At 48.1% G+C, this 72,089-nt stretch overlaps 3 protein-coding genes and 1 long non-coding RNA gene across 9 annotated transcripts; 3 read left to right on the top strand and 1 right to left on the bottom strand.

Annotated features, from left to right (window-relative positions):
* Nucleotides 1-10,459: 10,459 nt before the first annotated feature.
* Nucleotides 10,460-11,383, top strand: LOC109773553 (uncharacterized). Its single transcript, XM_020332243.1, has one exon. It carries the CDS (start codon nt 10,460-10,462, stop codon nt 11,381-11,383), a length of 924 nt encoding a protein of 307 aa, XP_020187832.1.
* A 5,711-nt stretch (nt 11,384-17,094) lies between these two features.
* Nucleotides 17,095-18,183, top strand: LOC120967138 (uncharacterized). Its single transcript, XR_005761058.2, has 2 exons — nt 17,095-17,565; nt 17,671-18,183. It is a non-coding gene; the product is annotated as an uncharacterized lncRNA (long non-coding RNA).
* Nucleotides 18,184-33,314: 15,131 nt separating this feature from the next.
* LOC109773548 (uncharacterized) lies at nt 33,315-47,644 on the bottom strand. 6 transcript variants are annotated; one of them, XR_012201563.1, is made up of 7 exons: nt 44,531-47,644; nt 43,673-44,419; nt 43,516-43,590; nt 43,360-43,419; nt 43,218-43,277; nt 40,701-40,954; nt 33,315-40,606 (listed from the first exon to the last, which is right to left on the bottom strand). XR_012201563.1 is itself a non-coding variant. In XM_073507626.1 (6 exons), exons 2-6 carry the CDS (start codon nt 43,972-43,974, stop codon nt 40,879-40,881), a joined length of 573 nt encoding a protein of 190 aa, XP_073363727.1. In that variant the 5' UTR covers nt 43,975-44,419; nt 44,531-47,644; the 3' UTR covers nt 33,315-40,878. The 6 variants fall into 6 exon arrangements, 4 of the variants coding, with proteins under 4 accessions (XP_073363727.1, XP_073363728.1, XP_073363734.1 ...); XM_073507626.1 differs by having other exon boundaries at nt 33,315-40,954; XM_073507627.1 differs by lacking the exons at nt 33,315-40,606; nt 40,701-40,954 and adding an exon at nt 41,077-41,972.
* A 3,613-nt stretch (nt 47,645-51,257) lies between these two features.
* On the top strand, nt 51,258-51,887 carry LOC141027407 (uncharacterized). The gene has a single exon (XM_073504438.1). The coding sequence runs from the start codon at nt 51,258-51,260 to the stop codon at nt 51,885-51,887; it is 630 nt and encodes a 209-aa protein (XP_073360539.1).
* Nucleotides 51,888-72,089: the final 20,202 nt, after the last annotated feature.

Raw genomic sequence — 72,089 nt, forward strand, 5'->3', positions numbered from 1 at the left:
CACACGTACGGTGCAGCGACGTCTCCTCCTTCTTGATCCAGCAAGGGGAAAGGAGAGGTTGATGGAGATCCAGCAGCACGACGGCGTGGTGGTGGATGTAGCGGGTCTCCGGCAGGGCTTCGCCGAGCTTCTGCGAGAGAGAGAGAGGTGTTGCAGGGGAGGAGGGAGGCGCCCAAGGCTGTAGGTTTCTGCCCTCCCTCCCCCCTCCCTTTATATAGGCCCCTGGGGGGCGCCGGCCCAGGGAGATGGGATCTCCAAGGGGGGGCGGCGGCCAAGGGGAAAGTGGTTGCCTTGCCCCCCAAGGCAAGGGGGAAGCTCCCCCCCCTAGGGTTCCCAACCCTAGGCGCATGGGGGAGGCCCATGGGGGGCGCCCCAGCCCACTAAGGGCTGGTTCCCTTCCACTTTCAGCCCACGGGGCCCTCCGGGATAGGTGGCCCCACCCGGTGGACCCCCGGGACCCTTCCGGTGGTCCCGGTACAATACCGGTAACCCCCGAAACTTTCCCGGTGGCCGAAACTTGACTTCCTATATATAATTCTTCACCTCCGGACCATTCCGGAACCTCTCGTGACATCCGGGATCTCATCCGGGACTCCGAACAACTTTCGGGTTTCCGCATACACATATCTCTACACCCTAGCGTCACCGAACCTTAAGTGTGTAGACCCTACGGGTTCGGGAGACATGCAGACATGACCGAGACGCCTCTCCGGTCAATAACCAACAGCGGGATCTGGATACCCATGTTGGCTCCCACATGCTCCACGATGATCTCATCGGATGAACCATGGTGTCGAGGATTCAATCAATCCGTATGCAATTCCCTTTGTCAATCGGTATGTTACTTGCCCGAGATTCGATCGTCGGTATCCCAATACCTTGTTCAATCTCGTTACCGGCAAGTCTCTTTACTCGTACCGCAATGCATGATCCCGTGACTAACGCCTTAGTCACATAGAGCTCATTATGATGATGCATTACCGAGTGGGCCCAGAGATACCTCTCCGTCACACGGAGTGACAAATCCCAGTCTCGATCCGTGCCAACCCAACAGACACTTTCGGAGATACCCGTAGTGCACCTTTATAGTCACCCAGTTACGTTGTGACGTTTGGCACACCCAAAGCACTCCTACGGTATCGGGGAGTTGCACGATCTCATGGTCTAAGGAAAAGATACTTGACATTGGAAAAGCTCTAGCAAACGAAACTACACGATCTTTTATGCTATGCTTAGGATTGGGTCTTGTCCATCACATCATTCTCCTAATGATGTGATCCCGTTATCAATGACATCCAATGTCCATAGTCAGGAAACCATGACTATCTGTTGATCAACGAGCCAGTCAACTAGAGGCTTACTAGGGACACGTTGTGGTCTATGTATTCACACATGTATTACGATTTCCGGACAATACAATTATAGCATGAATAATAGACAATTACCATGAACAAAGAAATATAATAATAACCATTTATTATTGCCTCTAGGGCATATTTCCAACAGTCTCCCACTTGCACTAGAGTCAATAATCTAGTTACATTGTGATGAATCGAACACCCATTGCGTCCTGGTGTTGATCATGTTTTGCCCTAGGGAGAGGTTTAGTCAACGGATCTGCTACATTCAGGTCCGTATGTACTTTACAAATATCTATGTCTCCATTTTGAACACTTTCACGAATGGAGTTGAAGCGACGCTTGATATGCCTGGTCTTCCTGTGAAACCTGGGCTCCTTCGCAAGGGCAATAGCTCCAGTGTTGTCACAGAAGAGAGTCATCGGGCCCGACGCATTGGGAATCACCCCTAGGTCGGTAATGAACTCCTTCATCCAGACTGCTTCCTGTGCTGCCTCCGAGGCTGCCATGTACTCCGCTTCACATGTAGATCCCGCCACGACGCTTTGCTTGCAACTGCACCAGCTTACTGCTCCTCCATTCAAAATATACACGTATCCGGTTTGAGACTTTGAGTCATCCAGATCTGTGTCGAAGCTAGCGTCGACGTAACCCTTTACGACGAGCTCTTCGTCACCTCCATAAACGAGAAACATATCCTTAGTCCTCTTCAGGTACTTCAGGATATTCTTGACCGCTGTCCAGTGTTCCATGCCGGGATTACTTTGGTATCTTCCTACCAAACTTACGGCAAGGTTTACATCAGGTCTGGTACACAGCATGGCATACATAATAGACCCTATGGCCGAGGCATAGGGGATGACACTCATCTTTTCTATATCTTTTGCCGTGGTCGGGCATTGAGCCGTGCTCAATTGCACACCTTGCAATACAGGCAAGAACCCCTTCTTGGACTGATCCATACTGAACTTCTTCAATATCTTGTCAAGGTATGTACTCTGTGAAAGACCAATGAGGCATCTTGATCTATCTCTATAGATCTTGATGCCTAATATATAAGCAGCTTCTCCAAGGTCCTTCATTGAAAAACACTTATTCAAATAGGCCTTTATACTTTCCAAGAATTCTATATCATTTCCCATCAATAATATGTCATCCACATATGATATGAGAAATGCTACAGAGCTCCCACTCACTTTCTTGTAAACACAGGCTTCTCCATAAGTCTGTGTAAACCCAAACGCTTTGATCATCTCATCAAAGCGAATGTTCCAACTCCGACATGCTTGCACCAGCCCATAGATTGAGCACTGGAGCTTGCATACTTTGTTAGCATTCTCAGGATCGACAAAACCTTCCGGCTGCATCATATGCAACTCTTCCTTCAGGAAGCCGTTAAGGAATGCCGTTTTGACGTCCATCTCCCATATCTCATAATCATAGTATGCGGCAATTGCTAACATGATTCGGACGGACTTCAGCTTCGCTACGGGTGAGAAAGTCTCATCGTAGTCAATCCCTTGAACTTGTCGATAACCCTTAGCGACAAGTCGAGCTTTGTAGATGGTCACATTACCATCTGCGTCCGTCTTCTTCTTAAAGATCCATTTGTTTTCTATGGCTCGCCGCTCATCGGGCAAGTCAGTCAAAGTCCATACTTTGTTTTCATACATGGATTCTATCTCGGATTTCATGGCTTCTTGCCATTTGTCGGAATCCGGGCCCGCCATCGCTTCTTCATAGTTCGAAGGTTCACCGTTGTCTAACAACATGATTTCCAGGACAGGGTTGCCATACCACTCTGGTGCGGAACGTGTCCTTGTGGACCTACGAAGTTCAGTAACTTGATCCGAAGCTTCATGATCATCATCATTAACTTCCTCCCTAGTCGGTGTAGGCACCACAGGAACATTTTCCCGCGCTGCGCTACTTTCCGGTTCGGAAGGGGTGACTATCACCTCATCAAGTTCCACTTTCCTCCCACTCAATTCTTTCGAGAGAAACTCCTTCTCCAGAAAGGACCCGTTCTTGGCAACGAAGATCTTGCCTTCGGATCTGAGGTAGAAGGTGTACCCAATAGTTTCCTTAGGGTATCCTATGAAGACGCATTTTTCCGATTTGGGTTCGAGCTTTTCAGGTTGAAGTTTCTTGACATAACCATCGCATCCCCAAACTTTTAGAAACGACAGCTTAGGTTTCTTCCCAAACCATAATTCATACGGTGTCGTCTCAACAGATTTCGACGGAGCCCTATTTAAAGTGAATGCGGCAGTCTCTAAAGCATAACCCCAAAATGAGAGCGGTAAATCGGTAAGAGACATCATAGATCGCACCATATCCAATAGAGTGCGATTACGACGTTCGGACACACCATTTCTCTGAGGTGTTCCAGGCGGCGTGAGTTGTGAAACTATTCCACATTTCCTTAAGTGTGTACCAAATTCATGACTTAAATATTCTCCACCACGATCTGATCGTAAGAATTTTATTCTCCTGTCACGTTGATTCTCAACTTCACTCTGAAATTCCTTGAACTTTTCAAAGGTTTCAGACTTGTGTTTCATTAGGTAGACATACCCATATCTACTTAAATCATCAGTGAGAGTGAGAACATAACGATATCCTCCGCGAGCCTCAACACTCATTGGACCGCACACATCGGTATGTATGATTTCCAATAAGTTGGTTGCTCGCTCCATTGTTCCGGAGAACAGAGTCTTGGTCATCTTACCCATGAGGCATGGTTCGCACGTGTCAAATGATTCATAATCAAGAGACTCCAAAAGTCCATCTGCATGGAGCTTCTTCATGCGCTTGACACCAATGTGACCAAGGCGGCAGTGCCACAGATATGTGGGACTATCGTTATCAACTTTACATCTTTTGGTATTCACACTATGAACATGTGTAACATCACGTTCGAGATTCATGAAAAATAAACCATTGACCAGTGGGGCATGACCATAAAACATTTCTCTCAAATAAATAGAACAACCATTATTCTCGGATTTAAATGAGTAGCCATCTCGAATTAACGAGATCCAGATACAATGTTCATGCTCAAAGCTGGCACTAAATAACAATTATTGAGGTTTAAAACTAATCCCGTAGGGAGATGCAGAGGTAGCGTGCCGACGGCGATCACATCGACCTTGGAACCATTCCCGACGCGCATCGTCACCTTGTCCTTCGCCAGTCTCCGTTTATTCCGTAGTTCCTGTTTTGAGTTACAAATATGAGCAACCGCACCGGTATCAAATACCCAGGAGCTACTACAAGTACTGGTAAGGTACACATCAATTACTTGTATATCACATATACCTTTGGTGTTGCCGGCCTTCTTCTTGTCCGCTAAGTATTTGGGGCAGTTCCGCTTCCAGTGACCACTTCCCTTGCAATAAAAGCACTCAGTCTCGGGCTTGGGTCCATTCTTTGACTTCTTCCCAGTAACTGGTTTACCGGGCGCGGCAACTCCCTTGCCATCCTTCTTGAAGTTCTTCTTACCCTTGCCCTTCTTGAACTTAGTGGTTTTATTCACCATCAACACTTGATGTTCTTTTCTGATCTCCCCTTCCGCTGATTTCAGCATTGAATATACCTCAGGAATGGTCTTTTCCATCCCCTGCATATTGTAGTTCATCACAAAGCTTTGTAGCTTGGTGGAAGCGACTGGAGGATTCTGTCAATGACCGCGTCATCCGGAAGATTAACTCCCAGCTGAGACAAGCGGTTATGCAACCCAGACATTCTGAGTATGTGCTCACTAACAGAACTGTTCTCCTCCATTTTACAGCTGAAGAACTTGTCGGAGACATCATATCTCTCGACCCGGGCATGAGCTTGAAAAACCAATTTCAGCTCCTCGAACATCTCATATGCTCCATGTTTCTCAAAACGCTTTTGGAGACCCGGTTCTAAGCTGTAAAGCATGCCGCACTGAACGAGGGAGTAATCATCAGCACGCTGCTGCCAAGCGTTCATAACGTCTTGGTTTTGTGGGATTGGTGCATCACCTAGCGGTGCTTCTAAGACATAATCTTTCTTGGCTACTATGAGGATGAGCCTCAGGTTCCGGACCCAGTCCGTATAGTTGCTGCCATCATCTTTCAGCTTGGTTTTCTCTAGGAACGCGTTGAAATTGAGGACAACGTTGGCCATTGATCTACAAGACATAGTGTAAAGATTTTAGACTAAGTTCATGATAATTGAGTTCATCTAATCAAATTATTTAATGAACTCCCACTCAGATAGACATCCCTCTAGTCATCTAAGTGAAACATGATCCGAGTTTAACTAGGCCGTGTCCGATCATCACGTGAGACGGACTAGTCAAGATCGGTGAACATCTCCATGTTGATCGTATCTTCTATACGACTCATGCTCGACCTTTCGGTCCTCCGTGTTCCGAGGCCATGTCTGTACATGCTAGGCTCGTCAAGTCAACCTAAGTGTATTGCGTGTGTTCCGAGGCCATGTCTGTACATGCTAGGCTCGTCAACACCCGTTGTATTCGAACGTTAGAATCTATCACACCCGATCATCACGTGGTGCTTCGAAACAACGAACCTTCGCAATGGTGCACAGTTAGGGTGAACACTTTCTAGAAATTATTATAAGGGATCATCTTACTTACTACCGTCGTTCTAAGCAAATAAGATGCAGAAACATGATAAACATCACATGCAATCAAATAGTGACATGATATGGCCAATATCATTATGCTCCTTTGATCTCCATCTTCGGGGCACCATGATCATCTTCGTCACCGGCATGACACCATGATCTCCATCATCATGATCTCCATCATTGTGTCTTCATGAAGTCGTCACGCCAACGATTACTTCTACTTCTATGGCTAACGCGTTTAGCAACAAAGTAAAGTAATTTACATGGCGTTATTCAATGACACGCAGGTCATGCAAAATAATAAAGACAACTCCTATGGCTCCTGCCGGTTGTCATACTCATCGACATGCAAGTCGTGATTCCTATTACAAGAATATGATCAATCTCATACATCACATATATCATTCATCACATCTTCTGGCCATATCACATCACATAGCACTTGCTGCAAAAACAAGTTAGACGTCCTCTAATTGTTGTTGCAAGTTTTTACGTGGTTTGTAGGTTTCTAGCAAGAACGTTTTCTTACCTACGTATGACCACAACGCGATTTGCCAATTTCTATTTACCCTTCATAAGGACCCTTTTCATCGAATCCGTTGCGACTAAAGTAGGAGAGACAGACACCCGCTAGCCACCTTATGCAACTAGTGCATGTCAGTCAGTGGAACCTGTCTCACGTAAGAGTACGTGTAAGGTCGGTCCGGGCCGCTTCATCCTACAATGCCGCCGAAACAAGAAAAGACTAGTAGCGGCAAGAAGAATTGGCAAACTCAACGCCCACAACTGCTTTGTGTTCTACTCGTGCATAGTAACTACGCATAGGCCTGGCTCATGATGCCACTGTTGGGTATCGTAGCATAATTTTAAAATTTTCCTACGCTCACCAAGATGCATCTATGGAGTATACTAGCAACGAGGGGAAGGGAGTGCATCTACATACCCTTGTAGATCGCGAGCGGAAGCGTTCCAATGAACGTGGATGACGGAGTCGTACTCGCCGTGATCCAAATCACCGATGACCGAGTGCCGAATGGACGGCACCTCCGCGTTCAACACACGTATGGTGCAGCGACGTCTCCTCCTTCTTGATCCAGCAAGGGGAAAGGAGAGGTTGATGGAGATCCAGCAGCACGACGGCGTGGTGGTGGATGTAGCGGGTCTCCGGCAGGGCTTCGCCGAGCTTCTGCGAGAGAGAGAGAGAGGTGTTGCAGGGGAGGAGGGAGGCGCCCAAGGCTGTAGGTTTCTGCCCTCCCTACCCCCTCCCTTTATATAGGCCCCTGGGGGGCGCCGGCCCAGGGAGATGGGATCTCCAAGGGGGGGGCGGCGGCCAAGGGGAAAGGGGTTGCCTTGCCCCCCAAGGCAAGGGGGAAGCTCCCCCCCCCTAGGGTTCCCAACCCTAGGCGCATGGGGGGAGGCCCAAGGGGGGCGCCCCAGCCCACTAAGGGCTGGTTCCCTTCCACTTTCAGCCCACGGGGTCCTCCGGGATAGGTGGCCCCACCCGGTGGACCCCCGGGACCCTTCCGGTGGTCCCGGTACAATACCGGTAACCCCCGAAACTTTCCCGATGGCCGAAACTTGACTTCCTATATATAATTCTTCACCTCTGGACCATTCCGGAACCTCTTGTGACGTCCGGGATCTCATCCGGGAGTCCGAACAACTTTCGGGTTTCCACATACACATATCTCTACAACCCTAGCGTCACCGAACCTTAAGTGTGTAGACCCTACGGGTTCGGGAGACATGCAGACATGACCGAGACGCCTCTCCGGTCAATAACCAACAGCGGGATCTGGATACCCATGTTGGCTCCCACATGCTCCACGATGATCTCATCGGATGAACCACGGTGTCGAGGATTCAATCAATCCGTATGCAATTCCCTTTGTCAATCGGTATGTTACTTGCCTGAGATTCGATCGTCGGTATCCCAATACGTTGTTCAATCTCATTACCGGTAAGTCTTTTTACTCGTACCGCAATGCATGATCCCGTGACTAACGCCTTAGTCACATAGAGCTCATTATGATGATGCATTACCGAGTGGGCCCAGAGATACCTCTCCGTCACACGGAGTGACAAATCCCAGTCTCGATCCGTGCCAACCCAACAGACACTTTCGGAGATACCCGTAGTGCACCTTTATAGTCACCTAGTTACGTTGTGACGTTTGGCACACCCAAAGCACTCCTACGGTATCCGGGAGTTGCACGATCTCATGGTCTAAGGAAAAGATACTTGACATTGGAAAAGCTCTAGCAAACGAAACTACACGATCTTTTATGCTATGCTTAGGATTGGGTCTTGTCCATCACATCATTCTCCTAATGATGTGATCCCGTTATCAATGACATCCAATGTCCATAGTCAGGAAACCATGACTATCTGTTGATCAACGAGCCAGTCAACTAGAGGCTTACTAGGGACACGTTGTGGTCTATGTATTCACACATGTATTACGATTTCCGAACAATACAATTATAGCATGAATAATAGACAATTACCATGAACAAAGAAATATAATAATAACCATTTATTATTGCCTCTAGGGCATATTTCCAACACTGAGACCATGTGCCGGCTGTAACTCGGGCTCTGGCCTGGACGAGGGGTCGAGTGGATCCTGTCCCGGCTGTAGGAGTACGCCTCTTGCTGCGCCAGTGCTGTCTGAAGGAGTTCCCTGACCCGGCGGGTTTCAATAGCCGTCGGATAGTCGCCGTCAACTGGGAGAGCCGCCAGCCGTGCTGCCGCAGCGACCATGTTCTCTAGCGGGTTATTATAATGACCCGGGGGTATTGGCACGTACTGAGGCGGGGCAGGGGGCACCTGGGGAGGCCCCATCACTTGTGGCTGAATAGGGGTCCCGGACCCGGGTACTATGATCCCTGGCGGGTTACTAGACCCTGCACCTGGCGTGTTGAAAAGGTTGCGTGGATCGTAAGCCGGAGGGAGTCTAGATTGGGCCTTTTGATGCCTCCTTCTCAGGACCTCATTGGCCGTGTTTTGATCCATCGTGAGCCGGAAGGACTGCGCTTGAATCAACTGGGTTTGGGCATCGAGAGCCGCCCGCTCCGCAGTCATCCTGATCCCCTCCGCTGCCAGATCCTCCTTAGCCTTCACTAGATCCAATTTTAACTGTGCCACCTCCGCGTCATGCCGAGCTTGATCCGCCGGGTCAACCGTGGCGGTTAACAGGGCCGTCATCTTGTCCGTGAGATCCATTAGCACCTGAGCCGGAGAAGGCACCGGGTTTCCCGCTCCAGCAGCGGGGTTCTGAACAGGCTGCGCACCCGCCATAAAAACTCCAACCTGACTTGGCGGCTCAAATAGGTCCGGAATACTGTCACCATCGGAACAACCCATGAGCCTGCCATCTTGAAGTTGGTACAACGATTTTGACTCATCGGTGGCCGACTCGCCGTCAGAGCCGGCGGCCGTCTCATCATCAGATCCAGATCGATCGGAGAGTCCTCCATGGATACACCCCACAAAAGCATGCCTTAAGGCAGGCCGGGCCCGGGCGGGTCGCGCAAGCTGAGCCGTCTCGATGAGATCGGCGCAGAGACCCGGCTCAGGGCCCGGCTCACCAATCTTGCCAATGAAAACATGAATTCCGCCGAAGGGGACCCGGTACCCGTACTCAATTGAGCCGGCGTCGGGGCCCCAGTTTGCATCGTCGATGTAGAGCTTGCCGCGATGACTCTTGGTCATCCGGCCCACAGCGTATCCCTTGAGCCCTTCGAAGCTGCCCTTCAAGAACTCAAATCCACCGTGCGCCAGCCCCACGGTGGGCGCCAACTGTCGTGGAATTGTCACGGCAGATGTCCTCGAGCTAGGACTTAGTCGTGGAGCCATCGCAACTAGGAAGCTTGAAGGGGTTAATGCGGGACAAGGAACACGAGGGTTTATACTGGTTCGGCCCCTTACGATGAAGGTAAAAGCCTACGGCCAGTTTGAGGTGGTATTGATTAGGGTTACGATCACCAGGGAGCTTAAACTGCTATGCCCGGCTCTCGGTGAGATTGTTCTTGTCCCTAAACCGCTGCCGGGTCGTCCCTTTATATAGGGAGGCTGACGCCCAGCAGCCCTTAGAGTCCCGGCCGGCTCATAAGAGTGTCTGGCTCGGACTCTCAACTATACTTGCCTTACACTACAAGTTTTACCATAATAATGATTGTAACTGCGGGCCTTAAGCCATATCCGGGTCTTAAGCCCATCTCTGGCCCATCGTCTTCAGGCTTGGCTCCGGGCTTCTGGTAATGACCATTAGAGTAACCCGGCTCCTCCTGGCGGGTGACTCTAAGGTCTATATCCTCAACAGCGCCCTCAACTCCTTTCCACTGCTCGTCTTCGAACACCAGCCCGCACGGAACGAGACGACGGCGGCCACCAAAGGCGATGATGAACATATCCTGGAGATGCTCATGTTTAGCATATCGGAAGAGAGAACATGCACGGATCCGACACCCGCCATGCTATCCCCGCAGAACAACCAGATCTGCTTCGCCACCCCGCAGGGCTGGATCTTCATCCTGCACGGCGCCGCCCCGTGGGAGACCTGGCTGTGGCATCCGGTCACCGGAGAGACCATACCCCTCCCGCCCATACGAGACGACCACTACATCCCCACCAACTGCACCTGCTACCTCACCAACAGCTTCGCCGCGTATCCTGAGTGCGCCGTCGTGCTGCTCGACGTCGCTGACCCTGATATGTGGTTCCGCCGAATCAACGGAGGAAGTAGTAGGGAATGGGCGCAGCACACATATGACGTCGGCGAGTATACTCTTCCAGAGGGCGACAGCGACGACGACTGCACTTCCACTCCCCCGACCAAGAGAGTCATAGCTGGCGTGGCCGCCGCCCTGGGTGGGAAGCTGCATTTCATCTTCTCAGAATCAAACCAATACAAGATGGGCGTCGTTCACCTCGACTTCGGAACCCCTGCCCCTACGGCTGAGCTTCACACGCTGGAGGACGTGGACGCCGCCATCACTCTGCCGGAAGGCATGTGCTCCGGCGTGACCAGGTTGCTGGAGTCAAAGGGGGAGCTTTTCCAGGTCTGCGTTTGCTTCCGGGGATTTGACCCCAACGACATCGGCGCCGTCCTTGTCCTCAAGATGGATTTCGACCATGGCCGCCGCTGGCGCAAGGTGCGTGACATTGGAGACAGGGTCTTCATGTTGGCTCATGGAGGCAATGCGGTTTCTTGCCCGGCGAGCGCGTGCAACCTGCAAAGGAACCGCGTCTACTTCATGAAGAACTTCCTCGAGGATGATGGGGATCTGTGCATCTACGACCTGATGGAAGAAGTCCTTGAGATTCTTGTGGTTCATGAAAGGGACTTGACTCTTGCACGCACCAAACCTTATTGGATTGTACCGCCTACTGCCTAGTGCACACATCCCATACGAATGTAACTAGTTTTTTTTAACCCTCAAAGTTTATTGCTCATATCAAAAGAGTTACATCATGTAGTACAAAGGGCAACAGGAACGAGGGTGGATCAATATCCCAACTTTAAATCTAAAAGATCATAAGATATTTTTGCCAATTGATGGGCAACAATATTCACTTTTCGTGGGCAGTGTGTAAATGAAATTCCTTCTATCAGCGATGCAATTGCAAAACACTCCGCTAACGTTCAGTATAGAGGCTGAAGATGTCAACTTCGCCAATGCATGCGTTGATCAATTCCAACAAATCAGATTCGTCCCTCAAAAAAAAATCAGATTCGATAGTGACCTGCGTGCACACCATAAACTCACGAATGTAACTAGTACTAGTAGGAAAGTTAATGTTTCGCCGATACTCCCTATGTCCCATAATATAAGATGTTATTACTAGTAATTTTGATTGTCCTAGGGCACTTATGATTTGTTCCTCCAGTTAATGTTTTTTATAGCTGAATGTGTTCTTTGTATTAACAAAGTCCTTGCAAAAAATAAATAAGTTACTAAAGCAAGATTTATGCTCATTTGGTCCACTAGTTATTTTTTTACACTTGATTGTGTTCAATTGTTTGACATATAGCTGTAGTTTTGGCTTATTAATGTAAGAAAAATGGGCTCTAGCATGGTGGTGCTGGTACCCTTCAGCCCACGACTCAAGTGAATAGGCGAATAGGGTTTCCTTGCCTCTTATCAGCGCCCCCGCTAGTCTGCCTCGTCGCATGTGGCCCTAGAACCATGGAGACGCAATGGATCCTGGCCCATTGCCGGTGGGTGGGGTCTATTTTTAGGGTTTTTTTAGTTTGGTTAAGGTTTTTTGTGTCATGCTCAAATAGACGAGGCGGTGGCGGCTTCGTGGAGATGGAATAAGGTCCTCCCTGCCTAGCCCCCATTCCGGCGGCTCTTACCCCAACATTGGCATCTGAGCTACTGATCTCGCCGGGCGTCGAGGTGCACTCGATCTCTAGTCTCCAGATATATAGATGCTCGATCGCTTACTATACTGTCTAGTAGTAGTGAGATTTCGTCAGCGCCAGCGGTTACTAACAAGAGAGTGGTTTTCCAGCTCTCGGGTGCCTAGGCACCCTCTATGAACAGTAAAATAAAAAATAGAAAAGAATCTAAAAATTCTAAAACTTTGCAACATCAAAGATGATCAAACTTTGTAAGTGCTTGCAAGTTTTCATGCCAAAAAAACTATTTGAGGAGCTCTACACACGAAAAAGATTTCGGTGCTTGAAGTTTCGAGTACTTTTAGCACTAAAATCTGAAACTCGTTTGTACACCTTTCTCTCGATGACATTTTGGCATGAAAACTTGCAGGAACCTATAAAGTTTGACCATCTTTGATGGTGCAAAGTTTCAGATTTTTTTTAAAAATTCTATTGTTTTGAATGTACTGTTCATAGAAGGTGCCTAGACACCCGGGAGCTGTTACACCTTTCTGTTACCGACAAACATGTACACGCCTAATAATCAATAATAAAATCTGCATGTACTGTACGGGCGTGTGATGGATCGTTAATATGCTGGCTGGTCTGACATGTTATTGCTCATCGCCACTGCATTCTGGGTGCTGCGTGCGTACGGTGTACACAGAGAGACAGGAATGGCAAGACCTGTGTTAAGAAAGAAATAGTCACACAAGTTCAAGTACTACACTACTTGGCTCAGCAGTCTAGAAAATGATATCTATTACTCCATTCGTTTCTAAATATAGGTCTTTCTAGAGATTTTAACAAATGATTATATACGAAGCAAAATGAGTAAATCTATACTCTAAAATATGTCTATATACATCCGTATGTGATTATCCATTTGAAATCACTAAAAAGACATATTTAAGAACGGAGGGAGTAGTTCGTAGTCGCTGCTGATCGCCCAGGACGTACATTTTGCACTCACTAGGGAGTTTACAACCAATAGCACTCACTAGTGTGTTCAGTTTCAGGGTATTAAGCTAGCCTGCAGCCTTCTTCATATCTGTTTCTGAGGCCTATCCGACAACACGCCGCACCATCTGTTTTGTGAAACCGGTCAGCCAGAGATGCTGAGATGTAGGCAGCCAATCACTGACGTTGTCGTCTTGTGCCTTCTTCCCTCCATTTGTTGCGCTCCCCCCATCAGAGCCATAATAATCACTCTAAGTTGTTCCTCCTTTAGTTTGAGGATCATTTCTGAACCGGCTTCCATAAGTTTGCAGCGAATTCCTTCCAGATTTAACTCTCTCCACACTAGTCGGAAAATTCGATTCTGAGCCCGGGCTTAGATGGTCCCGATACCTCTCCCGTTCGCTTGCATGTGGATCAGTGCGATTCAGCGTATTCAACGCAGTATTCGGGCTGGAGCGATCCAGAAAATTGAGGAAAAGCTGACGCATTTTCCTGTGCCAGGCTGAGCCGTCCCGACTGCAGGACATCTTAACGGCCACACCATACGGCCCGTCCCCATCATCTTTCGCTCGGTGATTTCTCAGAAGGAAAAAGGAACTTTCACTCGGCTCGTCCCCCGCACCGAAACCTACGCAAGCTACAAGCTTATCCTCAAAAAAGAACCTACGCAAGCTTATCCAGTTTTTAGATATTGCCCGAGTTTGACAAAAAACAAAAGCACGCCGATAATCACCTTGCACACAGCTTTGCCTGCTTGCTCCGGCAGATACGTGGGGCTCCACGAGGTCGCCGACGCCCACACCATGAACGCGGAAGGGATTCACAAAACCTGTATGCGCAACAACAGATTTGACAAAACTTGTACCACTCGAACGCACCTGCACCTCCGGCCTTGCATCCTTCTCGGCGCCGGCAGCACTCACACTCGTCTCACTTGCAGCTTCCTCTGTCTTGGACGGTGCCATTTCAAGAATTATACTTTACTCGGTTTGAAATGCCTACCTCTGCCTACCAAAGCATCACCATGCCATTCAGTCTTATAGTGCCTGACCGATGGCAATGCATGCACTTTTCCTGATGAATTTACATAACCTGCAATTCAAAATTTGAACCATACGGCGGAGTGAATTGTAAAAACATCGACACTTCAGGCAAGGTTTGCACGAACCACACATTTACGGAATTGTGTCAAAAAGCACTAATTTTTTTCATAATTTTTTACAAAAACACTAGTTGCTTGTTTAGACCATTTTAAGTACGTTTATAACATGGGGGTCCCGTTTTTGCTGACGTGGCGTAACTGTTCAACGCTGGACGTCGTTAGTGATATTTTTTTATCAAAAACTCCCGCACTTCTTCTAAAAAAACACCCGTGGTCCGCCTCCCTCCGCCGGCCGCCGGCGTCTCCATGCCCTCCAGATGCTGCCCCTCTCTCCCAGGCCTCCCTCCTCCGTGCCCGCGCCACCATGGGGGTGCTCGTGGCGCTCTGCGTCACCGGGGCCTACTTCCTCACGTCGACCTCGTCCGCGTCCATCGCCGGGCCGGACGACGGGGCAGAAGGCGCCGCCGTCGCCGCCGCGTGAGCCCGAGGCCGAGGACGGCACGCTGGGCAAGGAGGATGCTGTCTCCGAGGAGGATGGCGGCGCCGAGCAGGAGCACGGCAGCGCCGTCACCGCGGCGGCCGTGGACGACCCGCATGCCAAGCCCGATCTGGACGAGCGTGTCTCCGGCGGCGAGGACTCCAAGAGCGACGCGGCGGCGGTGGACGAGGACCAGAGCAGAAGTCGCATATGTAGATGCCTCGCGCCACGGTGGAGGAGAGGAACCTGGACGGCGGCATCGAGGAGGAGAGCATCGCGCGGCAGCTGCTCGAGGATGCCCGTGCCGGGCTGCTCGTTGCCAGCTCCACGTCGTGCCCTCCGCCGCCCGCCGCCGGCGAAAGCAGCAGCTGCTGCTCCGGCGGCTAAGGGCAGGCCATGCCCATGGCCGCTGCTGCTGCTGGCGGAGAGAAGAGACGAAGATGAGGGGGTTGATTGCTTTTTCATTTTTCGAAGAAGGGTGTTGGTGTAAAATCCCCGGTCTAACGGCGTCATCTGCGAACAATTACGCCACGTCAGCCAAAGCGGGACTCGCCTGTCATAATCGTCATCAAAACGTCCAAAGCCGCCAACTAGTGTTTTTGCAAAAAAAATATGAAAAACATTAGTGCTTTTTGGCACAATTCCGTAAATGTGTGGTTCCTGCAAACCTTGCCTGAAGTGTCGATGTTTTTTGCAATTCACTCCCATACGGCGCACAAGCATCCCGCACTGACACTTGGACAATATGGTTAGCACCAGGGATGCCACATGTCCACAACACACCCTGCCTAACATACAACATGTGATAGCAGTCTGCTATATCCCAACCATTTGCAGACGTACGGAATTTTTTCAGATCCGTCACACACACAAGTTGAGAACAAAGATTACTCAATGGCAAGGTACAGCCTCACGTCCCATGAGGAACAAGCGTGGGGCAGTGCTCACTGAAACACACCAGAAAACCGTCAGAGTACATGTTACAGAATTTAAAACACAATTATCACATTTGATTCTGAGTACATATTTCTTGAGTACAAGTCAGCTTGCCTACGGCTTATCTTGCCGCATATGTTCCTGAGCGTCCTCTTGGTGAACTGTACCTTCTCAACCGAGCCAAAGAAACTTCCAATTATGCTATACACCTTATCAAGGTTGACATTGTTTTCGTGTGAATATCGATGTGTTTGTGAGACGGCCAGTGCACCTTCACTATGATCGTGAGAAACATGAAATGATTGTGGCTCTCATTATGTTCTGTGATGTGTCAACTGTTCTCATGCGCACGTTGGAGCCATATCAAAGCCTGATTCAGTTACCTGTCTACGACATTCGGGCCGGATTCAGTTACCTGTCTACGACATCAAGCAGGAACTCGAGCTCAGCTTATTCCGGTGCTCACCGGCCGGAGCTACCGCAGCTCGCCGTAAACTGCTGGATTTGGGCAAGCCGTCCGCGGCGGCGGCAGGCTTCGAGAATGACTTGGGTTTGGTGGGGACTGCTCTCGAGCCGGACGTGGGCGACTTTGACCACACGCACGGGACGTTCAGTACGTGTCGCTGACGGCCGTCACGTTACTCGTGAACTGGTCTACGGCTCAGCCAAAAAGTAGACGTTCTGGTCCACGGACCAGGAAAATCACGCGCGGACGGACGTCCAGCCATACGTGTCGGGGCCACTGGTGGGCACTGTTCCATGCCGTATATGCGCCGTATCCTCTATTTCCGCTGCTTTTGCGCAGACACGCCAGCGCATGTTTCCCGAATCCCGATTCTTGAGCCAACGCCACTGGGCTCGAGCGCCGAATTTAAAACAGGTCTTCATCAGCGTAAAAAAAAAAAGTCTTGGTCAAGCCTCCCACACATATACTCCATCCGTCCCAAAATTCTTGTCTTAAATATGTTAAATACGGATGTATCAAGTCACGCTTTAATACTAGATATATCGTATCTAGACAAATTTAAGACAAAAAATTTGGAACGAAGGAAGTAGCATATATCTCTACTATCTAAAAGAAACGCAAGGTTCCGTTTCCCACCTTACTACGTCGCTCGTTTCGTCCATCCTCCCCGCGGGTGCACTCGCGATTGGTTTTATCACATCCTTCCCCACGTCGGTTTTGCATTAAAGACCTTCCTAAAACAACCACGCTGATTGATTCCCCTTAACCTTATCCCACCTCTGATATAGCCGCCGCCACAGTCTCCCCCATCTCGCGAACGACAGGAGGATGTACGCTCCCCGTTCATGATCTCTCGCCAGCGACGCCCTAACGTCACCGTAGCGCGTGACACAGGGATTCGTCGCTGCCGCCCGCAGCTAATTTGCCCCTGGCGTCGAGGAGGGGGTCAGCAAGAGCTCATGTCCTCCCGGTGCTGCCGCTGCTGGGCTCGTCTCGTCAGGAGGACACGGTGTCGATGCCGCCGCCGGCGACGCCTCGTTCTTCTTGAGGTCAATCGTGAGGGACTCCTGATTTTTGAACATGTGTGTTTCTTCTTGTGTTGCAGCCTGCAGGTCGTGCAGGTCGGGTGTGCTGCAGCCTGCGAGATCCGAGGCGTGACGACATCGGTGATTCTGTTCACCGTGGCCCAAGTTTAAGCCAGATCTGTGACGGAGGCATGGCGCAGGAAACCTACGCCGCATGGAGGCTACGGAGGTGCGTTGCCGCCGGAGACGTCTTGGCGTCATCTCCGATGAGTCCCCTTCTTATGAGTCCCCTTCTGATGTTTCTATATTTGGTGTTGGCTCTCCCTTCAATCAGATCCGTGGGAGGCTATTGCTATCGCTTTCAGTGGCGCAGCGGATGGCCGCTTTCAGTAACGCCTCGCAGATGTTGCTCCAAAGAAGAAAGGAGAAGTTAACCAAAGTTGACCAATATTCAGTACCTTTTTTTTGCGAATAGTACTAATAACATTACCTGCAAGTGCAAGCAAGGTGAACCACCGGTGCTTTGGCAAAAGGAAAGCAACACGATGCCAAAAGATTGTAGAATTACCATTGCATCACCCATCTTCTGAAACATACATGTCCCCTGTATCCTGCACTCCACTCCGTTCCTGTGAGTTTCTTTTGTTCTGAAACATACATGTTCTCTGTGACTTTTCTTGCAGATCCGCTGATGATATGCTTGGGCGCCAGATCTTCATGAATTGGTCAGTGATTGTATGAATATGAATTTGTAGTCTGACTAAGTTCTTGTTGCTCAATTATATGTGACCATGTTGCAACTGTATTTGCATGTGACGTTGGTTTGGCCAATAGACTTTTTTTTTAATTCCCTGCTGGACCTTTTGGTAGTGTATTTAATTTTGATTGTGATGGGGTGGGACTTAAACTTCAAAGTATATTTGCATGTTAGTGTACCAAAATCTTAACTGACATTTTATATATAATGAGCAAAGAAACCTATGATCTCAAACATGCCACTGGTACAACCCATACTAAACTTGATTTGTTCTCTCAATATGGAGTGTTAATCTTCTCCTCTATATGGGCTTGGACGACACAAGCATGGCAAGTCTGGTTGGTGGAGGAGGAGGAAAATAAGAATGATTTAATAGTAAGAAAGGGAAGATAATGCTGCTTGAGATGTGCATGGGGATTCTGAATATATATGTTTGATACTTTCCCCTGATGGCAGAGATTAGCTGAGGTTTGAGGTGTCCTTGTAATATGCGGGGTTCCGTTATTCTATTATTTCACCCTAGGCCCCCGGTGCAACGCACGGGCAATTACCTAGTATAGTATCTATTTTCATTCCTCTTCCCTTCGGCTCACGCCTAACAGCAAAAACTACATCCCATTGGCCGGTCTTTCGATCAATCAGCTCGTCCGCCTTCATCAACATACTAGGGGTTGGGGCACCACCTGGTGGCGCCTCCTAAGAGGAAGTTTGTGCGGTGCCAGATTAAGGATGGCAGTTTTACCCACGGGTACGGGTACCCATGGGTACCGTACCCGTATGGGCAGGGTATGGGCACAATTTTATACCCATGGGTAGTACACATACTGTCGGGGATATACCCCGCGGAATGACCCGACCGGAAGTATGACCCGGCCGGACTTGGCGCTTCACCGTGACCCGCCGGAGGACTGGCGACTCACGGGTCTGGCGGCTCACAGCCAGACGAGCTCATGAACCGGACGACTCATAGATGGCCCCGACGGCGGGTCAGATAGAAGACTAGGCCCCAGGCCCAGAAGACCGGCTCATGTTATGGTGGGCCGGCTTAAGAAGAAAGGGATGACGAATATTTCCTTTACGAGGAAGTAAGACCCGGACTTGTAATTAACTTGTAAGAAAAGATGGACTAGCCCTAGTCCTACTAGGACTCCGCATGTAACCCGCCCCTCTAACTTATATAAGGAGGGGCAGGGCACCCCAAAGAGGGACGAGCAACAAGAAACAATCTCTAGGACTAGACTCAAAGAGCCGGCTTACCGGCAACTCTCTCATAAGCATAATGAGACCTAGCCACAAACAGCATGTAGGGTTGTTACCGGATGATGTTTCCCGGGGCCCGAAGCTGTCTAAACCCTTGTTTTGTGCGTTGATCCGCCCTGCGTCTCTCATCCCAATCAACCCCTCTCAAGCTACTACATAGATGCGCTGGCCTCACGACTAAGTCCTTACACCTAGGACATCTGCCATGACAATTCCACGACAGTTGGCGCCCACCGTGGGGCTGCGCACGGTGGTGTTGAGTTCTTGAAGGGATCTCTCCTAGGGATCGAGGAGCTCACAATTTTCCGGACGAAGAAGAGCCAGTTTGAAAGAATCTGCTTCAGCTTCAAATTCGTCGGACTAAATTGATAATATGTGGGGTTTAAAGGTTAAACAAAAATTTAGGGCTGCGCCGAGAGCCGCCGCCTCTGCAAGCCGGATCCTGAGGTCTGCAATCCGCCGAGAAGAAGAATATATGTGGAACGATTTGCAAGATGACCCGGCGATTCGACGAATCCGAAGACAAATTGGTATTTGGAGCAGCGGCCACCGAGCAAGCCAAAGAATACATCTACTTTAAACAAGTCGCCAGGATCCTGGTCGGTTTCCTTGTTAAACAAAATAATACTAGCAGTGATGGGGCAATGCTGGAGGGAATTAGAATTGATCAATTATTTTGATGCACGGAACACAAAGTGTCGGTAGGAGATTTCAGCATGTCGTGATTGAACAAACCGGAAAGCAGAGGCAACCTGGAAACTGACGTGGTCATGGACTCAGACTTGTCAAATTGCCAAGCTAACCCGGAAACAGCAAGTCGCCAAGCCCGACCAAGGAGAGAATATATATATCCGGATTAGCACGTGACACGATCCGTTCTGATGCAAACTGATGCGCTGATCACTACAATGAATGAGTGTTTGTTACACATGGCCGTTATTACGCCCGCCAAGCAAATCAGGTGGAGCTGTTTTTTCGTCAAGTCGACGTCTACTTCCGAGGAGATCAGGCGTGTTTTCTGCTGCTACTTTTCATGAATCCCATCGCTACTAAACAACCAGGAGAAAACCTACTACTAGGAGGATCGCTGGTTTCCTTTGGTCCCGATGGGGATCCCAGCCCATGTGCGTTTCGGAGATTAAAATCACCTAGTCCATGTGGTCTACTGTTGAAGGCAAGGAAAGGAAGAAAATCAATCCGCCGCTTGTCTCGGGCCAGCTCCTGCCTCCGCCTACGAACTTTGTCCGACCCGGAAGAGGAGGAAGAACCTGCCTCGGTCGTCTTCTGCTTTTTCTCAAAGTCACCCAGCTCCATCTCTGCTGGACTCTAAGTTGCTCGCCGATCCACCTCAACCACAGCGGGGCCAAACCGCCCGCCGCTGCTCCGGCCGGGTGCTCCGCGGGCTTCGCGCCGCCCCGGATCAGCTCGCCGCCGACCCATCCGCGCTGGCTGTGACCCGCGCCCCCATCACCTAGGCTGTTGCCTCTGACACAACTCACCTCCCCTTACCAGGCGCTGCTTCAAGCCGGCGCCTCCGACGCGTTGAGCCTTTGGTCTGAGCCGCCCGCCGTGAGCCGTTGTGGTTGCCGTGTGTTGCGGGGTCCGCGCGGGCCGGTTCTATTTTTCTGCTGTGCTCGGCCAACTCCTGCGGCCACTACCGCCGCACCTTGAACCGGAAATTTGTAAACCGTCCTTATGACTCGGTTACATCAACTAACCGGGACCATGCCCGCAATTGACTCGCCGGCCGCACGGCTTACTGTGCTTGTGATTGATTTTTCTGTCTGCACCGTTTGCAATGCCGCGGCTGACTGTACCTACCGGGTGATTTTTATGGTCGGCTTGTTATCACAACTGGATCAACCTCCGACAAAAACCAGAGCTACTTTGCCCTGTTGTCTTTTATATGCAGGAAAATTATCCATCACAAAGTGGTATTATACCACGGAGATGGAGACACGCCAAACATTATTTGGCACAGGTGGTTGTCCTTACTCAACGGATTCCCGCACCGGCTTACAATGCCGTGGCCGTCTCTCACGACCGCGCCGGCTTACAACGCCGTGGCCGTCTCTCGCGACCGCGCCGACTTACAACGTCGTGGCCGACTCGCTGTCCGCGCCGGCTTACAACGCCACGGTCGACTCACCCGTCGGCACCGGTTTACCACGCCGCGGCCGGCTCACCCGTGAGTGACTTCAACTTCACCTAGCAATCATTAATTTCATGGCGGATTATTTTCGGCCTGGCACATCAGGTGATATCCATCTAAAATATATTTTACTGGTACATATTATTTTTTTATCAAAAGAGCAGTTTATCTTTGTCTTGGTCTGCAATATTGTTGATGCAGGACAATTGTTCACTACATCAAAACGACGTGGTTAACTCGCCCGACCGCGCCGGTTTACAACACCACGGCCGGTTCATCTGTCTGAGCCGCCTCTGATGCTAAGGTCGTCTTTTTCGTCCGCCTCTCGCGGCCTGGTCTACATCGACACACCAGGATTGCATTTGTCTGCATGAGCGGATTATTGAATATGAGCAGGTCACTACTTGGGAAGCCCGGTTTTCTTCCAACAGCTTGGAGGAAAATTTTCATGTGTTATCAGCCGCCGTCGGCACTGGACGGCTCAATGGGCATGCACACAAGTCGCCGTCACTACAGTTTGGTTAACTTCAAAACATCCAGTTAGAAGGAACCATTGGCCGAGTTGCTGACACGGCTCATACGGGGTCATTTATAACCCGCCGCAGTCACCTCAATTTTCTGTGGATTCACATCGCGCTATCAACACCAATGATATACACCTTATGTTATGGTCAATATGGAGAATCTCAAAGCCAACTCCTCGAGTCGTCTTGAGACTCGGGGGCTACAATGATATGACTCGGCATCATTGGTTGATTTCAATGCATTCAAGAACTCCGGGTCATTGGAGGGAAAAATAACCCGGTCCCGGAGGCTGCCGCCATATTGGTGAAAGTTTAAAGGCCGTCAGAAAATTTCTGGCTTAAAAAGAAGGATTCCGGTTTAGATCCGGCTCAAGGGACTTGACATCTCCCGCAAAGCGCCGAAGCTCTTAAATATCCGGTTTAAAATCCGGTTCAAGGGAAATTTATCTGCCACAAAGTTTTAAAGCTCTCAAATCCGGTTCAAAATCCGGTTTAAGGTAAATTTGTTTATCACAAAGCTTTGAAACTTTCAATATCCGGTTTTTCCATTCAAAAAGAATTTATCTCTCGCAAAGTTCGAGTTCTCAGGAAAAATTAAAGGGACCAAAGAGAGTCTGTTTCAAGGCACAACTCAAATATAGGTACCCTGCTTTAATGACCACTGGGAGCTGATCGTATTCGAATTTAGCTTAACCCTTTGGGTGTGACCCTGATCGTATTCGAATCAGAGTCGTTAAATATTATCATGATCACTAGGGGGCTTCCTGTTCAAACATAGGTCGTATTCGAACCAAAGAGAACATAGCTGTCGATACCCTTTTGATTGGCACACTGCCGAGCTCATTGGGGAGTTTCTTGGTCATATTTGAACCATAGCTCAACCCCCTTTGGGAACCGACGTGGATCGTATTCGAATCAGCGTCGTTAAACAACTCTTAAGGTCATTTGGGGGCTTCCTGTTCAAACATAGGTCGTATTCGAACCAAAGAGAACATAGCTGTCGGTACCCTCTTGATCGGCAACGCCAAAGCCACTGGGGGCTATATGATCGTATTCGAATCTTAGCTTAACCCCTTTGGGATGGTTTTCTGATCGTATTCGAATCAGAAGCCTCAAAATTTTTCGAAGTCTCTTTTTGCAAACAATTTTTGGATTTTATTTGAAGCTCTTTTTTCATATCTAAAGCGTATATGAGTGGTTGCTATTTAACCCGGCTTGATTTTCGATGATAAATCGCCAGCTTATGACAATCATCATCTATGTGGAAGCATTGGCTTCTAAGGATCGGATTATCACCCTTACTGCACAGGTCATATAAACCGGCAGTACAAAATCAATATCACAGTGGTTATATGTGAGATATAATGACCCGCCCTGCGGTAAACCGCCAAGGGATCTTGTGATCTACTTGTGTGCAGGATAAGAGTACATTTGGGTGGTTACCCGCCCTGTCTTTTAACGTTAAGTCGCCAGGGCATATGTTGTTTAAACTCTGTGCAGGATTTACAGGGCTATGACTTACATAAATGATTAAGTTCAAGCCCATCATCAAAGATTGAAATTGGTGTCTCAAAAGGGTTATCAATTCTTGGTTTTCTCAAAGGCTATAAGCCGCCGGGTTACAAAAATTCCGGCTTACAATGAAGGCGCATTAAGTCGTCATTGGCCAAGAGCCGCCAGGTATTTAAACTCCGGGTTTACTTGTCAACCGATGAGGTATTCAAATCTTGAATAGCCAACATGGCTGGATTTCTATTGTGATTATCAATAACCAGTGTTATGATTGAGGTTTTCAAAGTCGCTTCAGCGCAACGGCTATTATTGTTATCAATGGGCATGATTTATTTTACAATGGAGGAAATAGTTCCGAGTCGCTGCAGGCTTACGACCTGGCACTTGGGGGCTACATTGTTCAAATCGAGATTACAACGAATATACAAGTCCCATGTCACTGCCAGCATGCACCATGGCACTTGGGGGCTAATGCAAAGTCATTCTTTTTGGCTCAACTTATTGAAGACCCGACTCATCACATTCTAAATGAGCCGGCCCTTAGGGGCTACCAATTGCTCCTGTCGAAAATTCGAGGTACACAAGCCTTAATCCATTATATTGAAAGATCCACTATTCAGTTGGTAGAGTACAAAGCTCTTAACCTTGTGGACGTGGGTTCAAGCCCCATGGTGGAGATTACATTATATACTGTTATTATCAATGATCATATTTACAAAGTCCCTGCTCATTATTGCATAATGGCCCGGCCCTTGGGAGCTACGCTGGTTGAAGTTTATATGAGCATAAGGCAATTACAAGTCCCAGGTTGCTGCAAGCATGACAACCCGGCACTTGGGGGCTACATAATATGGAGTATTCAGTTGTTACTAGTGACTGAGATGAACAATATGGATTTCTTCAAAGTGGCAGCATTTATATTGAAGCAAGTCTTAAGCCATCACTTTGTTCTCCTCAAGACTTGGGGGTTACAGGTATTATATTATTATCGAAGAAATATTTTCAAATTCTTTGTTTTGAGCAAACCAGATTGACCCGGCGTCACCAATCATTATGACCCTATGTCTACAACCCGGCATTATCAACATGAACCGGTGTTGGCAACAATCATGACCCGGAAGTATCAGCTTTTATAACCCGACAATGTTGGTACTCATAAACCGGCAAGTTTTATATCTTTAAGCCGGCTGAATATAAGTTGAATATTTGAAGACCAATATTTTTGTCAAGTCAGAGCATTGAAAGCCGACTCAAGTGGGTTATCTCTTACAATATTTCTCGACAAAGAGACCAATGTCAGCAAATTGACTCTGAAGCTGGCCTATTGACCCGGATTTTCTGGATTTTTTGCATTGGCAAAATTTGAACATATCTACTAAAGAGATTTGCTATGAGATTATGGATACATATCAAGAAGGAAGATGACAAGGACTTAAGGATGATCAAGTGCCGGCTTATCAAGAATATTTAACCCGGAACACAACCTGTCAAATTTGTTCTTGTGTTTATATTGCAGATTAGTTTAACATGGATAAATCCAAATTAAACTGGGGGCTAATGTCGGGGATATACCCCGCGGAATGACCCGGACGGAAGTATGACCCGGCCGGACTTGGCGCTTCACCGTGACCCGCCGGAGGACTGGCGACTCACGGGTCTGGCGGCTCACAGCCAGACGAGCTCATGAACCGGACGACTCATAGATGGCCCCGACGGCGGGTCAGATAGAAGACTAGGCCCAAGGCCCAGAAGACCGGCTCATGTTATGGTGGGCCGGCTTAAGAAGAAAGGGATGACGAATATTTCCTTTACGAGGAAGTAAGACCCGGACTTGTAATTAACTTGTAAGAAAAGATGGACTAGCCCTAGTCCTACTAGGACTCCGCATGTAACCCGCCCCTCTAACTTATATAAGGAGGGGCAGGGCACCCCAAAGAGGGACGAGCAACAAGAAACAATCTCTAGGACTAGACTCAAAGAGCCGGCTTACCGGCAACTCTCTCATAAGCATAATGAGACCTAGCCACAAACAGCATGTAGGGTTGTTACCGGATGATGTTTCCCGGGGCCCGAAGCTGTCTAAACCCTTGTTTTGTGCGTTGATCCGCCCTGCGTCTCTCATCCCAATCAACCCCTCTCAAGCTACTACATAGATGCGCTGGCCTCACGACTAAGTCCTTACACTTAGGACATCTGCCGTGACAATTCCACGACACATACCCTACCTGTTAAGTCATGGGTAGGGTACGGGTATAACCTTGTACCCGCGGGTATACCCATACCCTGCCCGCTTGTGAACTAATGTTAAATTGTCGTCAATTAATCATTAATTTGTCATGTGACTTGTCTACTCCTATCGATTTGAGTATCGATTTATGAGTATGTTGTACTCATCTACCAGTTATTGAGTTGGGATAATTGTTTTTTGTCAAATGTGGACAACTCATGTACTATTTATTCTACCTGCTGGATACCCAATGGGTACGGGTACCCCGTCGGGTATGGGTATGGGTAAAGTTTCATACCCATGGGTACGGGTATGGATAGAATTTTGTACCCACCGACTATACGGGTATGGGTATGGTATTGCTCTACCCTGCCCATACCCTACCCATTGCCATCCTTATGCCAGATTGACAAGCGATCCTTCCACCCCCTTTTTATCTAATTTCAGTTTTTTTTGCCCTGGCTAGCAATCCCTTAACAGGCAATGCTGACCAATATAGCAATATACTGGTTGGAAAAATAAGACAAAGCAGCAACACACATTTATAAAATACTCCCTCTGTAAACAAATATAAGAGCGTTTAGATCATTATTAATGATCTAAACGCTTTTATATTTGTTTACGGAGGGAGTAGATCAGAGCTACAAGCATGCAAATATAGGAGGATCATACTATCTCCGTTTCAAATGCCTAAAGGCAATGAAAAAACTCTGCTGGTCTGGAGTGAGTAAGACGTGCTGGTCTCCTTGGCGCACTTGGCCACCAGTATTGTCCGTGCGGTCGTCGTCGCCGATGTACACCGGCAAGAAGTCGCTTGAGTTGGCTAATCCTGGAGAGGCACAACGACGGGTGAGAGTGTCAGCGCCACATTATTTTACAACTGGGTGTTAAACGCAAGTAGATAGAAAGAAACTGGGACTGGTCGAAAACGATTTTCGTGACACTGACATGAACAAAAATTTGGAAAACTTGTGACAAGATCGCACATACAAATAACATAAATAATGTAAAATGAGGAGATCAGTACATCATGGCAAAGAGTGGGCTCAGAGGCAAGAACACCTAGAACAGATAAGAAGCAGATGACTATCGTAAAAAAAAACTAAGATATGGTTATTGACTTCAGAAGCACGTTTAGATTGACATTGAATATATCATAGAAGAAAATAATATGAAGGAGGCTGGATATTAGATGTAGTCAACTTTTACGCAACCTCTGAACATGATATAGTGGGCATTGAACATATAAAAGATGAGTGAGTGCGCCCAACTAGCGGCACCAGCCACGTCTCTTTTTATTCGCCATTAACAGGGCGCGGAGAGAGATAAGTCATGAGCGTCCTATTTCCCCTCCTCTCAGCGCGGAGAGAGATAAGTCCCGACCAGCCACGTCTCTTTTTATTCGCCTTTAACAGGGCGTGAAGAGAGATAAGTCCCGAGCGCCCCATCTCCCCTCCTCTCAGCGCGGAGAGAGATAAGTCTTGAGCGCCCCATCTCCCCTCCTCTCGCCTCCGCCATCGCCTCCTCCCTTCTCCTCTCTATCTCTCTCTCTCTCTCCTCCCTCTGAACCCTAAACGCCACCACCCACCCTCTACTGCTCCACCACGCACCCACCTCCCCTCCGGATCAGGTGCAAGACGGCCGGTGCGCGCAGGCGGCGGTGCTCCACTCGAGGGCAAAGGGAGGCAATGGCGGTGGTGGCCGCCGTGGACACCCATCTCTCTACCCTGCAGACGAACCCCGCTGCAGGAGGCCCGTCCCGAGCTCGCTTCGCCGCTCCTTCGGTGACCCTCGTTGCGCCTGGATCCGGGCGGATCCGACGATTCCCGGAGGCGCAGGCGGGCCGGCACGCGGCGCTAGGCGGACGAGCCCTCCCATGGCTACCTCCTCCTCCCCCCCACCGTCTCTCTTGACACATGTGTTTTCCTGCTATGCAAGCAGTTTGACCCCATTTGGTCTTCCATTAGTTCAGTGCATGATTCGTCGGGGTTGTTGTGTTTTCTATGTTTCTCGTCGTGTGTTGGGCAGCGGCGACCTTGTTTTCCTCTGCTCCTGTGATAGGAACTACTAGTGTGCTCACTCTCAAATCACAGGAAATCAGTCGAGTTACATGCTCAGCGAGCCAGATTTAGGAGAAGGAAGGAGGAAAGTAGCTATCAGCCGCCGCCGCCAGGTTCGTGATCCTTCGGGATACCCTAGCCCTTGGGAGGGGAGGGGGTTAAATACAGGTAGGTCTTCACTGCGCGGGCCGCTCACCCACTCGGGCCCAGTGAACTTGCTGTTGGGCTTCCGCTCGCGCCTGGGCCTGGTGGGCTCCTCCTCCTGTGGTGGTTCGGTGTCACTTGAGGTGGCCTCTTCCGGGCCTGTTCCCTGGGTGCCGCTGACAATCCCCTCATCTTGAAAAACGGCTTGTCCCCAAGCCGGAGCATCAGGGAAGCGTTGTTGAAGACGACTGATGTTCTCCCACTTGGCCTTGTCAGCAGAAGAGTAAGACCAATGCGTGAGCCCTTGGCGCACGGTCTTGCGCCCTGTTTTCTTGTCGCGGAGGCTGAGGATGCGCAGCGGAATCCATGCTGGGGCGCGCGGGAAACGCCGGTGGAGATCTTCCAGGTCCTCCTTCGTGGAATCCTCAGCGGGTGTGCCCGTCCAGCGAATTCTGCCCTGGCGGATCATCTTGTTGGGGGCCTTGCGCCAGCGGTAGTCGATCACTTCATCTATTTTACTACATGCCTCTTTTTCTTCTGCTTGCCACATCATCTATTTTATCTAGATATGTGTGATGTTACTACCTATGTTACTCCCACTGTGGGTAGTCTTAGGGCGTGTTTGGTTGCTCGCATGAGGCCCAACCAGGCTCGCGCGGGAAGGGAACGGGCTGTTTGGTTGCCTGGTTTTCCTGTTGGGCCTGCATAGCACGAAACTTAAAGCACCACTGAGCCTGGCTCACTGGAAACCCAGGAATCGGCAGTTTCTCGCGAGCCAGGCCGATGCGAGCGCAAGCCGGTGGGCCCTTGCACGAGTGGAGACCGGAGGGATGCAGGTGATTATGTGAGTTCTTCTTCAACCTCCAGTAAGCTCCTATCTGATCTCCTCCCTCTGATCTACACAACGGTGCTTCGGTTCAAGGTAAGCTCTACACGAAAAAGATGCACCTCGATGCTACGGTTCCATTCAGGCGATCAGTTCGTAGTTTCATCGGTCGTAAGTTCTTAATCTCGTCTTCCCGTTTGGAGCTATTCTAGACAAATTTTGTCAGATTCGTCGCGCACGATCGATCATTTGAAATTTTCTTTGACCATCAGCCTAATCTTGCAGTTCCTCACAACATTCGTGTTGTAAGTTTTTGGTTTCGACGATCGTAGCTTCATCTCTCTTTGAGCAGCAGTCTACTGCACTGACGCCGCCATGTCGAGCTCCTGTGTCCTCTGCTCAGAGCCCTCCTATTCGTCCCTCTCAACATCGAAGCCCTTCCCCTTGATCTCCTTGCACACGTCCTACTACACTAGAGTCATTTACGGCGTCGCTCATCTCGGCCTACTCTCTGTCGTCCTCCTACTGCACTGACGCTGTAATGGCGCGTACACTGCAGTTTGCCGCGCCGCCGACGGGGTCAATCATCTTGGCCTCCTCTCTCTCGCCCTACTACACTCGAGTCATTTCCGGTGTCGATCATCTCGGCCTCCTCTGTCTCGTCCACTGTACTGACGATACCATGGCGCGGGCATTGCATTCTCCTCCTCTGTCGACTGTCTTTGCGCGAGCACCGCAACTAGTTCACCGACGGTGTCGCTCGCCGTGCCACCGACGGGGTCGCTCGTCCCCTACTCCATGCTTGTCATGTCGGACACGGCGCCACGACCACTGTCCGCCGTAGTCGCCATTGTCCGGCGCACACTGCACTTCTTCTGCCATTCCCTCTGCTAGCTCTTAACCCTGTCTGCTAAGTGAAGTGCTAGCTCTTAATCATACCTCATGCGTGCAACCAAACACCGAGTTCATGTGTCGCTTGGGCCAATGCAGTCAACCAAACAAAGTGCACTTGCGTATTAACTAATGCAGGGACCCTAGATGCAGGCAACCAAACAACTTGCAGATGAAGCATTTGGGGCTGTTTTTACTTAACCAGGCTGGGTTGATAAGTGTATGCAATGCAACTACTGTTCAAAACTTGAACCAAAGCATCTCCAGCCGTTCAGCCCCCCAGGGCGCCGAAAAAGAGCGGCCTGGGGGCGAACCGGCGCTAGATTGTCCCCTGGGGGCGACCTACCTCCCAGCCACGCCCCCAGGCGCCGCCCCCCAGCCGCGGCAAATTCAAACGTAGTTCATTCCCACTCACAAAATAGACGCCACAAATCCGGCGATCAAGCGGCCACAAGTTCGGCGATCGAATGAAAAGTTTGGCGTACAGAAAGCAGAAAGGACGCGCGTGCGCATCAGATGGCGAGGTCGGCCTCCGGCGTCGGCGGAGTCGGCGTGCGCGGGCTTGGCGGGGTCTCTGTGCTTGGCGGCGTCGGCGTGGCTTCTGTGCTGCGGGGAGTCTCGGCGGCATCATCGCTCGGGCTTGGCGGGGTCTCTGTGCTTGGCGGCGTCGGCGTGGCTTCTGTGCTGCGGGGAGTCTCGGCGGCATCATCGCTCGGGCTTGGCGTCGGCTCCACCAAGTACCACGCCTTGACCGCCTCGTCGGTGCTCTAGAGCATGTCCGCCCCACCCAGCAGAAAAGCCAGGTCGGTGTTTCTCCTCTTCGCGGCGACGTTGGTCCGGAGTAGGTTGAGCTTGACGGCGCTGCTCGACATCAACGCCGACCACCGCGCCTCGGTCTTCTCTTCACGAAGGACGGCTCGGTCCTGCGCGTCGGCGAGGCAGTGCTCGATGGACTCCTGCACTCGAGCGGTGGCCGCGTCAGCGTGTTTCCCCTTCTTGGCACCTTTGTTGCCGTCCGGCCGCCCTTCTGACGCGCCAGGAGTCGGCGCGTTCGGCTTGTAGGTCTCCTTGGCCTTGTCGAGGGTGCGCCGGACTTCCGCCCACTTCTCGCACTTGTCAATGCGCTTGTAAATGTGGAGGTACTTGAATTCGGTGTCACTGTTGCTCTGCCGGTACAGGGCGAACATGCGCAGCAACTGCGCGGAGGAACAAACAGTTGGCGGGCGTAGACGACAAAGAGAGGCGGGAGACCGGCGTGGCATACCTGATCCTCAACGTTGGCGCCGCTCTCCGGGCAAGCCGCAACCTACTCGACGACCCCATGCCATTTGTTGCAGGCCCCCTGGATACGCCCCCAATGGTTCGCCATTGCCTTCGAGCCGCGCTGCATGTAGACGCCTTTGAAGTACAGGTCGACGAGCTTGCGCTCGTCGAACACGGCCTTGATGCGCTCCCAGTACGTCTAGATGCTCTGGTTCGTGCCGGTGGTCGGGTCAAGGCAGACGAATTTCCATGCTTCGGCGAGGCATTCCTCCTCCTTGGACGCCCACTTGATGCGCGACTCGCCAGACCTGGCCGCCCGCTTCTTCTTCTTGCGCCTCTTCGCCGGAACAGTCACCGGCTCCTCCTCCTCCTCCTCCTCATCCTCCTCCTCCTGCTCCTCCTCCTCCTCCTTGTCGTAGACGTAGCCGAGCTCGCCGTCCATGCCGCTGCTGAGATCCACCGTCTCGTCCGGGGTGATGAACCCGGGAGACGCGGCGGCCGCGATCGAACCTGCCGCGATGATGTCGTCCATGTCGCCCTCGGTCTCGTCGGTGTCGCTGAGGTGCGAGAAAGGCAGCGCACAACGGCGGAGAGGGGGCGTCGGGGAGGACGCGTAGGCGGGCGGCGAGTAGTGTATGAGGGTACTGCACGCCGGCGAAGGCGGGCGAGGGCGTGCGCTGGGCCGGGTGTCCATGGGGGAAGGTGACGTTTGGGTTGAACCCACCGTGCGCGTCCCCGTCGGCGTAGCCCGGCGAGGGCGATCCCCATGGCTGCGGCGACGGAGAGCCGACGCTTTGCTGGCCCTAGGGAGCGTACTGGGCGTGGTTGCCGGGTGGATTCATCATCCCCGCGCGGGTCGCCTCGGCCTCGGTTTGGTCCGCCGAAGCGGCAACCGCAGCCGCGCGTGCCGCGTTGTCACGGGCCTTCTTGGCGATGGCCCTGTTCCGCCGGTCGGCGGTGACAGCCTCCCGTCGCTGAACTTTCGCCCTCCACTCGGCGTTTGGCATGCCTGGTGGCTTGGACGGCGGCGCCCTCGGCTTCCTCTGCTTCGGCTGGGCGACGGAGGCGGTCGCGGTTGCCGCGGCGCGGGGGACGACATACTTCTTCGGTGGCATGGCGACCGGCTGGGAGGCGAGCGAGAGAGAGATTGGCGGGAGGAAAGGAAAAAATGGGAGGGAAGTGGGGGAAAAGCGGGAAAAAACGGCGGGAAGAGGCGCTCGACTCGCCGACAGGGCGGACCCACACGCCTTTTCGCTTGTGCCGACGCCCCAAGCGCCCCCCAGAGCACCGGGTTCTGCCTGGGTCCGACGGCACCAGTTTTGACCCGAGTCGGCGAAAAATAGGCTTTTGGGGAGGGGAGGGGGGCGACTGGGCCGTTTTTTGGCGCCGGCGCGACAAAAACGTCTGGAAAGGGCCTGTTGGGGCGCGGCTGGAGATGCTCTTACAAAATAGGTCTCCGTCTCGAGTCTCACGTCTCAACTGACCGAGACCAGAGACGGCGGTGGGCTCCATGTGGGCACTATCGAGAGGGCCCACCTCCGCGGCCGATGCTTATTTTTTGTGAGACAAAAGAAAAGGAAGGCCCTGCTGTGAGAGACTGCGTACACGAGCGGTTCTCTCTCCTCCATCTTTTTCCACTTTCCGAGATCTATCCATCGCCTCCAAGCCATGGCCGGCGGCTCCCCGCCGAATCTCTCCCTCATCGGTAAGGTTCCTCCTGTCCTCTCACCCATCCCCGTCTTTCCTTGCACCCATCTTCCCGTGCGTTGCACCTACCGATGAAAACCTGATGGACCCCATCCTTGCCCGCCTGCAGATCCAGGTTCATGCCCATGGCTAATTCCGTTCGCCGCATCGGAAAGCTCCCACCTTTCGCCGTGATCCGGTGAGCACGGTCTTCGGAAACAGGATGGGCGTACATGCGATCGATCTGGATGCTGTTCCCTGATTATGACCGATCTGGACGCCGTGTTCCCCCATATGCCCTGGCTCTGGCCGTTGTTTCTCATCCGATCTGAATCTTGGACGACGCCATCTTCATCCGATAGATGAACGCAAGGTATTCCCCTCCTCCTCCTCCGCCTCCTCTTGCACTAATAAACTCTACACTTTTTTGCCGCACCCTCCCAATCCCAGCGCACAAATTTCTGCTCCTGTATCTCTAGTTATTTTCCATCTAACCTGTTCTATCTCTATCTGCTTTTTTGCAGGCGGAAAGGCTCGATCTTTATGCATCTCAACTGTCTCTTATGTAGTTTATGGCTCAATCGCTCCCAGATCAGGTATCCTTCAGCATTTGTAGGTCGTTTCGCTTGGTCCAGTTTTGTACGCCTCTCATGTTTTTACATGTTTATATCAAGGATATGTTTCCACTTTGGATCAGGCCATGTGCAGACTCATGCCATGATTTTGTCAGATTGTTTTTTATCGATCTATTCTATCTTCACTACATACTCACATGAGAGGGTTCCAAACACTCAAATGAAATAAATTATCCACACAAGGAGCACAACCGCAAGTCTGGGAGAATATAATCTTTTGAAAGTGATAGCATTCAGATTCACTAGTAACCGTATTGAATACGCGTTTCTTTGCCACTCAACCAAACAAGAAGCGGCACGTCCAAAGTTCAGACCTAATGACACAGCCCACAACAGCTTGATCACATGACAGTGAATGAAGTAATAAGTGAGAAATAGACTATGATTTAGCACATGATAAAATTGAACTCTTATGGAACTCATATTTATTTAATTTCCAAACAATTCCACCTTTTGGAATCGTACAGAAGCAAAATGTCTCAGATCTAACCGAATCGCCATCAACCAGTCATCACAAAACCCCTCTGAAAAGACAGTTGGAGGCCAACGCAGTGCCAGATATCAGCGATAGTGCCGTTTTGACAGATTCTCTTGCGGTTCCTATTTCAGTTTAACTTGCATGCGATCGTTTTATTGCACATCAGCTGCTAGTATGGTTCAAATTGTTCCTAGAAATACTTTTTGAAGATCCGGAGTTTAAAGAGTAGAAGATCTGCAGCTTAAAGAGTATTTTGTGAACTTTGGATGCACATAAGTGCTGCTCAAGTACATATATGAAGAGCAATAAACAGTTCACACATACTGTTCATATTTCATAGTGCATGAACTCCACAGCAAGTAACATAATTCCTGAAGAATCCAGAGACATTCATATTATCCATACGGGATGTAAATTGTCCTTGCTTGCTAGATTTATATATTTTTTGGCAGGGACCATTTTTATCAGGTGAACAACGTGGTATTACCTTTACATGTATATGTAGATCAGGCTATCTATAAGTCAGACCGTTGCTGTAACCTCACCTTGATTAGTAATGATGTGGAAAAAAACATTAACTTGTTTATTAAGCGGTGGCCCTTGATGGCTAATTTAGATTGTAGAGCATCTTGGAAGAAATTGACATCAAAGATGATTGTATCTGAAATTGGACAATTAAGAGGCTTACTCTACAATAGCTGAAATGATTTCCAAGTATGGTGTCGGAATCAAAGAAAAAATAATATAGAAGAGTGAGCTTTACCAACAAGGTGAAATGCACCAGCATTTGTGGCCTTATTATCAGTTTTATGAACCTCAACCAGTGCAGTTTGGAAATGTCATTTATCTCCTGCTAATTTCATTGTGAATCAGAATTAGATTTTTCTGAATGAGGCATGAGGAAAATTATGCTGAAAGGCAGTTCAAGCATGGAGGGCACTGTAAACAAGTTATTTTCATTATTAAAGGTGCAGTAGTTAGTTAATTTGTTATACTGGACAGTAGTAGAGAAATGCCTGCAAACAAAAAAACCCCTTCAATTTTAAGTATAGCTGATCCATACCTCAGTGTACATAAATAACTGCACTCGAGTAAATTCCAATAGCAATAGGTCAAAGTGCCATGTTTTGTAGATCTGTAAGTGTCATAGTACTACAACTGACGAGTCGTGTCGTCATTGAAAACAATTCAACATACAACAGTGAACATTAGCTTACTTTTCAGTAAACCTAACTGCTTGTTGATTGGAACTTTGCAACTACAAATATCCATCATCGATGAAATATAGTGAATTTGCCACTTATAGTGACTTCTGTTGCCTCTAAGAAAGGATTTGCAGTTTTACTTTTGTTGCTTGCAACAATCTTACTGAGAATATTCAGATGTATTTCTTCTGAACATGACACTCAACTGCCACGGGGAACCACTCAACATTGGTAGAGTAACCAATATACCAATGTTGTTACAGAGCAGGCTCACGCGTACATATATTGCAACTTACCTCAGGGTGTCATGACCTGGAACTGATCATAGGGTGCAACAAAACTTGCATGTAAAATGTCCGCTACAGTTAATATCTGGTAGATAAGTACAGCAAATGAAATTGAGCTCGTGCTAAATTTCAATGTCATTGCTGCTGGTGTTTTCCAGGGTTATCCTTATTATACCCAATCACAAAGGGAGTACTAAGGGAGTCCTATCTTACCACCTAAGTACTGCCTTACTTTGTGGTCACCTAGATGTTCGGTTGTTGCCCCAAACTTTGGATTAAATACCTCCGAATCTACACCAATATGATGTCCTTTTGCCTGCTTCAGTTTCTACCTCTAATCCATTGGATTATATCGCTAGGTTGGTAATCTGCTTTCCAGAGTACAAGTTTTGGCTGGTTTTTATTTGTTTATAAGCTGGTTTTTATCTGAGTGTATGTTCATGCAGAGAAAGTTATCAAGTTTATTTTTAATTTTATATTGATGTCAAGCCTTAATGGGCGCACCTTAAGCTTATCCTTTGTTCTTTTAAATCTGGTCCGAAGGAAGGACGGTACAGGAAGTTATGATTTGTTTCAGGCGTATATAGATTGTGTCAAGGTTTCTATGCATGGGCTTCCTTTCTTGTGCATTTTTGTTGGTTTACAATGCTAAATATGAGTTCGTCATTGCTAAATCATTTTCTGCTAGATGCTAGGTTTGTAGTAAACCTGACTGTTGCTTTGACCGTCAATCTGTGAACCCATTTTCTGGTAGATGAAGTGCACTAATCGACAACAGATTTTTTCTGTCTGAAACCTGAATTTGGAATCGCCAAGCCCAAACAGACCTCCTAACAACATGCAGAGCTGGCCATACTCATTGCAACACTGTATCGTGTCGGATCACATAGGCACATTTGTGAAATAGGCATGCTTGTGCTTCTGCTACTGCCACTTCATGCTGAAGCCAGCTAAAATTGTGTTGTCACCTTAGCACTCAGAACCAGAATTCCTAGCATTACATATACGTCCTGCCCAACTGGGCATCAAGTGAAAGAGATGATAGGTAACAGTAGTTACTAACTCCGTATCAACCGTATACGTCCATAGGATACTTAAGGGTATCGCCCAACTGGGTAGCAATCGGAAGTAATCACAGAGTACGCAGTTCGGTATCAATGTAGCTAAGCGAGTTCACTGTTTCCATAGCAAGCATATGCATGTCTTATCATTCAGTAGCAGCCTTTTATGCTGCTCAGGAATTGCGCTTCATGGAGTTCCTGTGGGCTTTCTTTCTCTTAGCTTCGGTGTCGGCCTTCACCTTTGCACCCTTACACCAGTTTTGGTGCGTCAGCATTGCTTCGGTGCTGTAGAAGGTATTCGTGCCACACTTGTTGCAGGTAACAAGACCCCCAATGTCTCCCTTGATAGGCTTTGGCACGTGCTTCTTCGGCATCTTCCTTCCTGCACAACACATCACCAAATGTATATAAGCAGTTGGTGTAAAACACCCCTTTGTAGCTAACCATGACTGTTATCATGCAAATTTGATATAATGCAATTGTGCCAGAAAAAAGAGGATATAGATGTAAAGTCTGTTTATTCTCATTCCCACTAGTACTATTAGTTGTAGGTGTCACTGTTCTCTTTCATTTCTTCCTGCACAAACATCACCAGAATATATATATGCACATGGTGTAACACTTGTTTGTAGGTAACCATGAATGTGATTATTGAACTTCCTTGCAGCTGACTATTGCTGTGGAAAGAAATTTATGTTATGTCTTTGCAGACATGACATGTCAACTACAACTTCCAAGCAAGCTGAGACACATCTTCAAACAGAAATAAAAAGAAATGATCTTCCCAAGCTGCATATAGAGATTTCAAAGAGTCCATTCAGCTTTTAGCGTTTTGGCTGTCAGTAACTTTGCTCCTGTGCTGACATTAAAAAGAATAAATACGGGAGCAACCACAATAGAGAATAGGTTTGTGGTAGAAAAATAGAAAAAGCGGTGCTAACCTACAAATCTTCAACACGGTTGTTCATTTTCCTGGTAAATAGATAAATGTTAACATTGTTTGCTATTTGTGTTGCATCCCAGTTTTACTATATCAAGTAAATTTATGCTTTATCTGTACAATTCTATTTTCCTGTACTTGTTCATCTCAAATCTGCTCGTGTGTGAATGATGCATTTTAGTAACTTTGGTTTGTTGGTGTACTGCTCCTGTTCTTGGTGGTTTGGTACTCTAATTTGGAACTTCTGTTTCACTGTTACCTAATCAGGAGAACTAAGTTGAAGGGTTGAATAGTCTTAGGGTCTTGAAGTTTAGGACACTTCACTAAAAAGCTCAGTACCTGCAGTTCCAAGAAAGTAAACTGCAACAGGCCGCCGAGCAACAGTAGTGTTTCCCAGTTATATATGTAAAACTAGCTCTCAAAGTATTAAAGCTGCTGGTATACATCCATTTTAATTTTAAGTGCACAGCTTGAGGGCAGTGCCAAGATCTGTGTGCCATGCATTTCTTCATAAATCATAATAAACATTATACTATTTTAATACAGATTAAAAAGCATATATGTAGCTGTTATGCTATACCACAACAGAAATAAGCATTAATACTTCAGAAACCAAAATATAGTGTACAAAAAGTATTTTAACAGAGAACAATAGGAAGTGTCATAGTATATGGATTATATTCCCAAAATGGTGGCATCTAGGGCAAACAATTTGTGCATCGTAATACTCAGGGTCAACAATAGGAAGTGTCACAGTATTCTGAATTTCGGATTCACAAACTGTTGTCGTAGGTTGTGTTCTTTTTCTGGTCCATGTGCCTAATGTCTGACATAAAAGGATGATCTCATTTCTGACTTTGTAATTCTCATCTCAGGATCCAGTAATGGTTGCAATGACCGCAGCATGTGCACCAGCACTATCAGGTGAGAACATTGGTCTAAGTACACTTATGTACCTAACATTCTGTTAGTCCCTTGTGTGATGTTGTTTGCAAGAAAATTGTTTGTAGCTGTGGAATCGGTCAACAGCATTAAAAATCAAGATTACAGCGATGCTACCTCATTTTCTGAGATTAATTCCCCCATGCTTCTAATTGATGACTTCAGTACTCCAAAACAGAAACAATCATTCTCTACACTGCTCACAACCCGCAATACCGGTTGAATGTGCATGGCATCTGTCTAATAGTAGTTGAATTTTAGTTTGCTTCAAAATATATTACTAACATGTGACAGAAAGTGAGATCTCATAAGTAAATAACATGTAGTATTTTACAGATCAATACGGTATTATGTTTGTGACACAAGGTCGATGGTATTAAACTTCCAATTTGTCCTGCAGGGTTCTCTGTATAAGCCCCAGTGTAATAGCTTGTAATAATATGCATCTGCAGGGCAGTCATAAAACTCCCTTTAAATTGCCTGATGCCACTTGTTTGTCTTTCTCATTTATGCTTTCAACCAATCCTTGAAATTGTAATACATTGATCGTAGGTCTATGCATGCCCGTGTAAGCTTTAACCCTGTGTGAATCTGTAGCCTACATTCCTATTTTTCTCAAGGTAACCCAGATTTACTTTTTGCATGCCCAATATGTTTGTATCCATGTCCAATAATTGTCCTTTTTAGACGGGTAAAGTCAAATTTATAATTGTAACCTTGGGTCATAATCTCTAACCTTCACCACTATGAAACCTTTATGAGCTGGTTTTTATGCAAGCAGCTAAGGTCCATTCAATGGTATGAACATGAATGTTTGTCAGTTGTTAGATTTTTTTTTGAGTTAGAACATATGCGTCTTATACTGATCTCTTGCGAAAAATGAGTTCTATGTTGTACTCTCTCTGTTAGATTTATCCTGCTATCACATGCCATTTTTATTTGATTTGAAAACTCCCATGTAGAAGCTGGAATGTCAGCATCGACCTCATGCGTACTCAGAATTTCATCTTAAGTTTGACATCTAGGTTATGTATCCTTGGTTGGAGCGGTGAATGAGGTTGGACATAATGAATGTCTCTCTCCTCAAGATTGGTATTTGGTATATGTTTCTAACTGACACCTACTCCCTCCGTTCCAAAATAGATGACCCAACTTTGTACTAAAGTTAGTACAAAATTGTGTCATCTATTTTGGAACGGAGGGGGTACTTATTTGGTGTTCTTAGCTAGGTACATTGAACTGATCAAGTGTATCAGAGTCCATGGAGGTAAAAAACTCCCATGTAGAAGCTGGAATGCAAGTGGATGAAGCTCGATTAACAGGAAGCACTAAAACAGGACACAAAATTATACTCCCTCCCCAAAATGTAAGGCGCCTACAGAATTTCATGTGGTATATGTCTACAGAATTAATATACAGACATGAAAAAAACAAATGTGACGATGCCATTTATACATGTAATGCACTTGGTATATATTAGCGGTCAAAGTCGTGCATCAAAGACCATGTAAAGTCAATCGCGCCTTATATTTTGGGAAGGAGGGAGTACTCGTAGATCGTTTCTGTCATGTACTATCAAGACTAGTAGTATGCCCGTGCGTTGCCACGGACTTCTGAAATATTTTGCTGAAGGTATATAAAATAATCCATGTAATTTCACAGGAAGAGACAATATAGCATAGACACAATTCCATAATAATTGAAGTCTACTTCACTTGTAATGTAAACTGCTAACAAAAAGGCAAATTGACGATGTATACACATAAATCGATGATTCAACAAAAAATATATTACAAATTATTAAAATCTACTTGATGCGCTTAAGAAATTTTAGTACAATATCAAGAAAGTTTTTTTTTTCATTCGCACGATGCTTGAGCAAGTATAATAAAAACTACTTTCTCAACTCATACCCATCATGCAAAAACAATAGTAGAACGCCCGTGAGTTGCGGGCAATAATGCATATAAATGAATCAGAGAAACAATTAAAGTCGTATTCAATGTCTAAGCTTATTTTTTTCCTCATACGTCCGAATGTGTTCGGACATCAAACGGGCTACTACAACCGTCTTGATAGTCCGGGTGCCCCAAATCCAGCCCATATGTGAGAAAAAAATGTTGCTATCCAGACTATTCGTGATGTTATCTCCAACATGTGAAACCAACACAAAACCCCACCACCATGACACACCCTCTCCTTTTCTCCTCAGACCCTCCCCTTCCCGCTCTGTTTCCCGCCGTAGTGGGTGACGTCCGCCTCACTTTCACCATGACACCCTCTCTCCTTCACACTATACTTTCTCATAGACCGTTAAGGAGGAGTCCCCCGTAATGCCTTCCCGCTCTCCGCCATGATCCCCTTCCCCGTGTTCGTGTGTTTTCACCACTGCCATCAAGAGGGAGGAGGTATTGCGCCGCCTGTGGCGCCCCCAAAGCCAAGAATGCAAATTTGTAAGTAAACATACCAAACCCAACCTCCGTCCCGCTCACTCTTATCACAAAATCCATCAACCTGTATTTTAAGTGAGCCGGTGATCAACATCGTTGTGGCCGGCCAGCAACAAGGGATAAGGGCGGCAACCACCTTCCCATCTTAGTGCCAGTACCTCCTGGTTTTATACTGGACCCACCCTTCATCCCGGGCTCTACAACGACAGCTCCACGCTCATGTGTTCTCGTGGAAAAGAAAGCTATGCATAAAAATGTTTGTCCAGAGCATGAAAAATGTCAATGGTTCTCTCCTCTTCCCTCCTCGCGCGCACATGCCTGATTCAATCAGATATTAGTGAATAAACCAAATAGATAATTAAACGACATGTCTGAAAAGCGCGCGCGCGCACACACACTATATATATTATGGGGTAACTACCACTGGGTGGTAGGATGGATTTTCCATATATATTCCATATATATTCCATATATATATATATACATATACATATATATACATATATATGCACACTATTCATCACCCAGGGTGGAGTATAAGTTATTATTCACCCAAGGTAATATTACAATCAGTTCATAAATAAATAAATTTTGTTTACAGAGGGAGTACATTAGTAGCCTTTTTAGAGATACATGAGTATTTATTCCTAGTAATAGCAATTGGCAATTTAGCATAGTACAACCATAATCTTGGAGCCGTCTATCATTTCGATAATAGGTAGTTGCTATAGATGCAATTATGATGACTGTGTTAAGAATTTGCACAGAGCAACCCTTTTACAAACTGAACAAAATAACAAGTCAATCCCGTCCACTATGCAACTGATTCATGCATTAAGGAACGGCACAAAGTAAATAGGAATCCAAACTAACAACAAGGGACAACAACATGGATGCTATCTTATTCCTTTCTAGGTGAATAGCAACCATACTCGTCGGGATGCATGAAACAGTCCTATTATTTCCAACTTTATAAAAAGCTAAATTTAATTATGAAGAGAGGCTAGTAAGTAAAACTAAGTCATGACTAAACTATTGAAGGGAGAAAATGATTGTTTTTTTTTCAAAGATGAATAACCCGGTATAATAAGCAGTGGCATTGTGCAAGCATCAACAGCAATACAAATAGCAGTAGCCTCTCAATCCTGTGCTATCTCTCTAAAGCTATCTACTACTCTCTTTTATTCCTCTCCCAAGACCACACACGGCAGCAACAACACGCTCAATCTCTCTTCACATATATGCAAAAAACCTTAGAATACATTCATATAATTTTTAAAAGTGCTTCCGGCTTGACTGATAATTTGTAAGCATGCTTCCCGGTTGACTGGTAAATCTAAAGAAAATTCAAACAAATTAGAGGACAACCCTAAACAAAAGCGGCATATCACATTTATACTACTAACAACTGATTCAGGAAGCTATTTTAGAACACATGCACTTATAAAAGTATCTAGAACTATATATCCTGAGCCCAACCGATAGAATTTACGACCTGTGTCCATTAAGAACTGAACTACTATAAATAAATCTAGTTCAGAGATTTGAGAAAAAGAATTGCACTGATAGTAGTAGCAATCAATTAAGACCTATGTTTTTTCATATCGCAACATGGTACCTAGATTCAAATACAAGAAAAGAAGTCAATTCTAACTACGAAGTAGAAAACTGGCTTCTACACATGCCCTTGACAATTAAGAGAGTTATGGGTTTTTCCGCGAGATAAGTAAACACAATTTTACAGAAACTGCTATAAATATCTGGTTATGGATAAAAGGAGGCAATTAAGAAACAAGATATTAGATATAAGTAAACATAATTTTACAAAGACTTTGCTGCAAATATCTGGTACCATGTTTTAGAGTGGCAAAGAAAATTGAAAGATGAGAATATAACTTGATAATAATATGTGCAGATCCACTTGTGCGACTGCTTGGGTCATTGTTCAAATACATTCCCCAAATGGGCTTGCTGTTCATGGATCACAATTCAACACTTGCATTACACTTGAAATGGATTTAATCAGTCAAGAATTCTTTAATCACAAAGCATGGCCGACAGTTCGAGTAGTCTAAGGTGATGATATACGAAATTAAGAATAATATAGGGCAATTATAATGCCTTGGGTATAACATCCAAACTATCCCCAAAACTTTAAGTCTGAAAGCATAAAATGAAGTTGTGGAAGAATACGTAAACTGCATTAAGTAGACAAATTACCATCAGACTATACCGTGAATAATCCAAACATGAGACATGAACTTCAGTTTTGCAGGGAAAACCTGATACTAAAATGATTCGTTAGTACACATGCCATTGCAAACCTAGCTAGATCCCTTCTCTGTAGTTAATGCCATCTAGACTCAAAGTAGCATTAACAGAGCAGAGCTCTAAACAGCAAGGATCCACCAAGTGGTGGTTCATATTTATACTGTATAGGATATCCACAAAGACTTCTGCAACCGTAATACTATGCAGGCAAATAATTTTTTGGTGGTATCTGAAATCACCAGGTTATCAATATAACTACAACAGCAGCAAGTTACCAAATATCATGAATTAGAGCCAAAGGGAAACCTACTTTGCAGAAAAATCTTCAGATTCCAAGCTCTCCTTATGAGGAATAGAGGGGTTAAGATTCCTACTTATGTTGTATCAAAAAAGCATTAGCGACCAACCAAGTATAACAGCAGTAAAAATATATTAGAGGGATAAACACAAACCTTCTTTTAGCACCAGCTTGATATACTTCACTATCATCGTGAGTAGATGTGTCAGGCGAACTGCAAATACAGAAACCATGGATCAGATCATGAAACGATGGACAGATGGACACAGCAGGATATCAGACGTGTATATGGATCTAGTGATCAACTTACGATCTTTTAGGACTGATTTTCTTTTTTGGTCCCTTGGAGGTAGACTTTCCATCGTCACCAGAGCTTTTAGATGCACTGTAATACGAGGGTACGAATGAGAGAAATGCAAACAACAAGAATACATTAGAAATCAGAAGCACACGGTCAGTAAACTTACAACAGTTCAGGGCAGACATCGATGTTAGTGCAGTTCGCCTCGACCACGGAGGCCTGGCCAGAGACGGCCTTGGACTCGACAACCGTGGACTTGGCAGAGACGCCCTGCGGCTTTGGAAGGGTGGGATGGTCGGCCACTCCCTGCACCGGCCCCGCGGTGGGGATTCCTGCGACGCCAGAGACGCCTTGCGCCAGCCCCAAGGTAGGGTTTCCTGCGACGCCAGAGACGCCCTGCGCGACGCCGGCGAACAGCTTCAGTTCGTCGCGTTGCCATGGGCTCTTGCGTTGTGGAACCGGCAGCATCAGCACCTCCACTAGGAGACCCGAACGTGGGGAAAAACGAGGAGAAGGCCGGGGTGAGCTCCTCCATGGAACCGGCAGAGTCGGTTGTGGCCACGTCCAGATCCGTGGAGAACGGCGACGGGAGGTCGGGGAGGAAGAAGAACGGCGACGGTGGAGGCCTCCCTTTGTCGATCTAGTGACTAACCCGGATCCATCCGGGAGGAGATCGATGGAGGTTGAGATATAGTGATGTGGAGGTGTGGGTTGGTGGCGGCGATGGAGAGGAGGGCGTCGATGGTGGCCATGGCCGAATCACGGAGGATCTCGCACCAGCTGCTCCGCCACGCCATCCAGCCGCTCGCCGTTGGTCTGCGGCATCAGCTTCTTCCCCCGGAACAGGACCGACTCCACCCCCCTGCTCCGCCATGGCCGCCTCCGCCGTCGCTCCGGCGGTAATGCCATTACCCTGAGGACAGGAACAATTGCGACAGTAAGCTTTGGTTGACTCACATTTTTTCAGTGGTAATAATAATTCAGCAGCCGTGAAGAAAATTACAGAACAAGATAAATTATTTACCTAGATGCGGATGTAGTTGGTTGCTCTGTTCTCTCCGAATGCCATTGATACGGCTTGGTCCACCTGAAAAGCACAGACACCCACAGTCCTGTTTAGCCCCGCGTACGTGACGATGGTACGATTCTGTCCGTGCAATGTATTCTCAAGAATCAATCGGGACGTACCATGTCGGCCTGGCACGCGAAGGCGATGCGCAGGAGGCTGGAGGACGACGCGCGGGCGCCCGACCCGGCGGCGGCATTCCCGCCAAGACATAGCATGATGAGGTCGCCGGCGCCGGCGGCGAAGGGGAACTCGCGCTTGTTGTGGAGCACGTGGGTGATGGCCATGGCCGTGGGGTTGGCCACGCCAGCGCCGGTCCCGCTAGCCGCCGCGGCGGCGCGCAGCCTGGTGCGCCCGTCGAGGGACGCCACCCCGTAGGCGACTGCGCAGATCTGCCAGAGCGGGAAGTCGAACGCCTCGGCCTCGACGGCGTCGGCGTAGGAGAAGACGAACGGAGGCAATGGTGACGTCTTGAGGAGGACGACGGAGAGGGCATGAGGAGGGGGGTCTGATCGGGGATTGGGGTGCGGCGGCGGGTGCGGCTGGAGGCGGGGGACGAGGGGTAGCTAGGGTTTGAGGGGGGAGGGAGCCTCATTCGTCTAATTTTTCGCGTCACGTGCGAGGGGCCCTTGTCCTGGTTAAATTTCGTAGGTTTTTTTCGTAGATTTTTTTCCTTCCGATTTTCTCTCGATGGACCAGAGGTTTGGCACCTTGACTTCGTGGGGGCATCGCTAACCCAGACTTTTTTTTTTGACGGCCCTGGGGGATTCGCTGGGAGGTGGGAGGGAGGATAAAAAAACCAGTGAAGGTGGGACGAAAATTAACCGTGGAACGGAGACTACCTACCAACTGAGACATTAGGAGTAGAGATGCCTGTTGGACGGTGATAGTTTCGGTCCTTCACACCCGGTCCTGCTGGCCATGTACTAAAAGCGATCTATGTATACCTCGTGTTATATTCTCATATACTCAAATGCTTGCTGAGCGGTGATAGTTCCACTCCTTAATTTGCTCATGCACTTAGATACTTCTAGTTGGACATGTATATGTAGTTCTGCTTGATATGGGATGGCTTTGTTCTCTCATGTGCTAAACAATTTGTGATATATATTAACGTTTTCTTAGCAGTAACCAAGATATCCGACCGTCTTGAAAATTTAGTGATGTCTCGGAGGCTAAAATAGACACTTAAATGTGTATTGATTTCATGAAGAAATATTTGGAAAGATTTTTGTATCAAACTATGATGAGATGGGCATCAGCGCTTTGCATATGAAAATTATCTGAAAATGGTCATATATCACGAAGACTCAAGGTCTATACTGCAAATGTGCTATTTCATGTCTAACCATTTGTAGTGGGTTTTCTGTTAAAAGTACATTAATTGGTCTGAGATCCCTCCACCTAAATCTGGGTCATCAGTCTCCCATCTAGTGGTCCAGATTCGGTTTTTCTATTTTTCTACTACAAGTGAGATTCTATAATAAATACAGTACATAATATGCTTTCACACAGCCAATGATTGACACCCAATATATGGTAAAGTAAAACGTGGCAGTTGATGTAAAAATGCAAACAGTCAATGTAGAAGTATTGGTCAAGGCAGGCATGATGACATCTGCACAGCAGTTATTTGAAGATTTCAGATACGGGTGGTTCATCACAGGTTCTTTTTTTAACTTATGATATGATGATCCATTGTCGAATCAAAGCCGAGCATGCATTGAATCCCCAAATTTGCCCAACTATCGATCGATCCATTAAACCCGAAACGCTTATCGAGCTCCACCATTAAATCCCCAAAATGCTGTACTAAAAAAAACCCCAAAATGCTGTGTTAAAAAATCCCCGAAATGCTCAGCATCAAATCCCATGCGTCCGAGATCGTTCTCTACCTGCATCCAAATCCAATGTGCCCCAGATCGAAGCCGAACCCCCCAAAACCATGTGGCCCAGATCCATCTTATCAACAAAAATCCCGATGAAGTCCCCCGAACCCCCTGCTGCCCAGATCGATCGAATCCCCCAAACCCCTGCGGCCCAGATCGATCGAATCCTCCAAACCCCTGAGGCCCAGATCGATCGAATCCCCCAATCCCTGCGTCTCAGATCCACCGTATCAACCAAAACCCTACAAAACCCCTAGACAATCGCCGCGCGCGCGTCGCTGATCTATCGATCGGTAGAAACCAAGTCCCCCGATCCAGATCGACCGGATCACCCACATCACGGCGCCCGCGTCGTGTGCCTGTTCTGTCGATCCACCAGAACTCGCCCGTAAAACCCGTGGTTGCCCGCCATCGCGCGCGCGCGACCCATTCTCACAGAGTGCGGGATCGGCGGGGGCAACGGACCTGGAGCTGAAGCGCGTCCGAGATTGGAGGAGGCGCCCGCGAGATCCGGAGGAGGCGGCGGGAGCGGGAGCGGATGGAGGCGCCGAGAGGGAGGAGAGGAGGAGCGCACGCACGGTCTGGCTGCCAGGGATCGGTTGGGTTCTCGTCTCTCGAGGAGAATGACCGACCGCTATTTGGATGGACGGGGTCGCGAGACCTGCTTCCGTCCTGTTTGACCCATCCGGCCAGTATGATTTTTTTTTTTCCAGTTTAGCTGCGTGTCAGTCGCCTGAAAACGGAAATTTGGTCAGTCGATTTCTGGCGTTGAGGAAACAGAGAAGCGCGAGCATCATCGATGCCTTCTCGTCTATCCTAGGGTGGAGGGGGATGCAGCAGCCTCCTAGTCTATCTTAGGGCATCTACAATGGGGGCGCTAATGACGGGCGCGCTAGGGTCCGATTCCCAGCCGTATGAGCAAAATCCCATGTGATCCCGGAAAAATTTGAAGTGTCAGCGCAAAAAGAGCCACCGGGCGCTAGCCCTTTTTCTTCTTCCACTCTAAGACTCAACCTGTGCCGTATAAGCGTCTCTATATTATCGCTGACGTTGGAGGACAGGACGCTAACGATGCTGCTACGCGATTACCTTTTTTTCTTCTTATTTCCTTAAGTACCAATGCAATCGCCCATGCATTGGACCTGCCCTTATGGATGCTGGGGAAGTGACAGTCTTCTTGTCTATCTTAGGGGTGCAGGGGTTGCAGGTTCGTCGAAGAATTTAGGTAGTTCGTCGGCTTTAGAGGGATGACGGTGGGGGAAGGTAAAGAGGAGGGCGGGGCGGCGAGGCTCTCCGAAGAGCGTTGCCGGTTGCGGGCGGCAAAGGCAAGCGGTTCGGCCTGGGTTGGATCTGGCGGCGGACAAATGAAGAAGAGAGACAGTGCTGGTGGCTGGAACTAGAAGACAAGCCATGATCCATTGGATCTTAATTCAAGGGTTGAGAAAGAAAGGACTTGGCACCAAAATTTTTCAGCCGACTTACTCCTAGCTAGACGGTCCCATTTTTTCTCTATATTCTATGCTATAATCCAATAGGGAACAAAAATAAGTGGATCAAAATGGATGACAAAAAACTGGTTTCTTAATATATACTATTACCTCTGTTCCGAATTATACGATGTTTTGGATATTATAATATAAGCTACATTCGAACTGAAATGAATGAACTAACACAAAAATGTGTTTATATACAGATGAATGCCTCCACGGAAAATAGAATATATAATCAAATGATTGTTTACATTTCCAAGTGCATGAGTGTGCCAGCTCAAATCACGTCGTTCAAGTCATCCTGGAGAACCAGGGAACAAACCCCCTGAAAAATGGCCAACCCCTCGTCGGCCTCCCTCCTCCTCCCACCGCCGCCTCCGCCTCCCGTTCTGAGTCCCACCTCCTTCCGCGATGCGGTGCTGGCCCCCGCATCTGGCTGCACTCCCTCTGCTGCAGCGGGGATGGGCGCCCATGCGGCGAGCTCGGCGCCCTCGCGTTCGCGCCTTCGGTCTGCCATCATGGCGGCTGCGACCGCGCCAGGCATTCAAGGCGGTGGTTGGACGCTGGTAGGCAAGGGGGGCCGCCCCGCCAGAGATGCCCCCGCTCCTCGCCGTCCCCCGCCGCGGCGTTCTCGCTTTAAAGAGCTCCTGCGTAAGTGCTGGGGCAAGTGCTTCAACTGTAGAGATCCTCGACACCGCATTGCCGAGTGCCGCAACCCCACCTGTTGTCTCCTCTGCGACGCCGTCGGTCATCGTGCTCGCTGTTGCCCCTCCACCCAGCCCCGTCCTTCCTCCCCTCTTCGCTCGCGTGCTTCCACTCCTTCCATCCGCCCTCCGCTGCCTCCTTCAGTTCCTCCCCGCGAGGTGTTGCCGCGCCCCCTGCCTTCCACCTCTGCCGCTGCTAGCTCCCTTCCTTCTGCGCGATCGAGAGCCATGGAGGCCCCTGCTGCTGATGTGGCCGTCCGCCGCGTCTTGGGATCGGTTTCTGCGGTGGCTCGACGCTCGGCTTCTGTTGCCGACGCGGAGAGAGTGCTGGTGCGCCGGGGAGTGGTGGCCGTCCTTGTGGGGAGCCAACCCGCTCTCCTCCTGACCGAGGTCAAGTTCGCCATGGCTCGCCACTTCCGCATCGATGATGCTGAAGTGGATGTCTCTGTGCACGCGCCTGGGGAGTACTTGCTCGTCTTCTCCGACCATCTAGTGCGCAACGCCGCCATTCAGCACCAAGGTGCCCTCACCATTGGGCATGTCTCCTTCATGCTCGTGCCTTGGAGCCGTTTCCGGCGCGCCGCCCCATCCAAGCTGCGGTACAAGGTCCGCGTCTGCCTGGAGAACGTCCCTAGGCACGCCTGGGATGTGGAGTCCATGAGGCCTCTCTTTGACCCGGCGACCATCATCGACTCTGTCGACTCCGAGGTCCGATCGGAGGAGGAGACCGGCTGCTTCCGCCTCTGGGTTTGGATGGCGGACGTAGAGAAGCTGCGTACCAGAGGCCGCTTGGAGCTGGAGGAGCCAAGAGAGATCGACTCCCCCGACATGCACTACCCGGAGCTCGGCATGTTCGACGAGGTCCCAGAGAAATGGGGCCAGATCCCGCTGCTTGGTCACGACGTGCTCATCCACCTCGACTACGTTATCGACTTCTCCTCCCCGCCGAGCTCCAGCCCGGACAGCAACTTCTGCGACCATAGCGACATCAGTGGTCTCCCTTCCGAGGTGGGCATGTCCCCGGAGTGGCCAGCCAAGTGGGGCTACCAATGGTTCTTCGGGTTTGAAGATGGCGACTTCCCTCCTCCCCCTCCCCGCGTCTCTGCCCATTCCCGGCTCCGCTTCCCTGACAACGATGGGGCTGGGCGTGGGGGCCATCGGGACGGCCTTGGTGAAGGCCGACGTGATGGTGTCGAGGGTGCTCGTCGTGGCGATGCGGGTGCTGGAGGCCGCCGCCGGGCGGGGACGGCACAGGGAGACACGCGCTTCCTTCGGAGTCGGGGCGCCACCAACGGGGCAAACGGATATGCTCACGGCGTCAACGGCGTCTTCGAGCGATGCTCCTCCACGCCTACGGCGAGCCTTGCCGTTTTGCCGTCGCTGCCGGCGTCTGTTGTGGTGGCTGGTCCTGGATCGTCGGAGGTGCATGGCGCTAGCGAAGTGGGACCGGTGGAGGCTCTGGACAGCAGTGCATGCGCGGCAATGCGCAGACAAGCTGGGTCACGACAGCTCTGTCGTGTATCCAGAGGTGGCATGCATGGCACTGGCACCTGGCCCTGTGGGGTTGGGCAGACTGATCCCGGGTCCAGTGTTGACCATGGTGGATGGGGAAGGATCGACCCTGTCAGCTAATGAAACCAGAGCTGCAACCTTCCTTCCCAGTGAAAGTCAGGCCATGATGGCTGGCCCATGTCTGGAGGAGGGCGACAGTCTCGGGCCCCGACCGGAAATGATGGGACAAGTGGATGGGGGTGCTCTGGATATTGCTCAGCTGTTGGTAGGGCCAGCAGTGGCTGAGGTGGAGTGCCAAGATCTCATCTGCTTCTCTCCTTCGGAGGACAGAGGTGAAATTCGGATTAGAGATGGGGAGGTTTTGGGCCTAGCCGGCCTAGCCCAGGAGCTGCAGTCTTCCATGGGCCTTCCCCTATGCAGGCTTTCGCTAGAGGGAAGACCCGCATAGGCAGCCGAGCACGGAGGCCCCAAGCATGGATGGGGCTGCGATCGGCTTTCTCTTGGCCCCTCCTGCTTCTGCCCCTGTGGATAGCCCCCAAGATTCCACAGCGGTGCTGCAAGAGTTCCTCTGCGGCTTCGCCTCCCCTGCCCCAGTTCCAATCCTGCCGACCCCCCTGGTGGCAGCGCCTGCTGCTAGAGAGAAGAGAGGCAAGGAGGCGACGGAGACCGCCACGATCCGCTCCAGTGGTAGGCTTGCGGCCAAGCCCACAAGCAAGATGAATCCGATAGAGAAGGCGCAGTTTGTCCTGATGAAGAAAGGGGGTTTCATCCCAATTGATGGCAGGCCAACCCCCAAAGATTTCCAGCGGTACCGTGATCTGTACAAAAAGAAGCTTCTGAAGTTCTTCATCCAGGTGGTCACTGCGCTGGTGGACGCGGCCAGCCCAAGAAAGGTCAAGGAGATGGAGGTTGCGACGGCTGCCATCGTGGCTTGATGCGTGGCCCCTGGTCCGATGTGTAACTTTCTTGTTTCCATGCTAGTCTGTATTTGTATTGTGTGGTGGAGAGTGTTGTGCCTGTTGGAGTCTATCCGTGTGTGGGTCTGCCGGTTGCCTCTGGTCTGGGGGCCTAGACTGTTGGTATCTTTGCAATGGGAGGTCAGTTTGTTGTGGTGGTGTCACCAAGTGTCTGTTCTAGTTTCCTTATGGAGTTAGCCATCCTTGATTGGAACGTGAGGGGTCTTAATAATCCAGCAAAGAGAACGGCTGTGGCAAGTTTTGTGGCTGACAAGGGATTCAACATTATTTGCTTGCAAGAGACCAAATTAGCTGTAATCTCGAGGCATTTGGTTGTGGAAACCTTGGGAGTGAGATTCGGCGACAACTTCATCTTTAAACCTGCTGATGGTACCCGAGGGGGCATCCTTATTGCTTGTTCAGCGGATTTTTCTGTTCTTCAGCTTCAGACAGCCCCCAATGAGTTCTCTTTGTCGGCCACGATCTCGGACAGAACTACTGGCAACGGGTGGACGATCACAGCTGTCTATGGGCCGCAGAGAGCTGATGAAAAGAGACAATTCCTTGATGAATTGAGAGTAATCAAAGACCTTGCTGACCCAGCCTGGCTAATCCTTGGTGATTTCAACCTTATTGCTCGGTCTGAGGATAAAAGTAATGGTAATATAAACATCAGAATGATGGGCAGATTCAGGGCTTTTATCGCCGATCTGGAGCTTAGGGACCTCCCGCTCCTGGGACGAAGATATACCTGGTGCAACTAGAAGGAGAGGGCCACTCACACCAGGATCGATCGTTTTCTTATGACTGAAGATTGGGAGCTGCTTTACCCTCAGTACCAGCTCTCCCCGGGATCTACTTGTGTCTCGGACCACTGCCCTCTAATATTGCGCAAGATGGGAGTCCAATGCTTCAAGGGGTTCCGGTTTGAATCCTACTGGTTAAAGATGGAGGGGTTTCAGGAGGTAGTCCAGAAGGCCTGGGAGAAAGAGGTCAGATCGGCCTGGGAGAAAGAGGTCAGAGGGCCCAGAGATACCTCTCCGATACACGAAGTGACAAATCCTAATCTCGATCTATGCCAACCCAACAAACACCTCCAGAGACACCTGTAGAGCATCTTTATAATCACTCAGTTATGTTGTGACGTTTGATAGCACACAAGGTGTTCCTCCGGTATTCGGGAGTTGCATAATCTCATAGTCATAGGAACATGTATAAGTCATGATGAAAGCAATAGCAATAAACTAAACAATCATGGTGCTAAGCTAACGGATGGGTCTTGTCCATCACATCATTATCTAATGAGGTGATCCCGTTCATCAAATGACAACACATGTCTATGGCTAGGAAACTTAACCATCTTTGATTAACGAGCTAGTCAGGTAGAGGCATACTAGGGACACTCTGTTTGTCTATGTATTCACACATGTACTAAGTTTCCGGTTAATACAATTCTAGCATGAATAATAAACATTTATCACACTACTAGGAAAAGGCCTACTAGTGGCGCACCAGTTTTGCCTACTAATGCGGGGTGATGCGCCATTAGTATCCTTTGGCATACTAATGGCGCACTGCGGTGTGATGCGCCATTAGTATCCTTTGGCATACTAATGGCGCACGTTGGGGTGATGCGCCATTAGTATGTATATTAGGGATTTTTTTTTCTTTTCTGATTTTTGCACAGATTACAAAATATATTATTGGACAGAATATAAGCAGCACCACACAGCAACAGCAGATTCATCGAATACAATAGAAGATTAGTCTCCGAATACAATTCATCATATTAGTCTCCGAATTCAAAAGACCGAACAAAGATAGAAAATTACAAGTCTCGAGACCGCGAGTAGCGAGTTTGTCTTCACATTACAAGTCGATATCGATCATCTAAACTACCATCACATAGAAGAGAGCCGCGGTCATCACGATGAGCATCATCGCGATGAAACCGGTCTTCATCCGGTTCCTCCAACGCTCCCTCCTCTCTCCCGCTAGATAGCGCGCGTATCTAGATTCCGCCTCCGCCCTAGTGGTGTACCCTTTGTAACTGTTACCGCTGAAACAGTGAACCTGTCTCCGACACTCCTCCCAGTCGTCGTAGACTCCGGGAACCTTACCCTTGTACACGACATACGACGGCATCTCTATGCACTAGCCAAACAACAGACAATACATAAGCAATATATAAGTATGCAACAAAAGGTTCGGAAGAGAAAAGCAAGACATTAATAGCATGATTCATGGTCCTACTAATAAATAGCATCGATTACATCTAAGTTGAACGACTGTCCAAACCAAAGAGACATACAAGTTCATTAAAGTTTAATTACAACATGAGCTAATCAATGTTTCAGAACTACACATAGCATCACTACTTTCGACTCGACTCATGGGACCGGAGCATGGATGAAGCGCCGTCTGTCGTGATGGTCATGAAGTCGCGGGCGTTGTCAGCCTGCATTTGTTGCGTTGTGTCTATCTCACTGTTGGACGGTTGAAATTTGAGGTAGAACTGCCTCGAGGTACGAAGGACATCTTGATGGATGATTTCTGCAAACTCCGACTGGATGCGAAAGAATTCTTGTCGGATGTCCGCGTCCTGGATTGCCGCCAAGCTTGCGGCCCAATCTTTGAGATTATTTGGTAGCAGAAGGTGATTATGGTCCCGTACGATCGCCCGCATGTGATGGAGGGCGTAGTAGGCATCCTTCTGACCGCCAGGCGGCTGCTTGACGCAGGGGAACGTCGTATTGTGGGTGAACACGTGCCTGCCGTACCTACGAGATGGCCTCTTAAAGGTGCCTCCAGATGCGGCGTAGCCGGGGAGAGCATCATCAAGAACTTTCTTGATATTTGTGTAGTCTATCTTGGAGTCACGGTCCGGGTCGAAATACGTGGCCATGGAATATTTCGGGCTTAAAAGGATGAGTGTGCAATGTGTGTCACTGCACAGAACACAGAATGTTAGAAAAAAAAAGAACGATCGAAATCTAAGAAATCATATGTTACGGGGCGGTTAGGAGATGACTTACTCGGGAAAGTAAGGCACGAGGAAGTTATCCTTATCTGGGTTTGCCAGAATGACGCCTTCGAGGTGTGAACTCGCAACTTGCCGGTCCCCAGCGTTGCCCAAGATCTTGGCACACATGTAGAAGGGGTCGACTATCACAATGTCCGGGGTCTTGTCTCTAATGATCCGCATCTCCATACTCAGCGAAAACAGCCGAACGAAGGTGTAGTGCAGCGGATGAAGGTTAAGCATAGCAAAGATGTCATCAAACCGCAGGACGATCGTACCCCCGACGGCGCTATCCACAAAGCCCTTGCCCTCTGGCACCTTGGCCACGAAAACCGGGTATGCCACATCATTCTCTCTGAGACGCCGCTTCTCCAAAGAAAGAACACTGTCATGGAGACTCCGCATAGCACCGGTTGCAGCATTGAGCATATTTGTCGGTAGCATCGGCCTACCCGCCACATGCACCCTCCTCGAGATATCCTTAGGTGAAGGTGGCCCGTCCCGAGCACGGATCGTACTCGGTGCCGGCTGGCTCGCACTAGCGCCCTTGTTAGTCTTTCATTTCCGTCCCTTCTTCCTGATCTGCTGTAATGGGATCGAGTTCTGCTCACAGACTGCCTTCTTGAGCGTGTTGGGGCTGATAATATTTGGCACCTCAGCTACCTGAGGCTCGGTGAAGGCGGCAACTGGAGGCGTCTCCTGAGAACTGAATGCCAGACGACGCCTGTTGCAATTGGGTTTCTCCGCCGTACCAGCTAGATCGCGGTCGTCTTTTTCAGGGTTGGGTTCTTGAGAAGGAGGCCCGCAGAACTCGTCACTGTACCCATGTTCGGCAAAGTACTTATCGACGTTGGAAAATGTAGCGCCGTCGTTGTCGTCCGGATCCTATGCCATATGCATGTCCGGATCCTGTCGTCGTCGCAGTTGATCCTACTTAATTAAGTACTAAGATACCCCGGCCCATGCATTAGTCGCAAGTACCCCATATGTCCTATTTTTAGCAAAGTCATGCTAAAATTCACGGAAAATTTCAGCATGACCTTTGCTGAAAATACGACATATGGAGTACCCGAATTTGCCGGAACGGAAGTTAATCGACATTCTGGCAAACTCAAGGGCCTCTCGGGGTACCTGCAAAATCATTATCCCCGCGTAATGAAGTCGCCAATGGGTCATTTTAGAAGATCACAAGTAGCATCATCACAAGTACAACATCATCTATAGCTTTATATTAACAAAGCATCAACACATATACAAAAGACCACTTATGCCAACAGTATGGTTTATATCAGATTCAGAGTTAGAAACAGGAAAAACTGGTGCTTCAAAGCCTACTGGACACAATTTACATCTATCAGTACAGGATGTCCTGACTAATTTCAAGTGTTCACAGGTGAACTTGTACCATGGATGAGCCTAGTGCTTCATTAGTCACCCTGTGCATGAAATGTATCGTGTATCAAACCATCAATTACCTGCTGAAAAACAAAAACCTTCAGGACAGAGTGAAAATAGTTACCGAACTCAATGACTAAAGATATGTAAAATGTATGACACAGAAAATAAAGAAATCATGTTGATGAATAGTATTGTGTCAAGTTCAGTTTGAAAATTCAGTTACTGCTTGAGTGATTTGACACCAAAAATTACTCCCAAAAATTACAATGACTGTATATTGACTGCATATGCTTGTTTTGATTGTAACTTGGTGAAGTAGTCACTACTGTACTACTAGTGTGCAGCGATTGGGGAGAAGAGCTCATCGATTAGATTGTAACTTGGTGCACTTGCATTCAGTCACCACCACCAAATCCTAGTGCAGGTGTGGTTCTAAAATCCTAGTGCACTTGCACTTGGTGCACTTGGAGAACATGATTGGGCATTCTGAAACATAATTGCTCTAGTGCAGTTGTGGTTCCAATTGAGGTGTGCCCTATGGTCTTATACATAAGCCAAACAAACTAATTAGGGTTCAGCAGCAAGCAGCTGCACAACTGCATCACTCCCTGTCTCCCTCCCTTCAGATATAGCGGCTCAAAAGTCAAGTAAACTGAAGATTAATCTAACAAGCCTGACAGTAGCTAACTGTACCTAACTGTACCTAACTGATGCTAACTGTACCTAACTGAATTTTTGACAGTAGCTAACTGTATTTAGTAATATTTTTGTAACAGTCTTGCCCCTATTTGAAGGACAAGCAAATAGATACCTAAAATCCACTAGTATTGCCTCTAAAAAAGCCTAACTGGATTTTTCTGTAACTGTACCTAACTGAATTTTTCTGTACCTAACTGAACTGTAAGGAGTTAACTGAAATTCACTAGTATTGCCTCTAAAAAAGCCTAAAGTCCACTATTATCTACTTTAGGCACAATCATACACAATTCTGACTGTACTGTAACAATTGTACTCTATCAAAATGTTGAAATTTTGACATTCGGAGGGTCACCTGCGTGGTGGTGCCCTGCACAGCGGTCGTTGAGCTCGCGCGGTGTGGTGAGCTCGCCGGAGATGGACGGGCCCTGCACATCGGTCGAGACTCAGAGCAGAGGTTGAGGGCAAGAGGAAGAAGAAGAAGAAGGAAGTGGAGGGGAGGGGCTCACCTGCAGTCGAGGGCGTACACGGCGCCGGCCGGCTGCAGTGGTGGGGGGTGCGGGGGCGCGGGGGCGGCGGGGGTGGAGTCCGGCGGGGGAGAATCACGCCGGCGACGGGGTCGTTGCGGTCGCCACTCCTTGTCGCCGCCGAGCTCACGCCCGGGGGGGGGGTGAAGAAGAGGAAGATGGCGGCGGTCCTCCTGGGCAGGCCGCGCGGTGTTGGACGGCGAGCACGAGGTTGACGCAGGTGGGGCCGCGGGGGAGGGGGACGGCGAGGGCGCGGGCGCGGGCGGAGGGGGCGGTTGGGCGGGAGGACGTCGAGGGCGCGGGCGCGGGCGGAGGGGGGACGGCGAGGGAGGCGGCACTCGGCTCGGGGAGGGGGCATTGGGGGCGGTGGTGGTCGGGTGCGGCGGGGGCAGCGAGCACGGCCGGGGACGGCGAGCATGGGGGCGGTGGTGGTCGATGGTGGTCGGGCGCGGGTGAGATGAGGCAGGGGAGGGATTAGAGAGAAATGTGAGAGATTGGGGATTTTAGTGTGGGGGGAAGCTTACTAATGGCGCACCACGAAGCGGTGCGCCATTAGAATGTTTTTTTATATAGCAATGGCGCACCCACGATCGATGCGCCATTAGTAAACTTTTTTTATATAGCAATGGCGCACCAGCCAGAGGTGCGCCATTCGTAATATTTTATTATTATTATTATTTGTTGCATCTAATATTTTTTAGAAAATGAGTATGAATATGAAATAGTAATAATTTTTTATAAAAACAGTAATAATATTTATGAATATGAAAAAAATCATCAAATTTATTATTTGAAACTATAATCAAATTTGTTTTTTTTTGCAATTTTAGTTGCATTCATTTGTGACGATGGAGCGGGCCGGGGAGGGTGCGGGGGGTCGTCGGCGGCGGTGGAGCGGGGGCGGGTGCGGGGGGTCGGCGACGGCGGCCGGTGGAGCGGGGTAGAGGGTGCGGGGGGTGCTCGACGGCGAGGGGGACCGGATCTGGCGAGGTGGGATAGCGATCGAGATGGAGGGGGATGGAGATCGAGTGTCCATGAAATTTAAAAATATTCATGAGTTCAAAAAGTGCCCATGAAATACAATCGAGAAATGAAGGCTACAATTTAAATACAATCGATCTTAGCTAGCTATCTGTTCACAATCTTCTTGCCCTTATTTTTCGTAAATGGAGTTCTTCTCTTGGCGGATGTCCTTTAGGTAGGGTGGTCCTGCTTCTTCTTGTGGTGTATGCTGATACTTCATCGTCGTCGTCATGTTCCATCTTCGGGTCGCCTTACTTGTCGAAGTCTTGCTCATTGGCAACTCCATCCATTCCGATGATCTTCCTTTTGCCTCTCCTCACGACAACACGACTGGGCTCTGACGGGTCGGTAATGAAGAAGCATTGGTCCACTTGGGAAGCCAGTACCCATGGCTCATTTTTCGCGGTGACGTTCGCGCCTGCGGTCTTGGATTTGGCTTCGGGTATAACCATGGTGGTGAAATACCGGTCTTCTTTTATGACGCTCTTGGCCCATCTGACACGGAACATCGGGACCTTCTCTCCAGCGTAGCTCAGCTCCCAGATCTCCTCGATCCTTCCGTAGTATCTGTCCTTGTCGTTACCGGTGTAGGATTCCATCGTTACCCCGGAGTTCTGATAACCATCGCTCTTCATGTCCTTGTCCTTGGTGTAGAATGTGTAGCCGTTGATATCGTACGCCTCATACGTCATCAGGTTGTGCTCGGCGCCCTGTGACAAGGCGAATATGAGTTGTTCTTCCGCGGAAGAATCCTCATGTAAAGGGTACGACAGAAGCTTCTGCTTGAACCAACGCGTGAAACATGCGTTGTGCTCTTTGATTATATCTCCGTCCGTCCTCTGTTGGCCTCGGTCATTGTACGTCTTCTCAATAAACGTTTTGTGCTCTGCCACCCAAGGATCGACCACGTCTATGTGTTGTAGCGCGACTAGGTTTGCTCTTTCAAAGTCGGCGAGTCGACCATCGAAGTCGACATGCATTTCGCGGCGACCCTCACGGTGACCCCATCCAGCGAGCCTGCCGAGGTGCCTGTTGACGGGCAGACCAACGGGGTTCTCGATGCCTAGATAATTCGTGCAGTAGGAGATGCACTCTTCGGTCAGAAAGCCCCTGGCTATGCTTCCCTCTGGACGTGACATGTTGCGAACGTATCCTTTGATGACACCATTCATCCTTTCGAACGACATCATGCTGTGCAGGAACGTCGGCCCGAGTTGGATGATATCCTCCACGATATGGACCAGCAGATGCACCATAACGTCGAAGAATGCGGGCGGGAAGTACATCTCAAGCTCGCATAGTATCACCACAATCTCTTCCTGTAGCCTTTTGAGTTTCCTCACGCCAACCGACTTCCGAGAGATGACGTCGAAAAAGTTGCATAGGCCAAATAGCGTTTCACGGACGTGCGCGTCCATGATCCCACGGATTGCAACTAGAAGTATCTGCGTCATCAGCACGTGACCGTCGTGAGACTTCATCCCGCTGAACTTCTGCTTCGCTGAGTCTAGGTATCTGCTTATCTTCCCCGCGTAACCGTAAGGAAGTTTTACTCCTACGAGGTAGGTGAAAAACTGATCGATCTCCTCCTGACTTAGAGTGAAGCACGTGGGAGAGTTAAGCACGCGGGAGGGAAGTCATTTCCGGTCTTCTTGGCCTTTTTGCCTTTGCGACGACTTTCCGTGTCCTGCTTCGCCTCATCATCATCATCATCATTAGCGTGAAGCTGCTCCCTGATGCCCATTGATTTCAAGTCTGCCCTTGCTTTCGGCCCATCTTTGGTCCTCTCTGGCATGTTGAGCAGGGTACCAAGCAGACTCTCGCACACGTTCTTCGTGATATGCATGACATCAAGGCTGTGAGGCACACGGTGGATCTTCCAGTACGGCAAGTCCCAGAAAACAGACCTCGTTTTCCATACCTTTAGCAGTGGCTCTGGCGCCTTTCGCTTCTTTCCCGGCTCTGGCGCCTTTTGCTTCTTTCCCGGCAGTGGGCAATCTTTCCAATTTTTCAACAGCTCATCTATTTCCTCGCCGCTCCTCGTACGCGGGCGTCTTCGGGGTTCGGTTTCACCATCGAACAGATCCTTGCGTTTCCTCCACGGGTCATCGTCGCGAAGCCACCTTCGATGTCCCATGAACACGGTTTTCGAAGACCCAGGATCTCTATCTAGCTGGCGATACGTTGTGTCATCCATGCACCTGACGCATCCAGAAAATTCGTGGACCACCTGCCCCGCGAGATATCCGTAACCGAGATAGTCGTGCACCGTCGTGAGCAGTGCGGCTCTCATAGGGAAATATTCTTTCTCTGCGGCGTCCCACGTATTGGCTGGCGTTTTTCACAGCGTGTCTAGCTCCTCTTTTAGCTGCCCCAGATACAGATTGATGTCGTTCCCTGGTTGTTTCGGCCCTTCAATTAGCATACTCATGTGAATGTACTTCCTCTTCATGCACAACCAGGGGGAAGGTTGTACATCCACACAAACACAGGCCAGGTGCTACGTGTGCTTCTCTGGCTGCCAAACGGATTGACTCCATCGGTGCTCGTGCCCAGCACGATGTTCCTTGGATCGTTCCCAAATTCTGGGTGTTCGAAGTTCAACGCTTGCCACTGGCTCCCATCCTTAGGGTGACTCAGCATCTTGTCTTTTTTATTTATCTCCGGATCATTTGCGTCATCTTCTTGCTTCTTCTCCTCCCTATCCGCGTGCCAACGCAAGAGCTTTGCTACCTTAGGGTCCGCGAAATACCGCTGCAGACGAGGAGTGATCGGAAAGTACCACACCACTTTTCGAGGAGCTTTCTTCCTCTTCTTGTATCGAGTGACGCCGCACACCGGACATATGGTAGACTCCGCGTGCTCGTCCCGATAAATGATGCAATTGTTCATGCACACATGGTATTTCACGTGCGGTAAATCTAGAGGACACACGATTTTCTTCGCCTCCTCGAAACTGGTCGGGCACTTGTTCCCCTTGGGAAGACGTTCGTGCCAGAATGACATGTTCTCGTCGAAGCATGCGTCGGTCATTTTGTGTTTTACCTTCATCTCCAGAGCCATGAGCGTTACTTTCAGGCGGGTATCCTCGGGCCTGCATCCTTCATACAATGGAGTAACCGCGTCTATCTCCAGTTGATCCAGCTTGGCTTTCTCTCGGGCGGCAGCTCTTGCGTTATCCGTCTGCTTGAGAAGCAGCTCTTGAATATGAGGGTCCTGCACCCAGCCCATCGATGGTCCATCGTCGTCTGCTCTGCCGGCATCTTCATCTTCATGATCATGCCCTTCGTCTGCTCCCGCATCTTCCTCATCATCATGTCCGGCATCTTCTACATGATGACTGTGTACAGCATCACCGTCGTGATCATGTCCTGGAGATTCTTTGTCTTCTCGCCCGCCCGAGCCGCGGTGGTTGTCTTGCTGCCCATCCTCATTTCTTGCCCGACCCCCATGGACGACTTCATAGTCATCTTCATCACCTTGCCACTGATAGCCATCCATGAAACCACGCAAGAGCAGGTGGTCCCGCACCTGCCCGGAATCCGGGTCCGCAATAAGGCTCTTCAGCTTGCATCTTCGACACGGACATCTTATCTCCGTCTCGTTCTTTTCAAGCATCTCGGCCTTCGCGGAGCTCAAAAACCTATTCACGATGCCTTCGGTCATCGTGCGGACCATGGTCGCCTGCGGGGTAGAGCAAAACGATATTTTAGAACCAAGAAAAAATTTGGCATGACTTTCCCTAAAAATAGGACCAAAAAGAATGCATAGTGCCAAAATTCTCGCCGAAACGGAAATGAATCAACATTCTGGTGAAATATTGGCAACTATCGCATTTCAAATACCGGTACCTACAAACACAAACATATATGCAACACCACAAACATATGCAACACCACTAACATACATAGATCTAGCTAGGCCATAAAAAGTGCATGTGCACGTTGTTCGAGAGGGAGAACAACATAAAGATAGCTTCCCCCTTACTTACCTATCAAAAAAGGTAATTTAACCACTTAATTTGGATGAATTTATGGTGCAAATGAGGTGAGGAGGAGGCAGCCGAGACAAGCTTGGAGGAGGAGGTGGAGAGAATGAAGTGGGGAAAGTGAGTGGGTAGGTGTGGCTGTCCAAAATATCTAGCTCGTCCCAGGTTACTAATGGCGCACCACCACCTAATGCGCATTAGTAACCCTGGTTACTAATGGCGCACCTGCTGGTGGTGCGCCATTAGTAGTTTTGCAAAAAAAAAGACACTAATGGCGCACCAGGGAACAGTGCGCCATTACTAGTTTTGCAAAAAAAAAATAGTAGTGGCGCACTATGTGGCTGGTGCGCCATTACTAGTTAGAACTAGTAATGGCGCACTGTGCCCTGGTGCACCATTAGTATGTTTGGAAAAATAAAAAAAAATTGTTACTAATGGCGCACCGTGTGTCTGGTGCGCCATTAGTGTCTTTCACACTAATGGCGCACCAGCACATGGTGCGCCACTGCTATATAGCAATGGCGCACCACATGTCTGCTGCACCATTAGTGGCCATTCCATCTATAGCCCTTTTCCTAGTAGTGTCATGATATAAGGAAATATAAATAACAACTTTATTATTGCCTCTAGGGCATATTTCCTTCAGTCTCCCACTTGCACTAGAGTCAATAATCTAGTTCACATTGCCATGTGATTTAACACCAATAGTTCACATCACCATGTTATTAGTTCACATTGCCATGTGACTAATACCCAAAGGGTTTTACTAGAGTCAATAATCTAGTTCAGATCGCTATGTGATTAACACCCAAAGAGTACTAAGGTGTGATCATGTTTTGCTTGTGAGAGAAGCTTAGTCAATGGGTCTGTACATTCAGAGCCGTATGTATTTTGCAAATTTTCTATGTCTACAATGCTCTGCATGGAGCTACTCTAGCTAATTGCTCCCACTTTCAATATGTATCCAGATTGAGACTCAGAGTCATCCGGATCGGTGTAAAAGCTTGCATCGGCGTAACTATTTACGACGAACTCTTTATCACCTGCATAACCGAGAAATATCTCCTTAGTCTTCTAAGGATAATTTTGACCGCTGTCAAGTGATCCACTCCTGGATCAATATCGTACCCCCTTGCCAAACTCATGGCAAGGTACACAATAGGTTTGGTACACATCATAGCATACTTTATAGAACCTATGGCTGAGGCATAGGGAATCACTTTCATTCTCTTTCTATTTTCTGCCGTGGTCGTGTTTTGAGTCTTACTCAACTTTACACCTTGCAATACAGGCAAGAACTCCTTCTTTGACTGTTCCATTTTGATCTACTTCAAAAATCTTTTCAAGGTATGTACTCATTGAAAAATCTTATCAAGCATCTTGATCTATCTCTATAGATCTTGATGCCCAATATGTAAGCAGCTTCACCAAGGTCTTTCTTTGAAAAACTCCTTTCAAACACTCCTTTATGCTTTCCAGAAAATTCTACATCATTTCCGATCAACAATATGTCATTCACATATACTTATCAGAAAGGCTATAGTGCTCCCACTCACTTTCTTGTAAATACAGGCTTCACCACAAGTCTGTATAAAACTATATGCTTTGATCAACTTATCAAAGCGTATATTCCAACTCCGAGATGCTTGCACCAGTCCATAGATGGATCGCTGGAGCTTGCACATTTTGTTAGCACCTTTAGGATTGGCAAAACCTTCTGGTTGTATCATATACAACTCTTCTTTAATAAATCCATTAAGGAATGCAGTTTTGATATCCATTTGGCAGATTTCATAAAATGTGGCAATTGCTAACATGATTCGGACAGACTTTAAGCATCGATACGAGTGAGAAAATCTCATCGTAGTGAACATCTTGAATTTGTCAAAAACCCTTTTCGACAAGTCGAGCTTTGTAGATAGTAACACTACTATCAGCGTCCGTCTTCCTCTTGAAGATCCATTTATTCTCAATGGCTTGCCAATCATCGGGCAAGTCCACCAAAGTCCACACTTTGTTCTCATACATGGATTCTATCTCAGATTTCATGGCCTCAAGCCATGTGTCGGAATCTGGCCTCATCATCGCTTCCTCATAGTTCGTAGGTTCATCATGGTCTAGCAACATGACTTCCAGAACAGGATTACCGTACCATTCTGGTGCGGATCGTACTCTGGTTGACCTACGAGGTTCGGTAGTAACTTGATCTGAAGTTTCATGATCATCATCATTAACTTCCTCACTAATTGGTGTAGGCATCACTGGAACTGATTTCAGTGATGAGCTACTTTCCAATTCGAGAGAAGGTACAATTACCTCATCAAGTTCTACTTTCCTCCCACTCACTTCTTTTGAGAGAAACTCCTTCTCTAGAAAGGATCCACTCTTAGCAACAAAGATCTTGCCTTCGGATCTGTGATAGAAGGTGTACCCAACAGTTCATTTTGGGTATCCTATGAAGAAGCACTTCTCCGATTTGGGTTTGAGCTTATCAGGCTGAAACTTTTTGACATAAGCATCGCAACCCCAAACTTTAAGAAATGACAGCTTAGGTTTCTTGCTAAACCACAGTTCATACGGTGTCGTCTCAACGGATTTTAGACGGTGCCCTATTTAACGTGAATGCAGCTGTCCCTAATGCATAACCCCAAAATGATAGTGGTAAATCGGTAAGAGACATCATAGATCGCACCATATCTAATAAAGTACGGTTACGATGTTCGGACACACCATTACGCTGTGGTGTTCCAGGTGGCGTGAGTTGCGAAACTATTCCACATTGTTTCAAATGAAGGCCAAACTCGTAATTCAAATATTCGCCTCCGCGATCAGATCATAGAAACTTTATTTTCTTGTTACAATGATTCTCAACTTCACTATGAAATTCTTTGAACTTTTCAAATGTTTCAGACTTGTGTTTCATTAAGTAGATATACCCATATCTGCTCAAATTATCTGTGAAGGTCAGAAAATAACGATACCCGCCGCGAGCCTCAACACTCATCGGACCGCATACATCGGTATGTACTATTTCCAATAAGTCAGTGGCTCGCTCCATTGTTTCGGAGAACGGAGTCTTAGTCATCTTGCCCATGAGGCATGGTTCGAAAGCATCAAGTGATTCATAATCAAGTGATTCCAAAAGCCCATCAACATGGAGTTTCTTCATGCGCTTTACACCAATATGACCAAAATGGCAGTGCCACAAATAAGTTGCACTATCATTATTATTGCATCTTTTGGCATCAATATCATGTGTATCACCGTGATCGAGATTCAATAAACCATTTACATTGGATGTAAGACCATAGAAGGTTTTATTCATGTAAACAGAACAACAATTATTCTCTGATTTAAATGAATAACCGTATCGCAACAAACATGATCCAATCATATTTATGCTCAACGCAAACACCAAATAACATTTATTTAGTTCCAATACTAATCCCGAAGGAAAAGGGAGTGTGCGATGGTGATCTTATCAACCTTGGAATCACTTCCAACACACATCATCACCTCGCCCTTAACTAGTCTCTGTTTATTTTGCAACCCCCGTTTCGAGTTACTACTCTTAGCAATTGAACCAGTATCAAATACCGAGGGGTTGCTATAAACACTAGTGAAGTACACATTAATAACATGTATATCAAATATACCTTTGTTCACTTTGCCATCCTTCTTATCCGCCAAGTATCTAGGGCAGTTCCACTTCCAGTGACCATTTCCTTTGCAGTAGAAGCACTCAGTTTCAGGCTTGGGTCTAGCTTTGGGCTTCTTCATGGGAGTGGCAACTTGCTTGTCATTCTTCTTGAAGTTCCCTTTCTTTCCCTTGCCCTTTTACTTGAAACTAGTGGTCTTGTCAACCATCAACACTTGATGCTTTTCTTGATTTCTACCTTCGCCGATTTCAGCATCGTGAAGTGCTCGGGGAATCATTTTTGTCATCCCTTGCATATTATAGTTCATCACGAAGTTCCAGTAACTTGGTGATAGTGACTAGAGAATTCTGTCAATCACTATCTTATCTAGAAGATTAACTCCCATTTGATTCAAGCGATTGTAGTACTCAGACATTCTGAGCACATGCTCACTGGTTGAGCTATTCTCCAACATCTTGTAGGCAAAATACTTGTCAGAGGTCTCATACCTCTCGACTCGGGCATGAGTCTGAAATACCAATTTCAGTTCTTGGAACATCTCATATGTGTTGGGTAACGTAGCAGAAATTCAAAATTTTCTACGCATCACCAAGATCAATCTATCGAGTAATCTAGCAACGAGGGAAGGAGAGTGCATCTACATACCATTGTAGATCGCGATGCGGAAGCTTTGCAAGAACGCGGATGAAGGAGTCGTACTCGTGGCGATTCAGCTCGCGGTTGATTCCGATCTAAGCACCGAAGAACGGTGCCTCCGCGTTCAACACACGTGCAGCCCGGTGACGTCTCCCACGCCTTGATCCAGCAAGGAGAGAGGGAGAGGTTGGGGAAGAATCCGTCCAGCAGCAGCACGACGGCGTGGTGGTGGTGGAGGAGCGTGGCAATCCTGCAGGGCTTCGCCAAGCACCGCGGGAGAGGAGGAGGAGGGAGAGGGGTAGGGCTGCGCCAAGAGAGATCGGAAAACTCATCTATTGGGCAGCCCTAGACCTCAACTATATATAGGGGGGGAGGGGGCTGCGCCCCCTCTAGGGTTCCCACCCCAAGGGGTGGCGGCCAGCCCTAGATCCCATCTAGGGGGGCGGCCAAGGGGGGAAGAGAGGGGGGCGCCACTAGGGTGGGCCTTAAGGCCCATCTGGACCTAGGGTTTGCCCCCTCCCACTCTCCCTGCGCCTTGGGCTTTGGTGGGGGGGCGCACCAGCCCACCTGGGGCTGGTCCCCTCCCACACTTAGCCCACGCATCCTTCTGGGGCTGGTGGCCCCACTTGGTGGACCCCCGGGACCCTCCCGGTGGTCCCGGTACATTACCGATAGCACCCGAAACTTTTCCGGTGACCAAAACAGGACTTCCCATATATAAATCTTTACCTACGGACCATTCCGGAACTCCTCGTGACGTCCGGGATCTCATCCGGGACTCCGAACAACATTAGGTAACCACGTACATACTTTCCCTATAACCCTAGCGTCATCGAACCTTAAGTGTGTAGACCCTACGGGTTCGGGAACCATGCAGACATGACCGAGACGTTCTCCGGCCAATAACCAACAACGGGATCTGGATACCCATGTTGGCTCCCACATGTTCCACGATGATCTCATCGGATGAACCACGATGTCGGGGATTCAATCAATCCCGTATACAATTCCCTTTGTCTACCGGTATAGTACTTGCCCGAGATTCGATCGTCGGTATCCCGATACCTTGTTCAATCTCGTTACCGGCAAGTCTCTTTACTCGTTCCGTAACTCACATCATCCCATGATCAACTCCTTGGTCACATTGTGCACATTATGATGATGTCCTACCGAGTGGATCCAGAGATACCTCTCCGTTTACACGGAGTGACAAATCCCAGTCTCGATTTGTGCCAACCCAACAGACACTTTCAGAGATACCTGTAGTGCACCTTTATAGCCACCCAGTTACGTTGCGACGTTTGGTACACCCAAAGCATTCCTACGGTATCCGGGAGTTGCACAATCTCATGGTCTAAGGAAATGGTACTTGACATTAGAAAAGCTCTGAGCAAACGAACTACACGATCTTGTGCTAGGCTTAGGATTGGGTCTTGTCCATCACATCATTCTCCTAATGATGTGATCCCGTTATTAACGACATCCAATGTCCATGGTCAGGAAACCGTAACCATCTATTGATCAACGAGCTAGTCAACTAGAGGCTTACTAGGGACATGGTGTTGTCTATGTATCCACACATGTATCTGAGTTTCCTATCAATACAATTCTAGCATGGATAATAAACGATTATCATGAACAAGGAAATATAATAAGAACCAATTTATTATTGCCTCCAGGGCATATTTCCAACAGTCTCCCACTTGCACTAGAGTCAATAATCTAGTTCACATCACCATGTGATTAACACTCACAGGTCACATCACCATGTGACCAACATCCAAAGAGTTTACTAGAGTCAACAATCTAGTTCACATCACTATGTGATTAACACTCAATGAGTTCTGGTTTGATCATGTTATGCTTGTGAGAGAGGTCATTAGTCAACGGGTCTGAACCTTTCAGATCCGTGTGTGCTTTACGAATATCTATGTCATCTTGTGGATGCTACCACGCGCTACTTGGAGCCATTTCAAATAACTGGTCTACTATACGAATCCGGGTTACTACTCAGAGTCATCCGGATTAGTGTCAAAGTTCGCATCGACGTAACCCTTTACGACGAACTCCTTTTCACCTCCATAATCGAGAAAATTCCTTAGTCCACTAGATACTAAGGATAAGTTCGACCGCTGTCATGTGATCCATTCCCGGATCACTATTGTACCCCTTGACCAACTCATGGCAAGGCACACTTCATGTGCGGTACACAACATAGCATACTGTAGAGCCTACGTCTAAAGCATAGGGGACGACCTTTGTCCTTTCTCTCTCTTCTGCTGTGGTCAGGTCTTGAGTCTTACTCAATGCTCACACCTTGTAACACAGCCAAGAACTCCTTCTTTGCTGATCTATTTTGAACTCTTTCAAAATCATGTCAAGGTATGTTTTCATTTGAAAGTACTATTAAGCGTTTTTGATCTATCCTTATAGATCTTGATGCTCAATGTTCAAGTAGCTTAATCCAGGTTTTCCATTGAAAAACACTTTTCAAATAACCCTGTATGCTTTCTAGAAATTATACATCATTTCTGATCAACAATATGTCAACAACATATACTCATCAGAAATTCTATAGTGCTCCCACTCACTTCTTTGGAAATACAAGTTTCTCATAAACTTTATATAAACCCAAAATCTTTGATCATCTCATCAAAGTGTACATTCCAACTCCGAGATGCTTACTCCAGTCCTTGGAAGGATCGCTGGAGCTAGCATACCTTTTAGCATCCTTAGGATCGACAAAACCTTTCTGATTGTATCACATACAACCTTTCCTTACGAAAACTCGTAAGGAAACTTGTTTTGACATCCATCTGCCAGATTTCATAAATGCAGCTAATGCTAACATGATTCCGACGGACTTAAGCATCGCTACGGATGAGAAAATCTCATCGTAGTCAACTCCTTGAACTTGTGAAAATTCTCTTTGCCACAAGTCGAGCTTCATGGACGGTAATATTACCGTCCATGTCCGTCTTCTTCTTAAAGATCCATTTATCTTAATGGCTCGCCGATCATCGGGCAAGTTCACCAAAGTCCATGCTTTGTTCTGATACATGGATCCTATCTCGGATTTCATGGCTCCTAACCATTTGTCGGAATATGGGCCCACCATTGCTTCTCCATAGCTCGTAGGTTCATTGTTGTCTAGCAACATGACTTCCAAGACAGGATTACGCATTACTCTGAAGTAGTACGCATCCTTGTCGTCCTACGAGGTTTGGTAGTGACTTGATCCGAAGTTTCATGATCACTATCATAAGCTTCCACTTCAATTGGTGTAGGTGCCACAGGAACAACTTCCTGTGCCCTGCTACACACTAGTTGAAGTGACGGTTCAATAACCCTATCAAGTCTCCACCATCCTCCCACTCAATTCTTTCGAGAGAAACTTTTCCTCGAGAAAGGACTCGTTTCTAGAAGCAATTACTTTTGCTTCCAGATCTGAAATAGGAGGTATACCCAACTGTTTTTGGGTATTCTATGAAGATGCATTTATCCGCTTTGGGTTCGAGCTTATCAGCCTGAAACTTTTCACATAAGCAGCCCCAAACTTTTAAGAAACGACAACTTAGGTTTCTCTAAACGGTGTCGTCTCAACGGAAATTGCGTGGTGCCCCTTTTAAAGTGAATGCGGTTATCTCTAATGCCTAACCCATAAACGATAGTGGTAATTCGATAAGAGACATCATGGCATGCACCATATCCAATAGGGTGCAGTTATGATGTTCGGACACACCATCACACTGTGGTGTTCCAGGCGGTATTAATTGTGAAACACTTTCCACAATGTCTTAATTGTGTGCCAAACTCGTAACTCAGATATCTCTATGATCATATCATAGACATTTTATCCTCTTGTCACGACGATCTTCAACTTCACTCTGAAATTACTTGAACCTTTCAATAATTCAGACTTGTGTTTCATTAAGTAAATACACTCAGCATCTACTCAAATCATCTGTGAAGTAAGAACATAACGATATCCACTGCATGCCTCAGCACTCATTGGACTGCACACATCAAATGTATTACCAACAAGTTTCTCTCTTGTTCCATCTTACTGAAAACGAGGCCTTTCAGTCATCTTGCCCATGTGGTATGATTTGCATGTCGCAAGTGATTCAAAATCAAGTGAGTCCAAACGATCCATCTGCATGGAGTTTCTTCATGCACATATACCAATAGACATGGTTCGCATGTCTCAATCCTTTCAAAAACAAGTGAGTCCAAAGATCCATCTACATGGAGCTTCTTCATGCGTTTTATCCCAATATGACTCAAATAGCAGTGCCACAAGTATGTGGTACTATCATTACTTTTGGCATGAACATGTGTATCACTACAATCGAGATTCAATAAACCATTTATTTTAGGTGCAAGACCATTGAAGGTATTATTCAAATAAAAGAGTAACCATTATTCTTCTTAAATGAACAACACAATCAAATCATGTCTATGCTCAACGTAAACACCAAATAACAATTATTTAGGTTTAACACCAATCTCGATGGTAGAGGGAGCATGCGATGCTTGATCACATCAACCTTGGAAACACTTCCAACACATATCGTCATCTCACCTTTAGCTAGTCTCCGTTTATTCCGCAGCTTTTATTTCGAGTTACTAACACTTAGCAACCGAACCGGTATCTAATACCCTGGTGCTACTAGGAGTACTAGTAAAGTACACATTCATATAATGTATATCCAATATACTTCTGTCGACCTTGCCTGCCTTCTCATCTACCAAGTATCTAGGGTAGTACTGCTTCAGTGACCGTTCCTCTCATTATAGAAGCACTTAGTCTCGGGTTTGGGTTCAACCTTGGCTTTCTTCACTAGATCTGCAACTGATTTGCCATTTCATGAAGTATCCCTTGTTGCACGTGCCCTTCTTGAAACTAGTGGTTTTTACTAACCATCAACAATTGATGCTCCTTCTTGATTTCTACTTTCGCGGTGTCAAACATCGCGAGTTGCTCAAGGATCATCTATCCCTGATATGTTATAGTTCATCACGAAGCTCTAATAGCTTGGTGGGAGTGACTATGGAGAACCATCACTATCTCATCTGGAAGATTAACTCCCACTCGATTCAAGCGATTGTGGTACTCAGACAATCTGAGCACATGCTCACCGATTGAGCTTTTCTCCCTTAGTCTGCAGGCTTAAGAAACTTGTCAGAGGTCTCATACCTCTTGACGTGGGCACTAGTCTGAAATCCCAATTTCAGTCTTCGGAACATCTCATATGTTCTGTGACATTTCAAAAACGTCTTTGGCGCCACAATTCTAAACCGTTAGCATTACGCACTGAACTATCACGTAGTCATCAAAACGTGTATGTCAGATGTTTCGCAACATCTACAGATGACGCTGAGGTTCATTACACCGAGCGGTGCATTAAGGACATAAGCCTTCTATGCAGCAATGAGGACAATCCTCAGTTTACGGACCCAGTCCGCATATGCTACTATCAACTTTCAACTAAATTTTCTCTAGGAACATATCTTAAACAGTAGAACTAAGGCGCAAGCTATGACATAATTTGCAAAGACCTTTTGACTATGTTCATGATAATGAAGTTCATCTGATTATTGAACTCCCACTCAGATAGACATCCCTCTAGTCATCTAAGTGATACATGATCCGAGTCAAACTAGGCCGTGTCCGATCATCACGTGAGACGGACTAGTCATCATCGGTGAACATCTCCATGTTGATCGTATCTACTATACGACTCATGTTCGACCTTTCGGTCTCTTGTGTTCTGAGGCCATGTCTGTACATGCTAGGCTCGTCAAGTCAACCTAAGTGTTTCGCATGTGTTCCGAGGCCATGTCTGTACATGCTAGGCTCGTCAACACCCGTTGTATTCGAACGTTAGAATCTATCACACCCGATCATCACGTGGTGCTTCGAAACAACGAACCTTCGCAACGGTGCACAGTTAGGGGGAACACGTCTCTTGAAATTTTAGTGAGGGATCATCTTATTTATGCTACCGTCGTTC

The sequence above is a fragment of the Aegilops tauschii genome, chromosome 1 (assembly GCF_002575655.3).
Source record: "Aegilops tauschii subsp. strangulata cultivar AL8/78 chromosome 1, Aet v6.0, whole genome shotgun sequence".
In the NCBI taxonomy this organism is placed as follows: domain Eukaryota; kingdom Viridiplantae; phylum Streptophyta; class Magnoliopsida; order Poales; family Poaceae; genus Aegilops; species Aegilops tauschii.

Excerpts from the sequence above, each read along its gene's own strand:
- LOC109773553 (XM_020332243.1), top strand. The coding sequence starts at position 10,460 with ATGCTATCCCCGCAGAACAACCAGATCTGCTTCGCCACCCCGCAGGGC.
- LOC109773548 (XM_073507626.1), bottom strand. The coding sequence starts at position 43,974 with ATGCTGCCGGTTCCACAACGCAAGAGCCCATGGCAACGCGACGAACTG. Across the intron at positions 43,420-43,515 it reads AAAATCAGTCCTAAAAGATC|TTCGCCTGACACATCTACTC; the intron begins GTAAGTTGATCA and ends CTGTATTTGCAG. Across the intron at positions 43,278-43,359 it reads CAAGCTGGTGCTAAAAGAAG|GAATCTTAACCCCTCTATTC; the intron begins GTTTGTGTTTAT and ends CAACATAAGTAG.
- LOC141027407 (XM_073504438.1), top strand. The coding sequence starts at position 51,258 with ATGGGAGGTCAGTTTGTTGTGGTGGTGTCACCAAGTGTCTGTTCTAGT.